The sequence below is a fragment of the Pinus tabuliformis genome, chromosome 2_2 (assembly GCF_031772625.1).
Source record: "Pinus tabuliformis cultivar Carrire ecotype Pingquan chromosome 2_2, CPIR1, whole genome shotgun sequence".
Taxonomy (NCBI): Eukaryota; Viridiplantae; Streptophyta; class Pinopsida; order Pinales; family Pinaceae; genus Pinus; species Pinus tabuliformis.
Window position 1 is genome coordinate 865,470,378 of NC_142300.1, and position 72,089 is coordinate 865,542,466.

The following is a 72,089-nucleotide window of genomic DNA, read 5'->3' on the forward strand; positions in this document are numbered from 1 at the left end:
GCAGAAATTTAAAAACTGAAATAGTTGTCCTATATGGAAGGGATATAACGAAAAAAAAAATTGTACATTAGAATGATACAAATTTCTTATAATGAAATGAATGACTGGCCTCACCTTCTTGAAACGTTGTAAATAACTCCTCCATCGTTCCTATTTTTTCCAAAATCAATCACTCAATTCATTTTTTTTTATATGTTGTGGTTCACAGACACCCTGGTCAACGGGTGGCGATGCGTCCATGGAAAAATCTGGGCTGATCGACCCCAAAAGGAATCTAGCCCTGCAACACAGTAGCAAGGCCTGACCCCAAGGGCTTCAGGGAGATTGGACCCTGTGACCTCCCGATGGCGAGGCACTAATTTTGACCAACTGAGCTAACCCTTGGGGCTCATGTTGGCCTTTCATTTTCACTTCCATTATCTATTTATTACAAACCTTGGTGAATCAATCCTTCACATCTCTCTCTCATCCTGAAGATGAACCATAGTTGTTGGTTCAAAACGTCGATTAAAATTTGTTATAAATGTGATATGGATCCTGAAACTTGTTTACAGCTACAGGAGGGACTCAATTGGAATATCTCATAAGCATGTTTTCCAAATTGATCAATGTAATTGATTTTGAATAGATTTGAATATTAACAATCTTGGATTCAACAACTTTGATGATTTGTAGGTATGAATATTATGTTGAATATGTGTTTTTTCATGATATCCAATGAAATTCAAATCAAAAGGATGTCTTCAAATTTCATTTTTAAATATGTTTGAATGGATTAATACATATAGTTCCATAAATAAAACACCTTATGTTAGTAATAAATATTGCAACCTTGAGGTAATGTATATCTAGGTTTATGTGGGCTTTGTTGCTTGAAATACATTAAAAGGTTTTGAGTGCAAATGAAGGATGAGGTGCTCGTAAATTAAAATAAAGAGAAATGTAAATACAACTTTTTATAATGTCCAAGAAATCATGAAGTGGTATTAGTTGATACACTTGTCCATCAATCGATTTGATAACTATCTATGGAGATGAAAGCTTAGAGAAAGGGAGCCCCTACACATATATAAAATTTGAATCAATAATTATATACATAATTGAGACTAAAATAAAGAGAGCCACTCACGCCATCTTTGAATTCCAATGTGGTATTAGGCAAAGGAGTGAATATTTCTTTCTTGAGGTTGTCAAATCTTATCAAAAGCATGTTTAATTATTTGACTAGAAATCATGATCATATATTTTACAACTATTGAACACAACCTAGAGAAATGCCAAATGTGTTCTACGACCATGAAGCTTATGTCTCTTCTCCTTTTCTCATAGCAAAAATTTTCCATCCCTCATTACCAATACTTATGTCTTTCCTCTAACATCTTCTATTTCTTATAATTAAGAGGATCTTACCCAATTGATTACTCCATCATTGACATCGTAACCATGAATACACACCTTTAAAGAATATTACAAAATCCTCAGGCCTCGTGATTAGTTGACCTACTCAAACAAATGCAAAGGAAAATGATATACAACATTTATGAATCCCACCCATCTCAATTTCAAAGGAAACAATAAAAAAGGAAGATGTAATGATGGAATACGAGTATATGTTGTCGTGATTACAAAATTAATGAAAATTGAATGGTACAAGGATTAATATATTATCACCTTTTTCTCTTTTCATCTGCTTCATTGCCATTGAAACACCAATAAATGATGGAAATTATGCTTCCTCTTCCCTAGTCTCATAGCTTATCTTAAGCTTACAAACCTTGTGCAAGAATCCCAAAATTTTCAAGAATTTGCCACATAATCCCCAAAATATTAATGGCGTTACTAAATCACAACAATAGGAGCTAAGACGATCATTATAATAAAATTGTAATGCCTCTTGCTTAGGAAATTCCATAATTTTTTTAATTAATTTAGACATAATTTTTTTTTCCTTCACCAGAATAAGAATTTATGGAGAATCGGTAACTTTGAAACTTCATTTGTCACTGTTACGCTACATGAAACTATTTCATAAATACAAAAAATGGTTTAGTTACAATGTGCCTTAGGAGACTTGATCCCATGTAGCTAGGGAAACAAATTTTTCACCAAACCACTCAACATTTTAAAGGAGGACATGGGGGTGGGATTTGATCCACTTTTGTATGTATGTGTCACAAAACCATTTAATATGGTCTCTCTAGGAGCAACCATGCATTTGATCACTACCTCAATATGCCCCCATGGCTTTAGGGAAGCCCTCATAAGAATTGAACCTTACACCTTGGTGAAAAAATCCTCACTTTCCACCATTGGATCCAACCCCTTTGGGATCATTTAAAAGGAGGACATGGGGGTCGGGGGTGGGGGGGTGTTGGCTTTGATCCCTTATGTGTGCACAGGTCACGAAACAATTTAATATGGTCTCTCTGGATGAAACCACACATTTGACCACCACTTCAAGGTGCTCCCATGGCTCTAGGAAATCCCTCATGGGAATTGAACCTTACCCAATGGTGAAAAACTCCCTACTTTCCACCGTTGGATCTAACCCATTTGGGCAATTTAGACCTATTTTTTTATAATCATTACTTATTCTAATTTAAAGCGATATTGGATTAATATTTATTTGTTTTTGTCCAATAAATTCCTTTTAGTTGAACTATAGAGTGTATAGTACTTCTCTAAATGTAATTAGATTCAATCATATCTATAAACTATATTTAAAAGATTAAATAATTTTTATGCATGGAAAATAATTATCAATAAAACAAATAAAGTTTTTGATTTTCTAAAATAGTTCATATATGTTAGGTTCTTTGTATTAATTTGTATATATGTTATATCAATTTATATTTCTTCTATTTTAGGAGGGGAAAAATGCATCCTTATTTTTCGAAATAGTTCAAAGTTAGCTTATAAATACCCAATATCTTCAACCCTTTTAGATATTTGATAAAATACAACTTGGAAATGGAAATCAACTTGAATTTGTCCAACATTATTGCTCAATTAGTCCATTCTCACCTAAGTTCTCTCACCAAAACAAAGCTTCTTTGTGTATTTTTAGCTTTGGAAAATAAAATATAAATCTCCACTCTAAAAAGAAAACACTAATTTAATTATTATAACAAAATATTATTAGATGTTAGGCTAGAGTGAACCTAAAACTCTTTTGAAATATACTATATTTTGAGATGCTACAACAATATATATAAGCCATCAATGAATCATGAAAACTCCCTCTCCTATATTTAAGATTGAAAATTTCTTCATCACATAATTTGTGTTGAGAAACACTTTCCAATCCAGTATGATAGAGATGTAACAGAGTGTAATGTAAGCAATTTAACTTGGTCAAAATAAAATAAAAATAAAGATAAACCCTGTATGGCAGAGATGTTGCGTAATGTAATGTAAATTGTAGAAATGGCAATAAATTTGTTGTTGATAATGAATTAAACTTGAAAAAAAGAGAAACAAAATTATTCTACTATACTGCAGAAAGGAAAAACACATGATAGAAACACCTACAATAGCATGCAACCATCAAAACATAAGGAACACAATTATTTTACAGGGGAACCCAACTAGGAAAACCCCTTCCCTGCTTTGCATTAATTCAAATGACATGTGGATCTTGCCCAAATATTCTCAACTCTGGGAATAAGGCTCTACATCGCCTCACCCCACTCCGAGAGGTATAGCTGCATGCACGGCAAAATCTACCTCTAGCTTGTAGATATTTTTAACTCGAACACCAATTTGTTTTACTTTTCCAGTAGCAACATGCTTCATATAAGATTTCCCCTTACTAAACACTGCATCATATCCACAGCCTTCAAGTACAACTATAGAAACTAAATTTTTCTTCAGGCCAGGCATATACATTACATCCTTTAGGTGAGTATGGGAGCTCAAATCCCTCTTACAAGTGATAGTGTCAATCCCTTTGGTACTTTACCTTCCATCATCTCCAAGATTTATGTGTAATTGTAGGTCCTTCTCCTCTAGGCTGCTAAAGAACACCTTATTTCTTGTCATATGATACGAAGCGCCAGAGTCTAGGTACCATTCTCTCCCTCTTACTGTGCTTGTCATGCAAGAAATGAGGGTGAAATCCAACTTGAATTGTGATGCAAGAGCATCTCCTCCTACTCCTACTGCAGGCTCCTTATTGGATTTCTTGTGTGGATACTTGGTTGCATAGTTTCCATACTCATGGCAATGAAAGCATTTAATTTTACTAAGGTATTTCTTCTTTCCATAGTTATGGTTGGATTTTGCCTTGCCTTGGGATTTCTTGCCTTTGGCATTATTTCCTTTTCTGACTAGAGCACAGTCTTCTTCCTCATCAGATTTGGATGTGACACCATCTCTAGTTTTTCTTCTAATATCCTCATGCACCAAATCAGACCAAAGTGTCTCCCAATCTAGTAGCTTGTCTCTTCCATTAACTAAATCTTGACAATTGTGTCAATTTTTCAGAAGGCCAAGGAGTGTTAAGCTCACAAGTTCAGATGATGGCACATTTTCTCCTACTCCTACAAGTTCATCTTGAACCTAAGTGAATCTGGATATGTATTGAGGAATGGTTTCATTTGTCTACATTCGAATGCTCCAAAGTTTATCTCATAATTCCAATTTCCTAGCATCATTGTTGCTATGGAATAGATCTATGAATTTTTTTTGCATTGCAAGAGGAGTCAATGTGCCATGCAAGTTTGAAACTACATGATCTCTGGAACCTTCCAGAATAATCCTCTTGACTTTTTTTGTGTTTTCTTCCACTGAGAAAGTGCTTGTGCATCTGATGTTGTTGTTTTTGGAATATCAGTTTGTGTGTATTCCCATACTCCATTGTCATCTAGGATACCTTCCATATTGTCTTTCCAAGAACAAAAATTCGAAGTTCCCTCTAATGCATACTGAAGCCTCAATACATTGAAAGACATTTTTCCTGCACTAAAGGGATTGTGCACCAAAAACTCTTTGAATCGAAAGTTATATAAGAGAATTTCTAAAGCAAGATTTCTATGTAGTCTTCCATATCTCTGATACCGTGTAGAAATGGAAAGAAATTTGTTATTGCTAATGAATTTGAACTGAAAACAAGAGACACAAATTTCTCCTACTATACTGCGGAAAGGAAAACATGTGATAGAAACACATGCAATAACATGCAACCATCGAAACACAAGGAACACAATGATTTTACAGGGGAAATCAACTGGGAAAAACCCCTCCTCTACTTTGCATTAATTCAAATGAGAATATGGATCAATTGCAATGATTTCTTCACACATGAAGCGCACCCTACAATGCAATTTTGATCTCCTACCCACTGACCTACTTTAACCAACACTTAGCCAAAATATGCCTATGCCTTCCTCCTATTTACTTGTGCAATCCTTTAGGAAATTAGTGCTTAGAAAATAGGATAATTCCCTATTTCCTTGCATAATTGTTAGAGGAATTGACCACCTACTCCAATGCAAAACTTGTACACTCAACTAGTATGCAATAATAAGTACATTGATCCATTTTTCCTCCACTCAACTAGGAAATTCTAATTCCATGCATGAATAGGGCTATTTTTAGTAAATTGACTAGTTAACTCAGAGATCTGTGAGTTAAAAATAGTTACAAATACTCAACTGAACTCCTACTGACTCTATTCGTGACTATAGCTCAGATAACTGAGTTTCACTAACTATAACTCCATTATATTGTTAGACTTAGCAATCAAATCATGCACAACTTTACTTCTAACCTACAAAATAGAATTTACTAGCTTAACCAGAAGACAAAGCTATGTCACTCCAACTAACTGCAATCCAATTCATCTTACTGATGTGGAAATTTGAATTTCTGCATTTGACTAAGGCATAAGCCAAATGAAGCCTTTTCTTACTACAATTTAACGTAAACATTTTAACTCGCCAAAATAAAATGAAAATAAAGATAACAAAATAAAAATAACCCTATGAAAATAAAATAAAAATGACCCATGGTATTGAGAAACCATGATATTGATCCATGGTATTCATGTGGAGTATAGCCTTTTTGACGAGGGGAATTAAACCAAATTATACCATCTTAACTCCTGATCTACCAAGCACTGAAATTTATCAAATATCTTTAGATGCAAACCTATTTTAGAGTGAAAAGAGATTTAATTCCTCTTGACACTTAGTAGATATGGAATTAAGGTGGATCTAGACCAGTTATAAAATAACATCTTCCAAACAATGCTCAATTTATGAACTTAACACTAACTAAATAAACATTAAATACTTGGTAATATAAAAATTTGGATGACTTTAAATTTAATAAATATACAGCGGATGTGAATCAATGTAGTAACTATTCTTCACGTATTTATGTTTGGGAGTTGTGAAGCAACAAGTCCCTACCAATGTCAACTATAGAAAATAAAAACCACTAAGGGAAGCCACTCCTGCAATGGCACCTTGCACTATGATCATAATTAAGGTCCTCGTGCATCAAGGCCAAAGTTTCTCTTGTCAATGCCTCTGCCATGACTGCATTTTTAAACCACGGCCAAATGCTTCTCTATGTGAAGCTAGGATGTTGTGTGCTTAACAATAATTATGTTAGAGAGGATATACATGCAATTAAAGACACATGCTTAAATTTGTGTTGCTACACATTAAGAAAGTATTTGCTACATGTTCTCCTGAATGGGGTGATTTAAACGTAATCAAATGATGAAGCCACCAGCACTAAGCAAGGACATTTGTCACACCATGAATTTTAGTTTTATTAGGCGCAATAGAACCTAGGGGTTGATCTTCAATTGCTGGCATGTTAAAGTAAAAGGAGAGTGTAGCTAGTGAAATAATTAGCCATGCAAGACATTTTCCATGTATACGTTATCAAATTAAACACTTTGCATCAAAGATTTTTGAAGTTGTGTATGATGGTTGTCTTGAACCTTGAAATGTATGCTTTAAATAATCTTCAAGATCTTTTGAAGTCTCAAAAAAATATTCACTTGCCTTGAATGGTTTTTCACCTTATGCTTCCCTCGACTCTTTTTGTTTTACACCGCCATGAGAATTATTCCTTGTTCCACTAGCTTTGTTTGAATTTTTAATAAAAGACCGAACTAGAAATTGACTTGATAAATTTGTCTACAAATGCATCTTCAGTTTCCAATGATTCTAAAATAGACTCAATGGATATATCATGCTCTCTCATAGAAAATTCCACCTACATAACTAAAATAGAAATCAATTCATTATAACTCTACAAATTTTCTAGAAAGGAATTAAGATGATCTAATTTACATGATTCATAATAATATCCTCAATTTGATAATTGACTACAAAGTGTGCTACGTTTTGGGAAACAAAAATATCCTTTGTAACAACTAAAGCCACTTTGTAATTACCTTGCTACATAAAGCCTGAAATTATAATAACTACTCATCGCCGAGCAAAATATTTCTCATATTTTGTTTACCCTGTCAATGACATTGAACCAAGAATGTAAGTCTATAACTTGACATGTTTTCTAGCAGTTCTGTAATCAACCCTACAATTTACTAGAGGGCTTGAATACATGTATATATTAGCATGTGAAAGTACTTTAGGAATAATGTAGATTTGTGATACTGAGATAAAATCATTACAAACAAGAGAAATCCTTACAGTAACTCCCAAGCATTTTAACATTATGCATCCATGATCCAACTACTTGCTAGCCATTAGAAAGTAGTTATTAAACAGACCAACTAATCACCTATGAATCTAGAGAATTTTTTACAAAATTTGTATAATTCATGACCTAATAGTCATTTTTCTAGTAAAGCTATTTTTGTTACAAATAACAACATTGTTTTTATGCGGGGCAGATTGTTGTAATAATGACCCATGTTCATTCCTTGCTAAACATGCTTCCCTATGTTTATATAGGCCAGTGGTCTATCTATAGAAAGCATCTTTTCTATGCATTTGGTTGTCTTTGTCAATTTCACATCTAAAGGAAGTTACATTGTATTTGGTTACATTAATAAATATCCTAATGGTAGGTTTTCATGGAAAAGTTATTACTATTATACCTAATCACATGTTTTTAGGAAGGATAGGTTATTGTAAGGATGGTCCAAGTTCATGCCTCATTTAGCATGCTCCTGTGTGTTTACGCAAGACCCAATTAATACAATTGGCCAAGAAGATAAGAAACATGCGTTTTATTAACTCCATAAGTGGTCAGATTGCATTCTTTATTTCAATCCAGTGAGGTTAAGAAAACTTAAGACTGCACAAATTATGTACACTTGTCCTCTCTAGGGTTTGGGAACTCTAAACAAGCCATTTATTTTAGCAAAGAACATTACCCTTGACCCATGGCATGCTCCACAACATCTGATCTTATGAAACATTAAAACCCATTATTTTGATCGTACAAGCATTAATAAGACAACATCCCCATACTAGCATTGAATCAATAGAACTGAAAGATACATAATCTACCACACCAGCTTTAAAGGCTTTATAAAAAGTGTATGTCTATATATATATGACAATCCATGTTGTGTGTGGAGCATGATTGTTTAGAGGCCTTTGTTTCAGCCGGATGTATACCCCAGGAAGTTTGTACACCCCTCCACGCGGGGGAGGGCGTGCGGGGGGGTTGATCCCCCCCGGCTGGGGGGGTCTGTGGGCCAGCGGTCGCCTGGTGGGGGTTCGAGGGCAACACCCCCGAAGCCAAAAATAGATGTAAAATTGCCTTGTAAAAGTATAGTAATTTCTAGTCAATCTGGGTCATTCATTAGGCGGATGATCTGACAGTAGAACTTGTGTTTAGTTTAGGGTTTTTTGCCCAAGAAGGCAATCCCTCTCTTTGTATGAGGGAATTGTATTTGAGGCTGTGTAATAGATGTGTATTCTCCGAGCGAGAAGCAGAGAGGTGAGACTGTGAGAGAAAACAGAGGATATTACAGCGGATCTGATGTAGGTTGTGTCTCTTCATTTTGCTGGATAATACAAAGGAAGAACTGACTGTTCAGGGTGGACGTAGCCCAAACTGGGTGAACCACGTATATCTGTGTCTCTCTTGTTTTATGCATTTTCTGTGTTTATATTTCTGCAATATTATATGTGTTCCATTGCTCCGTAAGATATAATTTTCTAACAATCCATTGGATAAAAATATATCAAGGTAGAGACAATCATGTGTAAAATTCGGGACCATATACTCAAAATCCCACAAAAAAAATAGGGCTTCAAAAGGTACCCTTTAAAAAATAAAATACATGTGTCATTTGGGAACTCACACTCACCCCTTGCCACAAATTAGCAAAGGATTATTAAAGAAAGATGTGGTTGGAAATAAAGCAAGAGATAATGCAATGTCTATGCTACTAACGATAATCTTGGTTTTAGTTAGGGGATCTCTAAGGCTTTACATGCAACACATACTAAAATGGGTACAAGAAAAAGGTTGTAATAACTAATTTTAAAGCCTATTGAGAACTTGTTTTGGAGATAATATATAATATATATCTATAAGGAATTCCTCAAAAAAATGCAAATATGGCAATCTGATTATTTACCTCCCAAGGCAAAGGAAGCAATTGGGTGCATTTACATATCATAATCACCGCCATTGATAGTTCAATAATATTAGTGTGTGAGAGATATCTGGTTCTTTTTCAAGCATAAGCAATTCTTGTGATCAATAATTGGATCAAAATAGGATTGCAAAGCAATGGATAAAATGATCAATAAACAGTGAAGCTTTTTTTTATTCGTCTTGTGATAAATGGCCTAGTTTCCACAAAGAATAAACTCAACTATCAATCGAACATTGACCCACTGTCAAGGTTGCTATCCACTAGGGTTTCACTTTTTTTATGGTTTATACTAACTGTACCACATGAATTTTCAATTTCAAAGGGACGAGCGTGGGTAGAGTCTTTAGCAAGTTTGGTGGAATAGCTAAACTTGAGCTAAAGGAAGTTCACTCTATATGGTGCAATCTTGAACCACTTTCACAAGATAAAAGACAAATCAAGCTATATCACATTGGTACATGCAAAGGTATCTATGAGAACAAGATCAACAACCCTTCTTAGGTAATCTAGATATTGGCATCATTCTTGTTCTTATTAAGAAATCCAAGACATACAATAACAAATTAATACTAGTCACTATCCTTTATCATAAACCATGATAAGGAAATCAAGAGCCAATCCTTGACAATTCCTGCAATGTTCATTGTAAGGGTTGGTGTATTACCAACCTAAAAAAAAATTCCAAGTTTAGCAGAAATGCACATGCACAGTTGGCACTGGAAAGCCTCATATCCATATAAAATGAAGAAGAGGTTGCTAGAATCAAAAAATCAATTATTTCCCAAGGGATTGACAATAATACAAAATGGCGAGGAGAAACATAGTACAATGATGTTATTGGATTAATATTAAACCCTGTAGTGGTCAAAAGTATTTGACCAAAGACTATTTTTGTTGCCTCAAAAGCCACAACGCTCAATTGTGACATGACACCCATAGAACTCCAATGGGCTTCCCCACATTCAGCAATGGAAACACTTAAAGAGATGCTACCAACGACATGAACAGCAAGAACTTGGAGCGAAATGCTATGCAAGAGGAACACCCTTGTTCAATTCTTAAAATTACATAATAAATAAAATTAAATATGAAAAAAATAATTAAAAACAAAAAAATAAATATTAATAAAGAATAATGAAAAATAATATGAAAAACATATGAGATAGGCATGTGGGCTTTCATGCCACCTACATGCACCCTTTGGAAATCACACACTAAATCATTAGCACAAATTTTGACTTCCAAAGTTGTCTCTTGTTAGCTCCCTGGTTGTTAGTCTACCTGTCGAGGCAAGGGTTATAAAGTCCGCTTGTTAGCTTCTTGGTTGATTGTCTACCTGTGGAGGCCAACGTTAAGAAGTCCTTTATCTCTACCAAGCACTCGGAAGGAAAAGGTTTTGTTTGAGTAAAGACCCCCCTACTTAGGTTCTATAGTAGATTTTAAGGGTTTGTATTCAGAGATCGAAAGGTTTAGTTCAAAGAAGCTCAACCCGTTTGACTAGCCTTTCTAGCCCCAATAAAGATGAATATATATAGAACTTAGGTTCTATAGGGGCTTTCTATAACACTCGAGTTTTGTAGCGTCCTTAGGGGAGAGGTTTAGAATGAGCCAGGTAGGTCTGAAAGTAGTGGTTTAGAATACTTGTAATCTCTATAGAAAGTGGGCTTTGATGCTTGAAATTTCTCGTACCTTCTCTTTTGTTGTGGTTGCTAATATCTTGTCAGTTGGGTAAGTTATACTAGTATGGTCTACTTCCCGATAAGTAATACAATTTTATTCTTGAGTCTACTTCCTAATAAGGTAAGGTGTGGTGCCTTCCTTAATAATAAGCCTAATTCATGGGCACTAAAGCGGTAGGGAAGCAGGCACTAAGTAAGTAGAGGAACAGAGAGAGAGAGAAGGGTTAGTTTAAGTGCATAAGTAGTTGCTTCAATAGTATGGATTTTCGTTGTGAAATAATGGGTAGAGGTAGGTGTTGTGCTAATCAACAACCCCCCATTTCTTAAAAAATCTTTACATAAAATTTAAATAAGAAATGGGTCCCTTAATAAGATTTGTGTGTTCATAAATAAAATTGGTATTAACCCATCATAAGAAAAACCCTTATCAAAAGGCTTAAGGTAAATGAATCATTTTAAAATCTTTTTGAATATAAATAAAAGTGTTCCTTTAAAATATTATAAAATTCTTCGTTATTGCAATAAAGCGATCGGAAGATCGCATATCGCAATAACAAAGGAAACATACACAAAGACACATCCATTCTCTCTGATCCGAAAAGGTAATCGCAATCGGAGATCCGAGAAGCCAAATGCCAAGCACAATATAAAGGAGCCCCTTAATTTCTCCGATGCGATAAAGCGTATCACAATCGGAAAATCGGTGATGATAATAACAACAAACCAACACATAAGTGAAGGCATGCTCAAATCCTCTGATGTGATAAAGCATATCGCAATCGGCAATCGGTGAAATCACATTAACAAAACAATAAAGCCCGAGTTCATTCCCGATTGCGATATATTTATTAGGCGTGCATTTCGAAGATATATTTAAATTGGTTTGCATGGATTCAATCACCTTTCAGAGATCAAAAATGTTTAAAGTGAGTGTTAAAGCCTTTCCCTTGATATTCCCGATCGCCGATTTGCTATTTATCAATGATCATCCATCAAACAAATCTAAGGCAAGCTTCAATTAATCATTCAGCATATAAGTGATGTGATGGGCATTTAAAACCTTCTTTACCATGATTGACAGGTTAAATGGCTATTCATTGAAGCAGTTAAGGGTAGATCTTTTCTTTAGATATTATCTGCAACAATCTTTAACTGTATTCCATTATCACCTGCTGATCGACGTAACTATTTTCATTATCATATTGGTCTGTAGAAGCATTTCTCTGTATCATGGTTTTTCAATTGCTTGTGCAGAATTCTGCTCAAACCAGAAGTCTGAAGAAAAATGGGGAGGAAATCAAAGAATCCGTAGCAACAACTCCTGTAGCAGCAGCTCAGCCGGCCAAAGATCCCGAACCGAGTAAAAAGGGATTAATATCAGACACGACATGTCTCGGACTAGGAAACACTAGCTGGGAAGGTATCTATAATCTAATTGAAATTGAAGAGCCCAAAGAACTATCAGAAGACGCCACTGTTGATTCAATTGATAAGTTTGAAGGAACTCTTAAAGAGTTGGCATGATCCTTTCTTCACATAATAGTTGCCCAAGCTAAAGTCCTCCCATATACTAATGTCGTAAGATGGGTAATGGAAAAAATTCCAGTTACAAACAAAACCTTTTGCACAGCTGACGAGAGGATATTCGGCTCATTTCAGCCAGATGATCTAAGGAAAATGTATCACTTACCTGAGCCTGAAATGTGGTACAACAAAGCCTTTCTTGAAGCATTTGCAAAAGAAAATGAGTCAGAATCAGCCCTGATTAAGCAGTGGAGACATTTTCCCGAGAAGCACAAGCACGAATCATCAGGTAAGTACTCCGTGGACTCATTGGCTTCTCCTTACTGTTATGCCGGAGCTATGATGTGTAGAATGTGGGGAATACATGACTCTGCTAAGTTCACTATAGAAATGGTCCCTCTAATGGAGGCGGCAATCAATGGCTATGTAATGGATTGGGCCAATATTTTATCTAACAAATTAGCCACAGCCATCCTAGAGTATAGAGCAAATGCATATCAAACTACTAGGACCATTCCCCCATTCTATTACAGTGCATACATTATGGACATTGTTTGTTTCAACTATGAATTTCCATTGCTCAGGTGGAGATGGACCCCCGCAGACCCTAAACCAATCCATATATATCATGATCAGTTATGGAAGGCTAATTACAAAAACCATCTGTACAAAATCTGCAACGATTTTATTGTGCCTATTTATTACTCTATTTTTGACAAGCCTGCTCCAAAGATATCCCTGAAAGCAGAAATAGATTTGACAGCAGTAAGCAATTGGTTTGGGGGAGAAAAATTCGCTTATATAAGGCTTTTTGGTAGCCTTACAAAACCTCATGTCCTTCCATTGTATGTGCCCGATAAACTGTTAGCTCAAGAATTGGCCTATCAAATAACAACATAAGGGACATCCAAAACCCTTAGAAATTCCAAGAAATGGGTATGGCCTACATTCCTTTAAGATGCGGTGTTTTCACTCTTCATGATTAATAACATGCAAAAAAGGAGTCAGAAAAAATACAAATGTTGAATCTTGCAACAATCCCCAACAGGCAATATGATCCAAGAAAAGTTGCCTATAATGTTCTTGAACAAGCCAAACTTGCAAAGTTTGATCATGAAAAGGATGACGTCAATGATCTATTTTCCTCAGCCCAATCTTTATTTCAAGTTAAATAATTGGCTAGAATCTAATATCAAGATGAAGGATTAGAAGTGTTTAAGAAGCTTAAAGAGTAGAGGTTGCAAACTCTGCCTTTAGACCTCTTAGTCACAACTCCTAAATCCCAGTCATCCAGTCAGGTTGAACAAATAGTTATTGGAAAGATTTCCGATGTGGAAAAAACTTCTGAACAGGAACAGGAACAGAGAAAAGAATAGGGAAAAGATAGCCAACTCATGAATATAGATACTCAGATTGATCCCAAGCTTCTTCAAGAATGGAAACAGTTTGATTCCATTATAAGCAATACTGAGACCTTACAGGGATTCAACACGCCTGAAGTGACAACTGGTGACAAAACATCAACTAGTATGTTTCAAACTGAAGGAACCAGCGGCCCACCTATCACTTAGAAAGATATGGAGATAATCCCAGAAAATCCATCAGATGAAATCATCCTACATGTAGAAGAAATACCACCTTTAGATGTCTTTTACAGCCCCAAGCATAAGGTTGTAGTAAAAAGACAAAGGAAAAAGAGAAAGTTTGATCAATCTTCTCTTTTACCTGCAAAAAAAATATGGCTAATGTGGTATGGAGAGAAGAAATTAATCCTTCTGAAGACCTTACAAAACTCTCTCAATATGTCGAGGCATACTCGGTAGCTACTATGGATAAAGTATCAGAGGTTAGCAATTTACTCAAAGAAAAAGATCAGACAATTGTCTCACTGGAAGCACAGAAAAGCAACAGACAATAGAGAAGTTGGAACAACAGTTAGCAGCGCAATATCAATCAAATAACCAGCTAAATGAGCAATTTCTCAAGGAGAAGCAGAGGATAGACGAAAGTGCAGTACAGAAACAAAAAGAATTGTCCTTAGCATTGGCCAAGCTAAAGACAACGAATGAGCAATTGAGAAAAACAAAAGATGAGAAAATCACTCAACTGACTCAACAAATAGAAAAGTTCAAAATTCTTCCTCAACCAGCAGAGTTCAAATCCGAAGCTCTCCAGATCAATAGGGCATTGGTTAAACAGTTAAATTTACTATGTCATAATATTTCTCTTGTTGAACCCCTCTGTGAGATTTCTTCATCAATGATTGACAAATCAGTTGACGCAAGGCAGAATTTGGAACAGGCCGATGATACATTAACAAACTTTCTTGCTTGGCAAGAAACCAATGAAGGGAAAGCTGCAAATCTGCCTGGAATTCTAGAATCACACAAGGAAATTCTTTTCCTAGAATGGCAGACACACTTGACGAAAGAAAAAAGGGCAACTTCAAGATGTAGATTAGCAACTGGTAATTTGATTGAATTAATTAATGATACTCTTCATCTGTCTAATTTTATTTCAGAGTGTACTCCAGGTAAATTTCCATCAGCTAAAGCATTGGAGCAATCATGCAAACAGGATTTAGAAAAGAAGGAGAGATTAATCGTAGGCATCCAAAGTTTAACTTGGGACACCTTTTGGTTCTTCCTAGTTAAACCATACAGTCAAAGGGCAGCACTGAAATGTTTAACTGATGCAATCGGTTACATGATTCCCGAAATTCATGATGCTACGTATTCAGCCCAACTGCATTCACGTCTGAGTCACCCTCTAGAATTGCAACCAATGCTTGCTATATGCCAGCTCAAGCCAAAGGATGATCGGCTGAAATAGTGAATCATTCTACCGACTACAAGCATGCCTATTTCAAGGAGATTTTCATGATTTGGTTATACCACATCATAGCATTTTTATTTCATAATCAATTAGCTTAGATAGTATTTATAGACCCTTTCATGTCTTTAGAAAGGGTCCTCAATTTTTGTATAAAACTTGGATCGGGAGTCACACTATTGTGCTTCCGATATATATTTTTTTATGAAGACTGGGCCTATATTCTGAATTTTAATGAAGAATACTTTGATGAGATATGCACTATTGCTTTTTGTGAGAGTATTTCTAAGTTGGAAGATGGGATCTGAATGCGATTGATATTGGAAGGGATTCGAATTACATATGGTACTATTATCTATGTCTTTTTTCCATTCTTTTATATGAATCAGCATTTATTCAATCTTGCTATAATTTGATATATGTATGTGTTTTAACAGCAGTCCTTATGCTTTTCACTATTGAATGTTTAAGGAATGTTATTATTTCAATCATATTTATGTCAATGATATATGAAGAATAGTGTAATAATATTTTAATTATTACTTTGTTCAACTACTTGAACAAAGTAAGTAATTATCATATGAATGAATGTCTTTATTTACCAATGGAGTCATCTATATCCCTGTTTGTAGATAAAGATCATCAAAAGTTGCACTAAAGTGGAAATTTCCCGGGATAGATTAATTGTTTATAATTTTGCATTTTAGAATAAATCATCCATCATCATCATTAGATAATATAAAATCAACCACTTATCCATCCTATTTACAAATCATTGGGAAACTGGTCCCATTATATCCAGTCGAAGCCGCCACACCAAACAGAAAAGGCGTTGCCTTTAAGGTCCGGACTGGGTAGTTTTCCCCGATGTTGATGCAGCGATTTTTGAGGCATCAAGAGTAGGGTGGTAGGTTCAATGTCTTTCTTCGAGCACATCCCACATGGCATAGTCATTCCTCACTGTCTCTCGAGTTTCAAAATCAATCGCTCAATCCATGGATGACTCAATTGTATTCTCTCTTAATCAAGAAAGAAATTGCATTCATCTGGCTAACTGAACCAATTTCTTGATGGCTCAATCAATGCTAAGTGAGGGCATGTAAGGTACATCCTTCATTCATGGAGGGCATTGTATTCATTCATGGAGGGAACTGTATTCATTCATGGAGGGCATTGTCTTTCTTTGGTGACCTTTCTGCCAACAACAATTAGGATTTTCAATCTGTCCATTCTTTTCACACACACAATCTCTTCTATTCGTTCATTGTTTCATGTGTTCTCTTGGTGGGGCATTCAGTAACCCTTCCACCACCAATGAGTGGGCAGGTAAGGTGAATCAATTTGTGTAATGTTAGATTCATTCTTCTATTAGGGGATTTATGTAACCCTTACAAAGGGCAGGTGAGGCAAATAAGTAGCAAGAATGAAAAACACCTTAGCTTTAGCCATTAATTCCTACTATGATACAATCCTATCCTTCCATGTTCATGTTACTGTAGGCAAACCCCCTTGACGTTGTAAGCGCTCCCAAAGCTAATGAAACAAAATGATAAGTTATTTTCTTTTAAACTCAAAGCTAGCTCAAAGGAAGGGTTTAGTTCAAAAAAAACATGACTTGTTCAACAATTGGAGCAAAATAGGATTACAAAACAATGGAAAAAATGATTAATAAGCAATGAAGCTTTTTTTTATTCGTCCTGTGATAAATGGCCTAGTTTCCACAAAGAATAAACTCAACTGTCAATCGAACATTGACCCACTGTCAAGGTTGCTATCCACTAGGGTTTCACTTTTTTTATGGTTTATACTAACTGTACCACATGAATTTTCAATTTCAAAGGGACGAGAGTGGGTAGATTATTTAGCAAGTTTGGTGGAATAGATACACTTGAGCTAAAGGAAGTTCACTCTATATGGTGCAACCTTGAACCACTTTCACAAGATAAAAGACAAATCAAACTATATCACATTGGTACATGCAAAGGTATCTATGAGAACAAGATCAACAACCCTTCTTAGGTAATCTAGATATTGGCATCATTCTTGTTCTTGTTAAGAAATCCAAGCCATACCATAACGAATTAATACTAGTCACTATCCTTTATAATAAACCATGATAAGGAAATCAAGAGCCAATCCTTGACAATACCTGCAATGTTCATTGTAAGGGTTGGTGTCTTACTAACCCAAAAAACATTTCCAAGTTTAGCAGAAATGCACATGCACAGTTGGCACTAGAAAGCCTCATATCCATATAAAATGAAGAAGAGGTTGCTAGAATCAAAAAATCAATTATTTCCCAAGGGATTTACAAGAATACAAAATGGTGAGGAGAAACATAGTACAATGATGTTATTGGATTAATAATAAACCCTGTAATGGTCAAAAGTATTTGAACAAAGACTATTTTTGTTGCCTCAAAAGCCACAACACTCAATTGTGTGTTATGAAACCAGCTCACAAAAGGATAGAAAAGAGAGATCAACGCCTTAGAATTTAGCCTCTTCAAGGGGGCAACCTCCTTTACATTACACAAATGAGCAATTCTTCGATCAGACAAATGAAAAGACCTCCTTTCTATATATAGGAGTCTAAGGGTTCATAACATAATCAGAGCCGACATAACAATAATAATGTAAGGGCACAATAATAACAATAGTGGGCTTCTATGGGGCACAATAGTAACAATATGGGCACTACATGGGTACATCAAAATAATAAGTGGGTTGTACTAATAACAATAAGGGGTTACACTAGTAGTATAGGGGCCTAACATGCCCCGCTCCTTCACAAAGTGTTGTCCTCAACGCTTGAGTAGTTCTTGATGCTTCTGTATAAAAATTGTGTCCTCCCATGTGGAATCTTCACCGGGTAAGTTCTTCCACTTGATGACATACTCTAAAATTGATCGATTTCATAGCTATCGGGTTCTTGTTTCTGTGACTACTCCAGGTTCCAATATGATTTTTCCTTCCTCTTCAATTTCTGGCAGTATTGTTTGAATTGGAATCTTTTGCAACTTTTGAATAAGTGGACATACTTCTTCGTCCTTCTTCCATTCATCCCTTGCTTCGTTTATCCAATCTGGTTGGATAATAGAAATAGCACAAAACAATGCTTCCACATCCTCATCCTTTCTTAAGAGTGCATCTACAACAAAATTTTGCTTCCATTTTCTATAGATGATGTCAAAGTCATAACCCAACATATTTGTGACACATTTTTTCTGTTCTTCTAAAGATGATAGTTGTTCTAAAAAGTATTTAAGACTATCATCATCCATTTTTACCTTGAAGACTCTTCTCATTCGGTAAGGTCGCCATTTTTTAAGTGCATGTAGTATTGCCAACATTTCCTTCTCATAAATAGCTTGCTTGAGATGTAGCAGTAAAAATACCTAATCACCTACATCAAAACATTTTTCACTACGATGTTGATCTACCTGTTGTTTCATTTGATTTTGCACTGAAGTGGCATTATCCTTTAAAAGTTGGAGAACTTGTTGTTGATGCTCGATGTGATCTTTCACTGCTTGAACCTTTTTCTTCTTGATATGTCCTTCTATCTCTAGAGCTTGAGGAGTGGTAATTTCTTCCAATCCTTTACAAGATATGGTCGGATTCATTTCTTGATGCTCTATGTGATCTTTCACCTCTTGAACATTTTTCTTCTTGATATGTCCTTCTATCTTGATAGTTTGAGGAGTGGTAATTTCGACCAATGAATTACAAGATATGGTTGGATTCATTTCTTCTTTTTCAATGTGATCTTTCACTTCTTGCACCTTTTTCTTCTTTATATGTCCTACTATCTTGAGAGTTTGAGGAGTGGTAATTCTTTCCAATGCTTTACAAGATATGGTCTGATTCATTTCTTCTTTTTCTGGGGTGGGGTCCTAGCGTATATCCTCTTCTTTTGATGTTTCTTGATCATTTTCTTCCTCCTCTTCATATTCTATGTAAAATAATTTCTTCTCAGCACACTTATGACCTTTAGTGCATTTTCTATCACAATTGTAACAAATCCCTTTTTCTCTTTTTTCTTCCAATTGTTGTGGTGTAACCCTTGTAGGTTGTGGAAGGCTAGGAGAAACAACACTTCCATCTTTATAGTTGCGAGGGGTATGCTTCCTGGTTTCCATAATTTTTCTTTCCACTATGTCACAAAGCCCTTTTACTCTTTCCAATTGTTGTGGTGTTGCTCTAAAGAAGGTGTTTTTCTTTGTATCCTCATAATGTGCTATCATTTCCTCCATGAAAATTGACCATGTAACAAGTTGTTTATGACAACAAAGCCCCTCATACAATAAAAATTGATCCGATTCTAAATATGAAGATGTAATACATACCTTTTGTAACAACGGTACACCATGTAGATCAAAATATTGCTCCATCTGAAGTATCCAATTTACTGGATCCTTGCCATCAAACTTCCTCATCTTTCTTTTTCTTGATTTTAGGAGCTCGATCTTGAAACGATTGTAACTCTGTACTTTCGAAACTTTAAGTTCTGAAATTGTGATCTGTAGTATCCCTCTGCATCCTCTTTCCAGTGCCACCAATCTAATCCAAATTGGATTCTCCAAGAAATAGTTATGCACAATCTACCAATATGACCTGATTATAGACCTTTCCAAAAGAGCGAACTTGTATGAAGTTCCACGTGTCACTGTTTCAACCTTTGGCACTGAAAATATATACAAGAAACTACAGTCCGTCATCTTTCTGTACCTTCTTACAAAATTTCAATCCGATGCTTAGAGAGAAAGTTATGATGATTTTCCCCAGGTCACCTGGTTGGAATGTAATTCAAGAGTCTACAAAAAGACCACCTTCCTCAGATCATATCTCAGCAAATATAGCGCGAAAAGATCTAAAATTTGGACCCGAGGTTCAGCGTGATTTCTTCTCAAATGGGTTTCTTTTTCACTTCTGAAACGTCGCAAAAAAAAGTTATATCGAAAATGCCACGATGACCTATTTGGAGCAGCGAAACCCTAGAATCCAAAGCTCTGATACCAAATGTTATGAAACTAGCTCACAAAAAGATAGAAAAGAGAGATCAACGCCTTAGAATTCAGCCTATTCGAGGAGGAAACCTCCTTTACATTACACAAATGAGCGATTCTCCGATCTGTTGAAGCACCGAAAATCGGGTCGACAATAAGGGGGATACCCACCTGGTCCGGACCTTGGTTGGCAGCTCCTTATCCGTTTGGTATAGCGGGTCCGACTGGGGATAATGGGACCAATTTCCCAATCTAAGTGTGTGTGTGTGTGCAGAGTTGGATGATGTTGATCTAAGGGTTCTAATCTAAGCTACTTTAATCTAAATCTATGCTATTGTAATCTAATGAAAACAACACATCTAATCTATGCTAACCCGGGATGTATTTCTTTTATTATGCGATTTAAAGAGATTTCAAATAATAACTGGTAATAAAGATCATTCAACTATCATAAGAATGGAAATCAATTAAGATGAACCACTTTGCATAAAAAGTTAGGCAAAAGAGTTGTGAACAGCATATCGCATAATAAGTTTTCATATATCAAACATAAATAAATGACTCCACCGTACAAAAGTGCCAAATGGTAACTCACGCATTCATGCAATAACATATAAACAACTAAAAACTGTATATCACTTTGAAGAATATAAGCAGAAATGGCCAAGAGATAAAAGTACCATTTATGACTGGTCCTACTCATAAGCTTCAAGCAACAATGATTTATCTCTACTTGTTCTAATATCTACCAAGAGTACAGAAGTGCAACATCAGTAGCAGATATCAAAGGCAAACATTAATAAACCTTGATCCATTCATTCATCAAAACCTCCTCTAAGGGTGCAGAAGTGCATGTTCTGAGGACAAGTTTTTGACAAATTTCTGGACCCTTCTCTAAATGCATGAGAAGGGTTTAAATACTACTTCCTAATTCTAATAATAGTTTATTTACAAAATTTAGGATGCGGTTTTAAAATGACTGTCCTTTTTCCAATCTAATTCTTAAGAAAAAACAACATTCTAAATTAAGCTACTTCTGAATTTGATCTTTAAAGCTGCATGCATTCATCATTGGTTTAAGGAGAGTCGGCTGGCTGACTTCCGCTTTGAGCTGGGCTGAGAAAACGGAATCTATGAGAGATGGCACCACTTTTTCGGCCGCATTTATGATACATTTCACAGTCATCCACTGACTATGCAGCTTCACCAAGTATGCCCAGTAACACTCCCAATTTAACCTATTTAGTGCTTGGACCGCTTTTTCCTTTTCTTGCGCCTTCTGCTTCCATTCTGCTTGTTTTGCCTCCCTGATTTGATCGTCCCACTCGTTGAAGAGCAACGCTGAGCCCACTTCTTGTGCTACGTGTGTATTGCTCACAGGTGTTTTTGGGGCTTGTCCTTCAAGATTGATCAATTCGTTGAAGGTTTCCCATTCCTTATCTAATTCTGTTGTGATGGGTGGTGCTTCAATGACGAGAGGGGGGACATCTCTTGGCGGGGAGGCGATAACCTGCTGTCGTGGAAATTCCATTGACTGAGCGGTGTCTTTAGCTGACTCTTCGCTTCTATCTTGGTTGTTTTCGGATCTTTTAGAATGCTCAGGCATCTCTTGTCTAGTCTTAGATTTAGATCCGGAAGCGCTTGAATTCCCACTAAGGCTAATGCTTGGAGTAGGTTCTCTGGCAGGTAGTTGCAGCTTTTCTAGAGGAACACTGGCTAGTCTTCTTTCCCTGTATACCATGAATCATTGGAGGTCATCTGGAGACTTTTGCGATTGAGCTTCCCGCAAAATTTCCTGGAGTGAGCTTTTACTCTGAAATAAATCATCAAATAGATCCTTTTTTCCAACGAACACTTTTATCTTGTTAAGGAATTTAGACTTCTGTGATCCATAACATTGTTTAGAAAATCTTCGGTAAAATCACATAACCAATCTTTTCTCGACGCGTTTCGAACCAACCAGTGTGGTTCATCGTCAGGACAAGTTGAAGAACCAATCCGGCTTAGCTTGATTAAATAGAGTGTGCAGAGACTCCAACGGCTATAATGCCAACGGCTAATTTTGACCTAAAGATCCTGGTCAAACATTCTTAGAAATAGCTAAAACAGGTAAATATCAATTGTTAATTTAAAAACAAATAGATATAATATTATTATTAGCTCAAATATTAAGAGAATTCATAATATAATATCCATATCTAATATTTTAATTATAATGGTCATTAATAAATTATATCTCATATTTACTAAATAATCTATATGTATTATTATCCCAATATTATTTAAATACAAGTAAAAGGTAATAAATCACTATTATTCTCAGAATATAGTTACATTAGGTAATTGCGTAATAATTATTTGATGGTCCATTGGTAAGTTAGATCTTCTCTATTTTGTTCTTAAAATATATCATTTTTATTTATTATTTAAATATAATGGTCCATTCGAAATTAAAATAATACGTTATATACAATAATATATGTTTATTAAATAATCTATATTTACTTACTAATTTATAATTCCAAACGAATAGTATTCTTGTTAAATCATTATTATTCCTAGAATTTAGTTCCATTAGGTAAATACCATAATTTAGGGTTGTTAAGGTCCATGTTTATTAATAATAGTATAACTAATATCATAATTTACCCTTTAAACCTAATGGTCAAATAATTTATATTCATTAATAAACAATATTTATTCAATATTTATTTATTCCAATAAAATATTAAAGTTAACTTTGTCATTAGGTAAATATATTATTACTTATAATGTAAATACCATAATTTAGGGTTGTTAAAGTCCATGTTTATTAATAATAGTATAACTAATATTATTGGTATATCATAATTTATCCTTTAAACCTAATGGTCAAATAATTTATATTCATTAATAATCAATATTTATTCAATATTTATTTATTCCAATAAAATATTAAAGTTAACTATGTCATTAGGTAAATATATCATTACTTATAAGGATTAAAAAGGGGTTTTTGTAGAATTAAATATAAATGCATAAATAATGAAATTATGGAAACAAAAAATCTAATCTAATTATAATATACCCAATAGTATCATAAACGGGATAAGGTTAATACAATAATTAGCCCGAAACTAATTAATAACTTATTAATAACTCACACACTCCATAATAATAGGACTAATCTGCCAAAAGTAAAACTAAAGGAGGGGGAAAACAGAAACCCTAAGACCTAACAAAAGGGGAATGAGGAGGCTAGGAAGACAAGGCTGGGACCCAGCAACTGCTAATCTTCCAGCCATCATCCCTATTAAGATTGTTCGGCCTTTTCTCAATCTCCAGGGCCTCTCTACATTTGCGATGGTGAAACTGCGCAATTTTGGCAATGACTCGAGCCTCCTCTATACATACATGATGCATAGTCTTCCCCGCATGCTCAGCCAGGGCCGAGGACTTGGTCCTGCCATGTCTTAAGTCAGCCGAATGCTCGCTAATCCATTGATTGATAGAGCAACCAGTCTCACCAATATAAGGGGTCCCACAGGAACAGGGAATGACATATACGCCCTTCATGTCCTTAGGGTCAACCGGGTCTTGCACAGACCTGAGGGAGCCACGGATAGTGTTGAGAGGTCTAAAAGTTGCGGGCACATCATACTTCCTCAGAATCCTCGCAATCATGTCCGTGGTCCCTTGGATGTAAGGAAGGTTCACACCCATGATATGATCTTTAGGAACCCTTTGGATTGAAGCCTCCTTCTTGGCCCTGAGGAAGGCTTTTTGACCGAGGTGCCTATTGTAACCATTCTTCTCAAATACTTCTAGGAGAGGAGCCTTCTCCGCTTCCAGGCTTTCCTCATCCGAAATTCTAACAGCACGGGTGGCAAGCGTGCTAAGAACCCCTAACTTCTGAGCGGGGAAATGATGCGAAGAAGCATGCAAGTATTGCTCAGTATGCGTCTTCTTTCTAAACACCTGATGAGAAAAGGAACCATCCACCTTCTTAGAGATGAGAACATCCAAGAACGGAAGACGACCATTATCTTCTTTTTCCATCGTGAATTTAATGGCGGCGGATTGGTTATTGAGGTGACTGAAGAAACGATCCAGCTCGTCAGGACCATGAGACCAGACAACACCAGTGTCATCAACGAATCTTTTCCAAAGCTTTGGTAAGAGACGGGAGGAGGCCAAAGCCTTAGACTCAAACTCCTCCATGAAGAGATTAGCGACGACAGGGGACAAGGGTCGTTGTGAAATCCTGGGCAACCTCATTTGGGTCAAATGGCCTTGCCGAGAATTTAAATAATTGTAGACACGTCATATTCTCTACTTCGGTGAACGCGTGACCTACATCGAACAATGAAAAGGCCCCACAAGCTACAGGAAACTGAGGCCATATGGCCTTCTTTTTGTCTTTTAGATCTTTAGTTAGGCTACCTTCTGAACAAGTTTGATATGCAATTTCTCGAGCCAGAAGTTTGTCAGGAATATACAAAGGCAGGACATGAGGAGGGACGGTGCTTCCAAATACTCTAATATAGGTGAACCATTCTTCTCCCAACCATCTTGCGATGGGGATGATATCTATCTGTGCCTCAGGTGAGCACCTCGGGGGTTCTTTATCATACATCATTCTATGCATGGGTAAGATAAGCCCGTGACAAATCTGGTAGAAATGTGGAATGAACTGAGAATCCCATAATATCTTATGATAAACATGGATGGGTAATGGGTCCTGAGTTTTCCATTTCCAACCCATAGCGGGAAATTTAGATACATAACAAATAGAATCCATAACATATGCGGATAGGTAAAAAGGAGGATAGATCCTTTGAGACATGGATCTTTTAGACCGGTAATTGATAATAGCCGTGAATAGGTTATCAGAAAAGATCTTGGCCAAATCTATAATAACGGCATTTGTGGCAGCATCGATCAATGGTAACCATTCAGACGAAAACTTATTGATATCTGGCATCCCAAATAATCTACAAATCATGGCCGCAGCAAAACAATACAGAGAGGTGAGGGAACCAGTGCTGTACATACCGTTTTTATCTTTCTTGAGTGGTTCATCTTTTCTGGACCAATCTTTGGTGGTCTCTGATAGGTTTGGGTTCTCTGCCATAAATTTTTTAATGAATTGTGCATTGTAAGTCGCCTGTGGTTCAGGAAGATGATACATGAGCTTTAAGTCATGTGCAGCGAATGACCCGATGAGCCCATGACCTTGAATCTTGAACTGTCTGTCGTTCATTTTTGCATTGTCAAGTATCCACTTGATCATATCCGTATATGGGAGAATTTTAGGCCTTGCTGCTATCCGATGAAGGAATGAGCACGCTAGTTCTTCTAAGGATGCTTCAGAAGAGTCTTGTGAGTCTCCGACAGCGATAACCTTCATTATTCTGGGGTTTTCTTCTTCAAGCAGTCTGTACATGCTTTCCCACGTCGATATCCCTGCGTCTCTGCTACATGCTATGTCTATATATAAAGGTTCCATTTCCTTCACCTCAGAGCCCTGAGCCTTATTTTTCTTTCCCATTTCTTCCTGCGTATGGCTTGGTATCGTCTTTCGTTCTTTGTTCCTGCAGCTCACAAGCGAAATGGAAATGACTGATCAAGAAAGGTGATGGGAGAGTCTTAAATGCAGCGGATATATCAAATATGCTACCTTACGTGAAGTAATTCTTTGCAAAAGCACGCGTCTACATTTAATAGATGACAACTAATTCCTTTATTATCATTAAAAGCGCATGATCTTGAGTCAGATTATGGTAACTGGCTTTTCTTGAATAGCGTGCCCGAAAGATTCGTGATGGAGTGATTTTGCGACTTGGTTCGCAATCGTCGCAGATCGCGACATCGCACTATCGCGCTCTCGTACCGACTCACAAATATAACATCGCAGAGTTGATTTGGCTTAACATCGCAACCATCGCTTTATCGTGATATCGCAGATCGCAGAAGTTTTATGCTTGCCATATTTTATAAGCCCATTCCCTGCGATATGTGATCTTGCGAATGGGGTTATCGCAAATCGGAAAATCTTGGAGTCTTTCTCATTGGAATTACCTTATTGCGATGCGATATATTGCTTAGTACGAGAATCTTGCATATACCAGGATTATACCAAAATGGAGGTGCTTATCTATTATTTTATGATGCGACTTTTTTAAATATTTTTCTTATCATAAACTTAGGTCTTAAAGTATTCAAAAGATCTTCCTAAGCTTACGATGGTAACCTTACTTTGAAGAAAGGAAACTCTTGCTTTTCCTAAATTTTAACTAAGGGTCCCCATTCATTTAGTATTTTGGACAACACTTAAATGAAAAAAGGGGGGGGGGGGGGGGGGGGGTTGTTGCTGGCCACAACAATTGGCGATTCACTTGGGAGAACCAGTTATCTCTGATTTTCTATTGAACTTTTCAAATTTCCAAAACAAAATTTTTAGAAAATTAAACTTTATTATAAAAAGATAAAGCGCATTATACCCCAAACTGTCAATGACATTTTGTTCCAACCTCTTTCTATTTTAATTATTTGCTTCCTCAGCGTGTCCTTGCATTTACATCAGCCATTACTTGGTCTTGTAAAGATAAAATAAGGTCTTCCCTGTGTACCAATTTTTTAAATATGCTCATTTGTCGTAGGTAGAGCCTCTGCTGCCAACAGGCGTTCATAGCCTCGACAGGGTTACCTATTACCCAGTAATGATCCTTTATCCTGCTTAAGGTGATCTACAACTTTCAAAGAAAAACCCATATTGACACTTTTTCCTTTTTTATTCTTAAAGAACAATGTCTTGGTTTGGTAGCCAAATTATGACACAGTCATTCACTCGATTTACACTTTCGCTGAACAAGCTGGCTCGTGATGAGACCCCTTGTCTTTTGATTTCAACAATCTTGAGTCATTGCCCTGTTTTGATGGACAGTGTTTGGCAAAGTCAGCAAAGTTATAATATCTGTGATCATGATAAGCCGGCTCATGATGAGACCTCTTATTATTCAAGATATAGTGTATCCTTGGGTCGTTTCTCTAAATGTTGCGATTTTCTTTAGCAGGAAGGAAGTCATTTTTTTTCCTTAAGAAAGCCCTGGACGACAATAATAGAGTTTTTTGGAAATGGCTGTTCTACAGGGAATCCTCATTTTGTTATTAATACCTTTCATTGTACTGATATAAAACAATTTCTTCACTAAGATTGCTTTCGTCAAATTTTTTGAAGTTGAAACTAGTATCATATCTGGTTTAAAGTTTTTAACTGTATCTATTAACAATAAATATCAAGTTTCCAAAAGATTTGCTATTTATACAAGCAGAAGTTCAAAATCTGATAGAGAAATGGTGTCTTTAGTAAATGTCAAACGCTGTTAACCACAGGCAAATTTTATTAGGGAGGAAAATATTTAAAGAAATGAGAGGTAACTATTCCCTTGGATTATGTACATGATAGAGATAATTTCTTCTCTTATTTTGCCTACCAATATTTAAAAACTAAATTATCCACCTAATAACCTAGCTAAACTACCCCTACTCCTATTCTAACTATACACAGAAAAATTAACTAGGTAAAGTGATATTTCTAGTGGAACCATCTTTTCATTTTTGTTCCTACACGTATGTACCTTTTAAACATCAGTGTTAAGAATAAAACTTTTCTTGTACTGTGAATATTGAATGTAGGATTAGAAAGTGTAACTTCAGTCGGAATTTCGCCTGAAATTTCTTTCTTATGAAATCTTCTGTCCAATTGGATACCTATTGGATCATAAAAATCAGGATGAATTTATGTTATGGATTGGTGATCATGTAATAGGAAAGATGACAAGCCAGATTGCGAATATGATTTTTTAGTTTTAATGGCCTGTAATCTACTATGCGTTAAAGTCAAGCTTTTAGAAATTTCTCGTAAAAGGAAATTTTCCACATATAAATCACTAAATAAATCAATGAAGAATAGATGGAAATTTTTGGAAAGAGATTTATCAATTAACGTGAATTGCTGGCAAGTTTCCAAAAATACTTTCTTTCGTTGATGACGATTTGGATGACATAGAAGTTTCTTCTGAAAGACTAATATTGATTGATCGTGGAATTGAAAAATTTTTGTATTTCCTTGACAAAAATTAGTTTTCCAAAATGGTAATACATCTTTCGAATGTTCTTTGATAAGGTGCTCAATATACCATAGTAATCTATCAAAAGTCTGAAAATTTAAAATACAATCCGATTTTATACAAAATGAGTGCAAGCGAAAAAGAATGCAATGATTATCTGTACAACTAATGTTACAGCACAACTGGGATTGACTTGAAATATCTTCTTTTTCACAAGAACTGGCCAGACTTATGGGATCCGAGTAATTTCAAATTACGTCTTGTGAATCAGAAAACAAGTTATGATTGGGAACAGGCATGGGGGTTTTCTCATGATACGAATCATAGATCGGGATATTGTTTTGGATAGTAAAATCATGCAAATGATCTGTCACTCTGGAATGAGGATCGACTGATATGATTCTTGAATTAGAATATCTCTCATTATCTGAGCTCTGTTGCGTTACTTGAGATAAATCAACATCATCATCATCAAAGTAGCTATCATAAATGATTTTACAGGTTTCTCTAGATTTTTCTTTTTTATCCAATATTTTCAGAAAAGGAAGGTCAAGTCGTTCTTGTTTGTAAATGACCAAAGGATGTTCTATAGTTGCCTCTTTATCTTGAAAACCTAATGGTGATTCATTTGAATAATCCTCTGTACTTTTTGAGATATCATTAATACTGAGGGGGAAAAATTATCATCACTAAATACATCAGGATAAAGAGAAAAATGTGATTCTGAAACAATGCATTTGAAAATATCATCGTGAAAAAATTCTTGTTCATCACATTCATTGTAGACATCGGGCTTTAGATCATACCTTTGTGTGTTTGTATTTTCCGAAAGAGAATTAATTTGCTGTTCTAACCTTGGCGTCTGCATTTGTTGACTTGCGATGATATTATCTAACCTTGTCTCCAAGTTGCTTTCTGGTTCCAAGGCAGGCTTTCTTGCAACGTTCTTGCTTTTGTCTTCTTGCATTAGAGCAGGCATGTTTCCTAAGCTTTGGGAAGTTTCTTCATCATGAGTGATTCGCACATTCAAACTGGAATTTTCATTCCTATTAGAAGAAAATAAAACAAGACTTGGACAAATTTCTAATGGATCGGACATAGGAGGTAGGGAATGCTCAGCATAATCTGAAGATTCTTCATTCATGAGTTCATTTTCAAGATCATATTTTAGACAATCGAAATGAAATCGCATATTAAAATCCCTAACAGATTCATCTTCTTTTCGTAGATACTCAATTTCATCATATACCTGATCATAATCATAGCAATCAAATTTACAAATGAAAGCCTTGACAAATTGGTCCCAGCTGTGAATTGAGGCAACTGGGAGGGTTCTACACCATTTTCTAGCTTCCGCCATGAATGTGAGAGTAAAAATTCTGCATAAAATGCCTTCATCAATTCTTTGAACGTTCGAACTTGAAACACTTTGAATAAATTGAAGGGCATGATTAAAAGCAGAAGAATTATTCTTACCATTGAATTTTACCTGAGACAAGAGTCTTACCACTTCAGGTGGAGTGTTGGAAGAGGCACGAACATGGATGCAACTCCAAATGGGAAGTTTGTGAGCATCCATCCTAATTCAAATGATTACGATTTCAAACCATTCCAATCAGACACTATGCTTCAGGCCCTCCTTCTAGCGCCAAATATGTTGAAGCCCCGAAAATCGGGTCGACAACAAGGGGGATACCCACCCGGTCCGGACCTTGGTTGGCAACTCCTTATCCGTTTGGTATAGTGGGTCCGACTGGGGATAATGGGACCAGTTTCCCAATCTAAGGGTGTGTGTGTGTGTGTGCAGAGTTGGATGATGCTGATCTAAGGGTTCTAATCTAAGCTACTTTAATCTAAATCTATGCTATTGTAATCTAATGAAAACAGCACATCTAATCTATGCGAACCCGGGATGTATTTCTTCTATTATGCGATCTAAAGAGATTTCAAATAATAAGTGGTAATAAAGATCATTCAGCTATCATAAGAATGGAAATCAATTAAGATGAACCACTTTGCATAAAAAGTTAGGCAAAACAGTTTTGAACAGCATATCGCATAAAAAGTTATTCATATATCAAACATAAATAAATGACTCCACCGTACAAAAGTGTCAAATGGTAACTCACACATTCATGCAATAACATATAAACAACTAAAAATTGTATATCACTTTGAAGAATATAAGCAGAAATGGCCAAGAGATAAAAGTACCATTTATGACTGGTCCTACTCATAAGCTTCAAGCAACAATGATTTATCTCTACTTGTTCTAATATCTACCAAGAGTACAGAAGTGCAACATCAGTAGCAGATATCAAATGCAAACATTAATAAACCTTGATCCATTCATTCATCAAAACCTCCTCTAAGGGTGCAGAAGTGCATGTTCTGAGGACAAGTTTTTGACAAATTTCTGGACCCTTCTCTAAATGCATGAGAAGGGTTTAAATACTACTTCCTAATTCTAACAATAGTTTATTTACAAAATTTAGGATGCGGTTTTCAAATGATCGTCCTTTTTCCAATCTAATTCTTAAGAAAAAACAACATTCTAAATTAAGTTACTTCTGAATCTGATCTTTAAAGCTACATGCATTAATCATTGTTTAAGGAGAGTCGGTTGGCTGACTTCCGCTTTGAGCTGCGCTGAGAAAACGGAATCTATGAGAGTTGGCACCACTTTTTCGGCCACATTTATGATACATTTCACAGTCATCCACTGACTATGCGGCTTCACCAAGTATGCCCAGTAACACTCCCAATTTAAGCTGTTTAGTGCTTGGACCGCTTTTTCCTTTTCTTGCGCCTTCTGCTTCCATTCTGCTTGTTTCGCCTCCCTGATTTGATCTTCCCACTCGTTGAAGAGCAACGTTGAGCCCACTTCTTGTGCTACCTGTGTATTGCTCACAGGTGTTTTTGGGGCTTGTCCTTCAAGATTGATCAGTTCGTTGAAGGTTTCCCATTCCTTATCTAATTCTGTTGTGATGGGTGGTGCTTCAATGACGAGAGGGGGGACATCTCTTGGCGGGGAGGTGATAACCTGCTGTCATGGAAATTCCATTGACTGAGCGGTGTCTTTAGCTGACTCTTCGCTTCTATCTTGGTTGTTTTCGGATCTTTTAGAATGCTCAGGCATCTCTTGTCCAGTCTTAGATTTAGATCCGGAAGCGCTTGAATTCCCACTAAGGCTAATGCTTGGAGTAGGTTCTCTGGCAGGTAGTTGCAGCTTTTCTAGAGGAACAATGGCTAGTCTTCTTTCCCTGTATACCATGAATCTTTGGAGGTCATCTGGAGACTTTTGTGATTGAGCTTCCCTCAAAATATCCTAGAGTGAGCTTTTACTATGAAATAAATCATCAAATAGATCCTTTTTTCCAACGAACACTTTTATATTGACTGTCGTTGTGAAATCCTCGGCAACCTCATTTGGGTCAAATGGCCTTGCCAGGAATTTAACTAATTGTAGACACATCATATTCTCTACTTCGGTGAACGCGTGACCTACATCGAACAATGAAAAGGCCCCACAAGCTACAGGAAACTGAGGCCATATGGCCTTCTTTTTGTCTTTTAGATCTTTAGTTAGGCCGCCTTATAAACAGTTTTGATATGCAATTTCTCGAGCCATAAGTTTGTCAGGAATATACAAAGGCAGGACATGAGGAGGGACGGTGCTTCCAAATACTCTAATATAGGTGAACCATTCTTCTCTGAACCATCTTGCGATGGGGATGATATCTATCTGTGCCTCAGGTGAGCACCTCGGGGGTTCTTTATCATACATCATTCTATGCATGGGTAAGATAAGCCCGTGACAAATCTGGTAGAAATGTGGAATGAACTGAGAATCCCATAATATCTTATGATAAACATGGATGGGTAATGGGTCCTGAGTTGTCCATTTCCAACCCATAGCGGGAAATTTAGACACATAACAAATAGAATCCATAACATATGCGGATAGGTAAAAAGGAGGATAGATCCTTTGAGACATGGATCTTTTAGACCGGTAATTGATAATAGCCGTGAATAGGTTATCAGAAAAGATCTTGGCCCAATCTATAATAATGGCATTTGTGGCAGCATCGATCAATGGTAACCATTCAGACGAAAACTTATTGATATCTAGCATCCCAAATAATCTACAAAGCATGGCTGCAGCAAAACAATACGGAGAGGTGAGGGAACCAGTGCTGTACATACCGTTTTTTATCTTTCTTGAGTGGTTCATCTTTTCTGGACCAATCTTTGGTGGTCTCTGATAGGTTTGGGTTCTCTGCCACAAATTTTTTAATGAATTGTGCATTGTAAGTCGCCTGTGGTTCAGGAAGATGATACATGAGCTTTAAGTCTTGTGCAGCGAATGACCCGATGAGCCCATGTCCTTGAATCTTGAACTGTCTGTTGTTCATTTTTGCATTGTCAAGTATCCACTTGATCATATCCGTATATGGGAGAATTTTAGGCCTTGCTGCTATCCGATGAAGGAATGAGCACGCTAGTTCTTCTAAGGATGCTTCGGAAGAGCCCTGTGAGTCTGCGACAGCGGTAACCTTCATTATTCTGGGGTTTTCTTCTTCAAGGAGTCTGTACATGCTTTCCCACGTCGATATCCCTGCGTCTCTGCTACATGCTGTGTCTGTATATAAAGGTGCCATTTCCTTCACCTCAGAACCCTGAGCCTTATTTTTCTTTCCCATTTCTTCATGCGTATGGCTTGGTATCGTCTTTCATTCTTTGTTCCTGCAGCTCACAAGCGAAATGGAAATGACTGATCAAGAAAGGTGATGGGAGAGTCTTAAATGCAGCAGATATATCAAATATGCCACCTTACGTGAAGTAATTTTTGCAAAATCACGCATCTACATTTAATAGATGACAACTAATTCCTTTATTATCATTAAAAGCGCATGATCTTGAGTCAGATTATGGTAAGTGGCTTTTCTTGAATAGCGTGCCCGAAAGATTTGTGATGGAGTGTTTTGCGACTTGGTTCGCAATCGTCGCAGATCGCGGCATCGCATTATCGCACTATCGCGCTCTCGCACTTACTCACAAATATAACATCGCAGAGTTGATTTGGCTTAACATCGCAACCATCTCTTTATCGTGATATCGCAACATCGTAGATCGCAGAAGTTTTATGCTTTCCATATTTTGTAAGCCCATTCCCTGCGATATGCGATCTTGCGATTGGGGTTATCACAAATCGGAAAATCTTGGAGTCTTTCTCATTTGCATTACCTTATTGCGATGCGATATATTGCTTAGTACGAGAATCTTGCACATACCAGGATTATACCAAAATGGAGGTGCTTATCTATTATTTTATGATGCGACTTTTTTAAATATTTTTCTTATCATAAACTTAGGTCTTAAAATATTCAAAAGATCTTCCTAAGCTTACGATGGTAACCTTACTTTGAAGAAAGGAAACTCTTGCTTTTCCTAAATTTTAACTAAGGGTCCCCATTCATTTAGTATTTTGGACAACACTTAAATGAAAAAAGGGGGGGGTTGTTGATGGCCACAACACGATCATACAAATGAAAAGACCTCCTTTCTATATATAGGAGTCTAAGGGGTCATAACATAATCAAAGCCAACATAACAATAATAATGTAAGGGCACAGTAATAACATTAGTGGGCTTCTATGGGGCACAATAGTAACAATATGGGCACTACATGGGTACATCAATATAATAAGTGGGTTGTACTAATAACAATAAGGGGTTACACTAGTAGTATAGGGGCCTAACATTGTGACATGACACCCCTAGAATTCCAATGGGCTTCCCTACATTTAGTAATGGAAACACTTAAAGAGATGCTCCCAATGACATGAACAACAAGAACTTGGAGCCAGATGCTATGCAAGAGGAACACCCTTGTTCAATTCTTAAAATTACATAATAAATAAAATTAAATATGAAAAAAAATTAAAAACAAAAAAAAATATTAATAAAGAATAATGAAAAATAATATGAAAAAACATATGAGATAGGCAGGTGGGCTTGCATGCCACCTACATGCACCCTCTGGAAATCACACACTAAATCATTAGCGCAAATTTCGACTTCCAAAGTTGTCTCTTGTTAGCTCCCTCGTTGTTAGTCTGCCTATGGAGGCGAGGGTTACAAATTCCACTTGTTAGCTTCTTGGTTGGTTGTCTACCTGTGGAGGCCAACGTTACGAAGTCCTTTATCTCTAACGAGCACTCGTAAGGAAAAGGTTTTTGTTTGAGTAAAGACCCCCCTACTTAGGTTCTATAGTAGATTTTAAGGGTCTGTATTCAGAGATCAAAAGGTTCAGTTCAAAGAAGCTCGACCCATTTGACTAGCCTTTCTAGCCCCAATAAAGATGAATATATATAGAACTTAGGTTCTATAGGGGCTTTCTATAACACTCGAGTTTTGTAGCGTCCTTAGGGGAGAGGTTTAGAATGAGCCAAGTAGGTCTGAAAGTAGTGGTTTAGAATACTTGTAATCTCTATAGAAAGTGGGCTTTGATGCTTGAAATTTCTCGTACCCTCTCTTTTGTTGTGGTTGCTAATATCTTGTCAGTTGGGTAAGTTCTACTAGTATGGTCTATGTTACAGGGAAAAGTGTCTATATAGAACTGCTCTATCCCACTAAGGTGTGACAGCTGCCTTAGAAACAAACAGAGTAAAGCTACTTTCGTTTTTCCTTCATGAATTATAGATAGAGAGGAACAGAAAGACCAACCTTTGTCTTGTGCTAATCTCCTGGTTTGATTCCTCTCTTCCTTGATAGTCTTTCGCTACTTGTTCCCTTGCACGCCCAACTTCACAAAGTACCTGTAAGATCACAGTAGCATAGCACTATACAAAGACATGGATCTATAATCATAAACAATCTAGGATCAGATGTAAATTGACCATACAAATGTAGCAAATATCAATGACACAAGAGCATGGAGGAAAACTTGAATAGCTTTTATTGATAAACAAGAAAGAGCCAAGAGGAGTTACAACCAGTTGTTCTGACCCAGCATCAACCTCTCAGCAAGGAAGCCCCTCTTCACCTCATACAAAGCTTAGATCACCCAACAATCTGATGTTTGTCTCAAGAAACCAACAACAATTCCTTACAATATGCAAAATTCCAGCCTCTGGATCTCTGGGATGAGGGATCCATATATAGATATCTGTAATGGAGATGAGTTAGCTTATGATTTGATTAGTGTCTCCCCTCTGATAGTTCTTGCTTCCACTTGGAGATTGATGATCTCTTACTCATCCTTGGTCGAATTCAGAGAGGCAAGTGTCACAGGAGAAGTTTCTAGAAGCTTCCATTGCCTCTCCACCTCGCGGAATGACACTGCTATTTGTCATTTCTCGCCCATCCCACCCCATAGAAGGGCTTTTTGAAATGCAACTCACCCACACAGTGTATTTAGGTGACATGCAACGAACTTGGCCAGTGGAGCAGCTGAAATGATCCTGTTTTGACCAATTCTGAGCAGTTTTTCATGGAGAACTTCTGGGAGAAGCTGTAATCTGTTGACCTTGTTCCTTTAGGGGTTAGAACAACACTTTTAGGGACTTAGGAGTCCTTGGTTTATGGACATTTCATGCTTGGGGTTGTAGTGCCCAAAAGTGTCTATAACAGTTGCCCCCTAAAGCATGAGGTCGTTAATCTTTTGATGTTGGGTGAAATGCTTTATTATGAGGATTTGAAGTTCTTTCAAGCTGGGAGGAGACCTGTAATAAGATACAATACAATAAATTATCTTCATAACATTTTCATGATCTAGCTGAGGCGGGCATTCCCATGCTCAGTTTTATAAATTCATTTTCATGTACATAGGACAGACAATCATCTGAGTGTAGATTGATGATTCTGGTAGAGCCATCATCCCTTTGATTGGATGATTATCTGTGCAGCAATGATGTACATTTGATGTCTTTATTTCCCTGAATATATATCGCAGCCCGGATGGATGAAACTAGATCTGGGTTCTTCAATCTCGTTCGATCTTCATTCGAAGTACAAGTCGATCCATGTGAAAGATGTTCTGAAGTTGAACATGGAAAGACATCGCCTGATTACCAGCCAATGATGTAAGCTGTTAACAGGCACAAGAGGAATCACCGATAATGATAATGACCCTCAAGGTACTGCAGTACAATTCACGTGGTGTGAATAAAGGACTTGGCGTCGAACACCACGCAAAATCTTTCGGTCGAAGGCCATTGATGTAAACCTGTCGCCGGAAGTGAGAAACTTGCCATTGAGGCATGCAAGCTTCAAAGTACTGAATGGGGTGTTCCTAGATCGACTTCTTGGATAATGAGCTGATGTCGACAAGAAGTGATCCGTCACAGGAGGGCTTTAATGAATCCCACATCAATGACACGGAACGAAGCAAATGATTTTAATGGAGGTGAAAACGATCTGGTGATATAAGGTTCAGGGTGGCGGTCATGAAAGAATGGAGTATAAATGTATGGTAGTGGATGAGACACAGGTGAATTCTCTGAATGAATTCTCTTGAACATATCGGTGACATTGACGTGATGGATTGGTAGCATTAACCCCAAATGTGGATGGTATGATGGGACCATGGTGATGTGACCGGTGAATGAAACAACCCAACCCGACTTGGATGCGGAGTGAAAGTGTCATGTTCAAGAGCGACTTGCTACCAACAAAGTTTCTTCAAGTTTTCTTCCTAATTTTCCCCAGTCATTTCTGACCAGTACCTCTTTATTTTTATCAAGCTTGAGGAGGATAACATATGCTTGTTCTATAATTTTCCCTTCGGGCAAACCCATCGCTATGTTTTAACGAGCCTAGCGACAGTGAAACTCGTTCTCGTCTATAGACAAGTTTGTCGCTATTAAAATTTTAACGAGTTTAACGACAAAGATAACTCGGTCCTTTTCAATTTTAGAGAGTCTGAAAAGGAACGTAAAGGTAACTCCAAAATTGCTTTTTCGTCATCTAATCCCTTAAGTCCGAAAAAGTATAAAATAATACAAAAGGGATGAATTTTCGATACTTTTAACGAGCCAAACAAAACAAGCGCTCGATCTTTTTGTGTAATAATCTCTCAGGTCCAAAAAGATTAAAATTTAGAGGAGAGATAGCACTTCCGGTCCCTTTAACGAGCTGGAGAGGCCAATGGCTCGGCAATCTTTTCATATTTTACGAGTCAGTTGAAAAGAGATTAAAGGAGACTCGTCTTTTGAGGAACGAGTGATAAAATGGGTAGCAACTAATTCCAGGTAAGGTTTGGAATTTTCCAATCACGGCAGTGTTACAAGGATGGCTAGTGAGATCACTCTTCGCAGTTGTTCCTCAAAATGGGTAAACAATCAAATGGAGGTGAATGATCGGCCAATGCAAAAGTGGAGGTGATGGTGCAAACATGACCAAGGCTTTAATGGCTGAAGTACTGCATTCACCATGGTTATTTAACGGGGAATAGTTCATTTTTTAATGAGCTTAAACGCGGGGGGGAAACATTTGCTCATGGCTTATGTTTATTTTTTAACGAGCTTAAACTATGTGCTAAAACTGCTCGATTAATCCAGTCGTGTGATAAGAATGTCTCATATATAAAACGGAAACTTTTAGAGTTTTGCCCCACATCCTTTCTTTATGCAAGTTAGGAAACGATCAATCCAAAAAACAGATAAATGATCGCTCTTTGCTTGCATGCCAAAAGGTTTGCATGCCCCCAGGTATAAAACAGAGTTTCAAGGTTACCCCTTCTTCTTTCCATTAAAACATTTGTTTTACCGGGAGAGGCCTACCTCTTACAGGTCACCCAAAGATTGTTCTATTCACAGCACAAACAAAACACTTCTTCAGCGATGTCTACTGAAATAGACAAAGGTGAGTGAAGGAGGCTACTCCACTCACGTGACTTTGACAAGAGAATCTTGTTCTAGAATAACCCCCTCTTCCAATCACGGACGGGAGTACAGACTAGTCATATTTTCTCGCGGAAACCTACCCTATACTCGAAGTTTTCCTGCCAAAGAAGACCAGGGTGCATGCCCCTTGGGTTTCAGTCATGTCCCCCGAATCACTCGCGTTCATCAGGCGGGCGGACTGGAGATTGAGACATTTCTTGCGTGAAAAGACCATTCAAGGATGGTATATGACTATTTGCTATGCATGATCCAGGGAATGAAAGCTGGTCCACGAGCTTGACCACTCTTCCTTCGTGCGGAAAACACATTACTCTAAAGAGTGAGGAGATAATGGCTCCCATGCAATAAATATAGTCTCGTCCAAGGAGTATATTATAATCCAGGGGTCCTTGAACTACCATTACGTTCATTTGAACAGTTTTCCCCCTCAATGTTATGGGCACATTGGGAAGGATCCCTAACGGTCGACTGGTTCCTTTATCGAAGCTTGTTAGATTTCTCATCTCAGGCAAAAGCGATGGCAAACCAAGCGCTTTCCAAGCAGTTGAGGAAAGGATACTCACAGAAGCTCCTTCATCTATGATGGTACCGGCCATAACCATTCTATATATTTGAACAATGATTCGGAATGGTATACTAGCTGGTAAACGGGGTCTGCCTAGCTGATTCCAATCGAAGGAGACAACTAGGTTGCTTGGAGGTGGGACCGAATAGACGGCCGGGTATGACTCTGACGAACTTCCTTCCTGCGGTAAAGGAATGGGTAAATTGCCCCCATGTTCATTGGAGTCTGTGCTTACGAAAAGAATTTGGACAGTGTCATCCTTGTTCTCTTCGGTGACTGTATCATCTGAAGGTGGAACCTCTGAAGGCAAGACCGGGTCAACTGCCGCCTTGACCTTTTGACTTTCGTCTGGTATGGGTTCAAATGGTTTATCTTCAATGATAGGTGCTTCAGCCGACCACCTGAGCGGGCCAGCCAGATTTTCAACTAGTGACGGACTCGGCAAGAGTTTTTTATATCCAGGAGGAAGTCGTAACGGTGAAACCGGACGATCGTCCAAAACTCTTTTAGCCTCGTCTAAGAAGGGACAACGGTGGACGGCATGATCGCCTTCGCACATTTTACAAGGAAATCTATAGTTTCCTTTTTGTCCTGGGGCTTCACTTTCACTAGTCGACGGTGTGTTTTCAACATGATCACCAGAGGTTGACGACACCGGGTTGTGTAAACGAGGAGACCAGTCCCTTAAGATCCGAGGGATGCAAGGACAATCTCTGTGATAGTGGTCTCCTTTGCAAATGACACATGGCGATTTAGGCCTGGTCGGTGCAGTGTGTGGATTTTCGCTAGACGACACTCGTTTGCCCCCATTCGCTTTTGGCTCCTTCTTCTTCTTCTCTTTCTTCTTCTTTTCCTTCTTCTTCTCAGGTACTTGACTTTTGGCTTTACCAGCCCCATCAAGCGAAGAGGAAGGAGGAGAGGAAGAATTAGAGGAAGTAGAAGGTTGGTGGGTAACTCTGGACTCGTCTAGTTGCTGATTCGATTGTTCAGGAATTGCGGTGCTCTAAACGACAGAGGTTGAGAAGAGCCATACAGGCAAGCCGATTGTCAGTCCTGGAAGCGACAATGTGGCCATATGGGGTGCACCAACATCTCCCCAAGAGGAGAAGGGACTAGGATTTCCTCCATGTTGTGGGGAAAAATGCCTATGCAGGACGATCCTATCCACCTAAGGTGTGACAGCACCTTAGCAACAAACGAATACAGCTATCATGATTTCTTCCTTTATGAAATGTGAAAGAGGGGAGATCGGCAGACTTACCGTTGTCTTCCGGTTGTCCCTCGAACTAGATCCTCTTCTCTTTGTGTGTCCACAACTACTTGCCTCCTCGCTTGATCAAGAGAACAGCTACTTGAATCCCACGAGATCACAAGAGAACAACTACCTGTGACAAGAGAACAACTACTTGCGACAAGAGAAGAACACAATACAAAGGCAAATATACATATTCATAAATGATTCAGGATTAGAAGCAAATCAAATACACTAATGCAATCATACAAAATACACCAGCATATAGGAAAGAATCAAGATAACTTTATTAATAAGTAACAGGGTTCAGGAAGAGATACAACCCATAGGGCTCCAATCCAGCATCTCCTTCCCAGCAGAATGGAATTCCTCCTTTAGCTCCCTTCAAAGCATTAAGCACCCAAAGTTTCCAGTCACAAACCAACAGCAATTATTTGCATTCACCAAATTCCAGCCTTCAGATCCCATGGAGGAGAGATCCATATATAGATGTTTGGAGAAAGGATGAGTCAGCTTGAGATCTGACTAGTGTCCTCTCCCTCTCTCAGTTCTTGAGTCCACTTGGAGGTTCTTGCTTCCACTTGGAGATTTGGAACCTCTTACTCATCACCAGTCGAATTCCTTGATGCAAGCGTCATTTTGGAAGCTTCCTGGGCATTGACACCTTGAGGAATGACTCTGCCATATGTCCAAACTCGCTCAGCGCAGGTAGCTAGTGTTGGAGTTGACATTCAACGCAGGTAGCCAGTGTAGCAGTTGACATTCAGCGCAGATGCTCAGTGGAGCAGTTGACATGATCCAGAATTGGCTTGTTTTTTAGTGTTTTCAGGTGGAGAACTTCTGTGAATTGTTGTGGTTAGTTTTCCTTGTTCCTCTAGGGGTAGGAACAACATGTTTAGGGACTTTGGATCCCTTAGTTTATGGACATTTCATGCTCAATGCTGTAAGGCACAAAAATGTCTATAACACTCCAAGGGGAATTCCTTGGTTGGTGGATTCCATTTTCTCAACCCAAGATCAACGTAGGAAAGGGTAATGAATATTTCATTTAAAATAAATTTTAGACGCTTTGACACAACTTGTTTTTTCAATTTTTAAGAGTCGAGAAAAAACAAAAGATGACTCTAGTCTCCTTCGATTTTTAATGAGCCTGAAGTGACAAGTGCTCAGATGGACCTTTTCTGTTAAGGAGTCTGAAAAGGAACGAAAGGGACTGCTCTGGAAATCTAGGTAGAGGGCTTACCAAACCAATCGCAAAACTGCAGAATACTTTTTACGGTACGACAGTCAATCTTCCCGAATGTTGTGTTCAGTGCATTGCGATCGATAGGGCGGCAGACACGGCTTCCTATGGATAAAGGATTAAGCCTATCGAGGTCTCCCAAAATATACTCGACGGTACGTGGGAGCACAAGTCCGTACTGGCACTTATCGTCTCAAAGTGGAGGAATCACCCAACCATCAGTGAGAACAACATTTACCAGGCTTTACAACGCCGGAATACGTCTCTAGCCTAGACTTCTAAATGTTGTGTGTTAAGTTCCAAAGCGTTGTTAGATTCATTGAATTTATTTTATAGTTGATCTTGTTTATGAAGTTTGCCTTTCAGGTTCACCGCGAGATATAGATTTAATTCCTAAAATGCAATCTAAGATGATAAACAAACTTTTTGTCTTCTTTGTGCAATGAAAACCCTAGCTACTAAGGAAAGAAAGACAGAATCTTTTCACAAAGAGCAAAGAGCACACTCTAAATGCACTTTCCTAAATCAAACCAATCAGACTGTCTATATGCAAATGCACATGCATGTATTTGTTTTCGACTTTCTTAGTATATGAATACTAAAAAGAAAGTTGATGCACAAATCTGAATTTCTTTTCAAGCGACAAATATCAACAAGTTTCTTTTCGAAATCAAAAATGGAGACGATCACAACACCTTACGATTTTGAGATGAATACTTGTTCTTGACACTAGAAAATTACAAATTCAGACCAAAAACAATAGTAACAGGATAATCGACCATCAACAACAATCAAACTCTTTCCTACGATTGAAATCGACACTTGCGACAGTTTCAAATCAAAGGACGACAGTACGATTACGCTACTTTTGCAAAGGAGAACTGAAAATGACTCAACAAACACACAAAAACATTTACAGTTCTTTTGTACAAAGGAGGTGGAATAACAGCAAGGAAAAGGGGTTTCAAACAGACATATACTGATCACAGGCAGCAAAATTCAGGAATAGAACTGGAAAGAATGAATCACAGAAACCAAAACTGCACAAAGCCTAGTCTGATCAGTGCACCTGTAACACAGAGAATTTGAAATGCAGCGCACCTTCTCCACTCGGGAAGTGCGCTGAAGTTCAGATTCTCTGAACAGTACCTGCGCTGGGCCAGAAACGAGACTCTGTTTGGGTTCCGGGTCACAGTTTGCAGTTCAGTTCATGGGTTTTGGCCGAGAAAAAGGCAATCAGTAATGCAACAATCAGGGGTAGATCTAAGGAGGATCTAAGAGCTATCACAAGGGCAATCAGAGAGTTTGTGAATCATTTGTTTAAATCATAAACAGGTCCCGTAGATGGACTGAAGTAGCATTTATCTACTTTGCATTTGCTATGGCAAATGCAGTTCGAATGCTACCTATAAGTTTATGAAATAGACAACAAGGAATGATAAACAAACAAACTAACACTTCCCCAGTGGAGTCGCCATTTTGTTACAGGGAAAAGTGTCTATATAGAACTGCTCTATCCCACTAAGGTGACAACTGCCTTAGAAACAAATAGAGTAAAGCTACTTTCGTTTTTCCTTCATGAATTATAGATAGAGAGGAACAGAAAGACCAACCTCTGTCTTGCGCTAATCTCCTGGTTTGATTCCTCTCTTCCTTGATAGTCTTTCGCTACTTGTTCCCTTGCACGCCCAGCTTCACAAAGTACCTGTAAGATCACAGTAGCATAGCACTATACAAAGACATGGATCTATAATCATAAACAATCTAGGATCAGATGTAAATTGACCATACAAATGCAGCAAATATCAATGACACAAGAGCATGGAGGAAAACTTGAATAGCTTTTATTGATAAACAAGAAAGAGCCAAGAGGAGATACAACTAGTTGTTCTAACCCAGCATCAACCTCTCAGCAAGGAAGCCCCTCTTCACCTCATACAAAGCTTAGATCACCCAACAATCTGATGTTTGTCTCAAGAAACCAACAGCAATTCCTTACAATATGCAAAATTCCAGCCTCTGGATCTCTGGGATGAGGGATCCATATATAGATATTTGTAATGGAGATGAGTCAGCTTATGATTTGATTAGTGTCTCCCCTCTGATAGTTCTTGCTTCCACTTGGAGATTGATGATCTCTTACTCATCCTTGGTCGAATTCAGAGAGGCAAGTGTCACAGGAGAAGTTTCTAGAAGCTTCCATTGCCTCTCCACCTCGCGGAATGACACTGCCATTTGTCATTTCTCGCCCATCGCACCCCATAGAAGGGCTTTTTGAAATGCAATGTACCCACACAATGCATTTAGGTGAGATGCAACGCACTTGGCCAGTGGAGCAGCTGAAACGATCTTGTTTTGACCAATTCTGAGCAGTTTTTCATGGAGAACTTCTGGGAGAAGCTGTAATCTGTTGACCTTGTTCCTTTAGGGGTTAGAACAACACTTTTAGGGACTTAGGAGTCCCTGGTTTATGGAAATTTCATGCTTGGGGTTGTAGTGCCCAAAAATGTCTATAACAGTCTACTTCCCGATAAGTAATACAATTTTATTCTTGAGTCTACTTCCTAATAAGGTAAGGTGTGGTGCCTTCCTTAATAATAAGCCTAATTCATGGGCACTAAAGCAGTAGGGAAGTAGGCACTAAGTAAGTAGAGGAACAGAGAGAGAGAGAAAGAAGGGTTAGTTGAAGTGCATAAGTAGTTGCTTCAATAGTATGGCTTTTCGTTGTGAAATAATGGGTAGAGGTAGGGTGGTAGGTTCAATGTCTTTCTTCGAGCACATCCCACATGGCATAGTCATTCTTAACTATCTCTCAAGTTTCAAAATCGATCGCTCAATCCATGAATGACTCAATTGTATTCTCTCTTAATCAAGAAAGAAATTACATTCATTTGGCTAACTGAACCAATTTCTTGATGGCTCAATCAATGCTAAGTGAGGGAATGTAAGGCACATCCTTCATTCATGGAGAGAATTGTATTCATTCATGGAGGGAACTGTATTCATTCATGGAGGGCATTGTCTTTCTTTGGTGACCCTTCTGCCAACAACAAGTAGGATTTTCAATCTGTCCATTCTTTTCACACACACAATCTCTTCTATTCGTTCATTGTTTCATGTGTTCTCTTGGTGGGGCATTCAGTAACCCTTCCACCACCAATGAGTGGGAAGGTAAGGTTAATCAATTTGTGTAATTTTAGATTCGTTCTTCTATTAGGGGATTTATGTAACCCTTACAAAGGGCGGGTGAGGCAAATAAGTAGCGAGAATGAAAAACACCTTAGCTTGAGCCATTAATTCCTACTGCGATACAACCCTATCCTTCCATGTTCATGTTACTGTAGGCAAACCCCCTTGACGTTGTAAGCACTCCCAAAGGCAAGGAAACAAAATGATAAATTATTTTCTTTTAAACTCAAAGCTAGCTCAATGGAAGGGTTTAGTTCCAAAAAACACAACTTGTTCGACCAACCTTTCTAGCCCCAATAAATACTAATATCTATAGTACTCAGGTTTTGTAGCAATAGCATCGGCCTTATGTGCGTTAGATGTGATAAAGATGGGTCCTTCTCTGACTTGCTTCCTTCAGTACCCTAGGTCGTCTTAACTTCAGTACCATAGGTCATCTTAAAACTACAGATACAACATCTCAAATAGTCTCCTTATACAGAGAACCTAGAGATTAAGTGAGATGTCCCTGCCTATGATTATATTACACTACAGAAGCGACAAACAAATCTGCAAGCACCAACAGACATCCTACTATTCTATGTTTTAAGTGATGGCATCTGAACAAAGCTACAATTCTCGACAAAGAAGTTAGGTTTTTCTTTCCTGTTCAATTAAATAAAGCGGTATTTAAAGCTTAAATTAAACATGCTTCTTTTAGAAGAAAACCTATTTTCAGTTCTTTTAGAAAAACTCAAGCAAGCTCTTTCAATGCTTTTTTCTTGATTTTCAAATGAAGAATTGCATGTGTACGGAAATGACCCAGCAACTTATATATGGAATAGAAAATACAAATAATAGTCAAAACAAATAGAAATTCATTAAAAGTACCTAATTCCCCACTTATATTATGCAGGATTATGCTAAGGTATTATGGTAGCACTTGTGAGAGACATAAGTGAAGATGGAAGGAAAAGAAGCAGTTGATGCAGTCTCATGAGTAGTCGGTGAAGTAATTCCATACCCATGAGCTGGAGAAGAGACGAGCATTGGTTACCCTATTACAAGGAAAAGTGTCTACTCAGAACTGCTTATCCCACTAAGGTGTGATAGCTGCCTTAGAAACAAACAAAGTAAAGCTACTTTCGTTTTTCCTTTATGAAGTATAGATAGAGAAGAACAAAGAAGACCAACCTCTGTCTTGCGCTAATCTCCTGGTTCGATTCCTCTCTTTCTTGATAGTCCTTCCCTACTTGTTCCCTTGCACGCCCAGCTTCACAAAGTACCTGTAAGATCACAGTAGCATAGCACTATACAAGAACATGGATCTATAATCATAAACAATCTAGGATCAGATGTAAATTGACCATACAAATGTAGCAAACATAAATTACACAAGAGTACGGAGGAAAACTTGAATAGCTTTTATTGATAAACAAGAAAGAGCCAAGGGGAGTTACAACCAGTTGTTCTGACCCAGCATCATCCTCTCAGCAAGGAAGCCCCTCTTCACCTCATACAAAGCTTAGATCACCCAACAATCTAATGTTCTGTCTCAAGAAACCAATAGCAATTCCTTACAATATGCAAAATTCCAGCCTCTAGATCTCTGGGATGAGGGATCCATATATAGATATCTGTAAGGGAGATGAGTCAGCTTGTGATTTGATTAGTGTCTTCCCTCTGATAGTTCTTGCTTCCACTTGGAGATTGATGATCTCTTACTCATCCTTGGTCGAATTCAGAGAGGCAAGTGTCACAGGAGAAGTTTCTGGAAGCTTCCATTGCCTCTCCACCTCGCGGAATGACACTGCCATTTGTCATTTCTCGCCCATCACACCCCATAGAAGGGCTTTTTGAAATGAAACGCACCCACACAGTGTATTTAGGTGAGATGCAACGCACTTTGCCTATGGAGCAGCTGAAATGATCCTGTTTTGACCAATTCTGAGCAGTTTTTCATGGAGAACTTCTGGGAGAAGCTGTAATCAGCTGACCTTGTTCCTTTAGGGGTTAGAACAACACTTTTAGGGACTTAGGAGCCCTTGGTTTATGGACATTTCATGCTTGGGGTTGTAGTGCCCAAAAATGTCTATAACATACCCTATCCCAAATATTGGAGAATCACAAAGAAAGGTACAACTCTCTAGGGGTATTGCAAGTCAAGCGCTTTGAATCTTGTAGGCACAGCTCTAGAGCTATTACAAGTGTAGAGGAACGAGTAAAATCATGATAGTACTATGAAGAACAAGGTAGATATTGCTCAAGCAAGAGAAAATAACCCTGACCTTCTTGAGGTACTCACAGGTATGGTAATAGGCAATCGAGTGTAATCATGCACATTCTGGAGCCACCTGCACATTCAAACAATAACCATTTAAAGCTTATAACATATAAATAAAAAATTAAATGCTAGCAAAGTAATGTTAGAGAATTACTTAACTGTTATATCCTAAGATACTAACGCTAAGGTACTAAAGCCTATATCTTAAAATACTAAAGTTATCTTAAAGCATCTTACTTCAGGAAGAGGCAAAATAAGATGGTGATCTTATACTTTGCATAAAAATGATATACCAATTTAAAAAATAAAAAAAAAAAAAAGTTGGTTAAAAAAAAAAAAAAAATCCGTTATTCTTTGTGCCAAAATAATAGGAACTTAAAAAAATATTGCAATAGTCCCTCTATCCCCGGAGGGGTGCGAACTAAAAATTTGAAAGACTAATTTTCTAAGTGTAAGGATATAACGTGAATTTATATGTACAAAGTTCAATATCATTTTAAAATTGTTTTATATTATGTGTAAGAATATAACATTAATTTATATTACAAATTTCTATATCATTTTAAAATTTTCCCAAATTAGATTTAGTGTTTCGCATAACTTTTTTTTATTGCTATGTGTTACACTTCAAAAATGATTGATATGTGAAATTTTACACCTCAAAAACCAACCAATAATAGTAAATTGATTTGAAATTTGTGATTGAACTTAATATCATGTGGTAATTTTTTATATTTTAAAATTTGTGATGCAATTTAACATTATAAATTTGTGTTCAAATTTTTGAAACATTTAATATTTTCAGTGAATTTTTTATTTATTATGAAAGATAAAAAAAAAGGTTGTAATGAATGAGTAGAGGTAATCATTATGATAAATAAGGAAAGTTGTAATGAATAAGTGGACCCTTTATTTATTCATTAGTATTTTTTTTCCTCATGATGGGTGGAGGGTCATTCGAAAAGTTAGACCCTTCACTTATTCATTAGAAAAAAAAAATATATTTCATGATGGGTGGAGGGTCTACTTGAAACATTGAATGTTTTAAAACTTCGAATATATTTCATTAAGACTTTATTTGTCCCTCATGAAGTGAAGGGTCCACTCAAAATAGAGGTTTCAAAATTTTGAACACAATTTATTCCAAAAAGGTGTTGTTTAATTATTCTACATTTTGGCCCTTTTAGCCAACATTCAATGATTCAATCCTTTGTGAGATTGTAATTTTTCATTAGTTAAATTGTATTTTTGAATGTGTTAATAGGTTCAACATCCTTAAAAACCTTAAAACGTTGGAATTGTGAAAACATGCAAATTTCATAAATCCTTACCAAATTTTAGATAAAATTGGTTAGAAAAAAATACAAAAAATATAATAATAACAAAAACAACAAAAATGCAAAAAAGTTAAACTACAAATTCCAGAATACTCTAACAACTATAACTACCCTGAAAAATCTACATTTTAATGGTAATAAACTTGGTCCATCTCTAATTAGTATGTATTACAATTAAGAAGTAGAGTGGAAAGAAGTAATTCCCAATCTAATTTAAAACCGTTTAAATTAAACATAATCACTTAAAAATTCTAGAAAATGACATTAACGTATAAAAGATTGAATGGTTGATATTTTAATTATTTAATATTTTTAGATTTTTTATTAATAAGGTTTTTTTTATGTTTTGTTTTGTGTATTTAATTTATAAAATAAAATAAAAAGTATTTATTATAATAAATATTTTAATTATATAATTTTATGGAGAGTAGATTGGTAAAGAATATTATATAACTATTATAAGGTTATTGGTTCAAAATTTGACTTGTGTCCAAGTTAGGGGTGGGCATAGTGCACCTAGTGGTTAGATATGTATTTTTTATTGTTTTCATGTAATGTGGTGTGATGTGATGTGATGTTACATAACATTATATAGGTCTTTTGTGCCATAAGATATTAGTTTTATAAAAGCTATATAATTATAGAAATATTATTTTGGAGAGGAGCGATGGAGTCTAAGGTTTGTGCCTTTTGGTTCTTCCCTTCACGCGATGACTGTGAACCAAAACCACACTGCCCTCTCAATGGATGTGCTATGGGATGGTGTAAAGCCTCTTGGTTTCCCTCGCTACGAGAACTGCCTTATTTTATGGCTCTCACCTTCCATGAATCGAGCTTCAATTAGCGGCATTGGCTTTTTGTGCTCCAGAGAATCAAGAAAACAACGGCCAAGTGTGGAGTGAATGGCCTTCCTGAACCATTTGTTGTCCCCAATCTATTCTATGACATGAAATCGAATCTTGATTTTGTTAGTTGTGCGAACTGGATGTGAAAGGAGCATTGGTGGTGCATAAATGGTGAATTTTTTTTTGTCTATTGTCCCTTTTTATGGGTATTTAAATATTCGCTCAAATTTATGGAGGGTTGAGATGGGTGAAAACATGTCTACTATCTCCACACTAATGCAATCATCATATAGATCTCACCCTCTCCCCTATTATGGGCATATTTCTCCTTAAACAAAGAGGATCCAAATCTATTTATTCCATATTTTGTTTGCATTAGATTTTAAATACTATGGATCTAACCTGCAATACTGATAAAATATCAAAATTTATATCTAGATCTACACCTTTATGGGTCTCCTATGTGTCTTCTAGATCCAGATCTGAATAAAAGCCAGAAAGAAAGAGACAAATACCAAATCTTTGTCAAGAATTTAAATGGGAATACCATAATCAGATGGATCGAGGCCACAGATCTAGTGAAACAACTGAACCAAAGAACCCAAAATGACATGGGAATACTAGAAACACATCAAGTTTTGTTATACGAATGAAAAGTTCTCTAAGACTCTGTCTACCTAAAATATTTTGGTGTAGCAAAGGATTCTATCATAATATTAAATCTAAGGATGCGGGGGGGTTCTACAACCTCCATAAACCCTAATACAAATCCTAGAAAATTTAACGGATATATATCTTTCAAGGATGCACTGAAAGGGAAGACAGTTACTCCAGCTGATCAAATCTAAAATCAGTCAGGACCTTACATTGTTGAGAAAATGGACAAGGTACCAGTTATTGAGGTAAAAACCCCAGAGGTAGAATAATACTTTGTTTATCTACAAGCTAAGGCATTAATATGACAGTGTAATGGTTTATGACTAAGACCTAAAGACTTATATTAGTGGGTGTTCTCTTCCTGGACAACAAACTATGATTTCTACTTATTCTCTAAAGGTTTCTTCAGTACAATTTGATATACAACAAGATGTGGAAAAAGTTCTAAACAAAGGGCCATGGTTTTGGGGTAGAATCAGGAATTTTTTAACCCATGGTTCCCATAGCTTGATGCTACAAACATGGTGGTAACAACGATGTTATTTTGGGTGAGATTTCCAAATCATCCTCTTCCTTTTTGGCACCATCAAGTCTTGGGTGATATCAGAAAAAACTTTGGGAAATTTCAAAAAAATGGACCTGGACTAAACAATGAAAGGTATCTTTACATTTTCTAGGATATGTGTTGAGATCAACCTTAGCAAAGGTATTCCTAATTGTCTTCTTATAAAACATGAAAATTTTCAGTGGACACGGGTGTTAAATTATGATAATATGTCATTAAGATGTTGAACTTGTTTTCAAACAGGTCACTTACGAAATCCCTGCCCCACAAGCAAAAAAGGCCCCAAAAAAGAAAAAGAGGTAGGCCCCTAAGCCAACGAGATGACAATTTCCTGACACTTCAAATGACAAAAAAGAAGAGCTTGAGGAAAATACTCCAAATACAAAAGCACGGACATAACTAGGAAGTCAATCAAATGACAAAGTGAGGGATCATTTAGGAACAGGGGCTTATAGCCATAAGGGTACTGAATCAACAGAGATCAAAGTATCAGAGCAGTAGAAAGTGAAAACACCCAATGAAAAGGAATCCGGGGGCACAAAGAGATCCCATGTATTTGAGAGCTTGGACTTAGCCAAAGAAGTCCCCCTGAAGGAAGATGGCAATCAACTAGAAATAGTAACAGCCACTCCAAATCAAGGAGTTTAGCAAAAGGTGGAGACAAAAAAAAGGCAAAAAGGGGAAGCTAAGTGATTTTTATCACACTTAGTTTTGGCCAATTATGTAATTTTTTTACATTTTTCTTTCTTCTTATTGTGCATTAGCCAACAAGCTAACATGATCGAATGCTTTCAAGCATCTGCAGAACATAATTTTGTTCCTTGTTTTCAAGTTAAATAAAATTATGATTTTTTCCAAAGAAGGAAAAAAAAAACACATCATATATATATAAGACACAGATATAATAAAGTAAGCAAAAGTGATTATAAGGAAAATTTTAATTATATTAATAAATATAGTAATTAATAATATGTACATGTTAGTTTTGTGGGGGGAGGAACATGCCTCCATGACTGCTAAAGTTTATGGAGTTGTATATATTCTACCCCACTCTCATAAATATAATCTTAAATATATTACATAATGTCTACTCAAGTGTAATAACCCTGTATTGATCCCTGTGATTACAATAATTAATTGATTATTTATTGCTTTCATGAGAATGTAAATGTTGTTGTTTAATGAATCAAACTAGATAAATTTGAAACAAAATTTATGTAATTAATTTCTTGTTAATTAAAAATGTTGAGCAATAAACTTGGAATGTGAGCATTGATACGAACTATGATACCATTGGTGGTACTAGTGAGGGGGTTGCACAAATTAGTTGTGCCGACAATTTCCAGAAAAACCCCACCCAAAGCCTTGTGCCCAAATTCGAAATATTTTTCTCTTACCTTTCGCAATATCCCACAACTCATCAAATGAAGAGATCAATAGTTTAAGTAACTACTTGCCACCATTATGGGGGTTGGGTGGTGGTTGAGAAGCTCCCTTTTACTTCAATAGGAAGTATGAGAAGTACCCATCTCAAATTTTGTGAGTTGACCAATCAGTGGTGTGGGGGAATGGGAAAAATCATGTGGATTAGTAATCCATGATTCATTCAGTCATACATAGAGAACAAAGAGATGCACAAGTGCCTGAAGAAGGGATCTATGAGTAGATTATTGCTAAACCTAAATTGAATTATTGTTGGACCATTCTAGGTGAATGAATCCTTATTTGAGTTCCCAAATACAACCAAAAAGGTGTCCATTGTGAATTGGATCAGTGTTGGTGTGTGATTATAGAGAAACAAAGGGATTTCTGCATTTTCTTTACTAACCAATAGCGAGCTAACTAGAGATCATGGAGGCCCTAAGATCAGTAAGGGGGAGGAGTTCTATAACTATCTCATGATTATGAAGGGGATTTTCCTTCACCCATCCAGTTTCCTAAATGTTAACAATTCCCTTTGTGGTATCATGGTCTCATTAGGGGTTGGCTAGTTGTAGAGATTCTTATGTGTAGTTGAGCCTATGGTTGGGTGGTAAAGACTCACTCTTATTTTAGTTGGCAGCTCTAGTTTTGTCTCATCTTAGATGAAGCACATACTAAAGTTTACTTGATGATTATTTGTATGGGAAATTGCATATGTCTATTATTATAAACTAATATTCGTGTACGCAAGAAGAATTGTTGTGATGAGATTGATGTATTCCTACTGAAAAGAATCATACACATATGCCTACTAAAGTGTTTGGATGGTAGGCATGAGGATAGGTATATGATATAATAACAAGGAGTTTTGTAACTTTAATAATATAGTATTGTGACACCCTTTAGTATATAACTCTTATGAGGGGAGCTCAATTGAATGCTCCCATATTAATTAACGAGTGTGGGGATTCTTAGTTAAGGGATATCAACCTCATATCTCTAAAATTTACCTCGAAATTGTTGGCCATGTGATACTCTGACCATCTATATTGTTCATGTATTTAGGGAACCAAATTCCTTGTTGTTGGAATTTTTCAAATGTACAATGAAGATTCAATGAATGTTTTCTTCACCAAACATTTGAACCAAATATGTAAGTATTTAAATATTTTCATTTATAAGCTAATTGTTGTCTCTGGGTATCTAGGCTTGAATGGTAGCCATGGACTATCATTCGCTTGCTAGAATCCTCAAGCTTCATATGGACTGAGGACATTGTGAATAGTTCTGTCCATTTGAGGAGGTATGCTAAATCTAATGGGTGTGGATTACTCTTTCTTAGCTTGTTTTCTTGTTTGATCTAGACAATGTTTGGAAATTAGTATGATTTTGGAATCCTTCCTCACTTCCATAGAGAGGAGGTCAACCTATACAAATGTGTGGATGGGGGCGAGTGGGGGGGGGGGTGTTGGGGGCGGGAGGGGGCGCGGGGTGGGTGGTTGATGGGCGTGTTTATATATTCAATGATTCCATAATTGTATATCATTTTTTTAATTCAACCATTATGTGGCTTAAGGGACCTCATTGAGATATGGTTACCTATAATATCCTTGCATGACATCTCCTTACTAATGCTTATTTCCCTTATCAGGAACTTGCTTTGCAATGTTGTGGGCAATAGATTGGCATTATACTTAACTAGCACCATCAAAGTGAGAACATATACTTCGTGTGCTTATCATCTTCAGTTGATCCATGTGAATTAATTAATCAATTTCCTACCAAAATGGGTTTCTTCAAAATGGATACTAATTTTACCTCATAATTCTAGGACTAAAATTCCCCATGGAAACTGCAAGCAATAGAGCTTCCCCCTTGACAACTTCCCAAAAATTCTTTAATGGAGAACTAACACGCAATATAAAATAGTTGGTGTGCAATACAGAATATTTGGCATGCAATACAAAACACTACTTATGTGGCATGACTTAATTGTGTGCAAGGGATATCTATATTAAAAAACACACTCAATGATGCCATTATAATTCATGGTGCAATACAAAATAGTTCATGCACGGTGTAAAATAGTAAACTTGTCATGTGACATAATTATGTGCAAGGAAAATGTACAGTGCATGACATATTCTATATGGTTTACTGATCAAAACTACCAACTATGGCACCAACACTTCATGACAGAATTGGTCAAGGTACTCCATGTGTCATAGTTTATGATCAATCCCTCTATTTTTTGTTTTCCCTAACTCTCTATCATCTTTAGCACATACCATATTGCTTATGAATAACATGTGTGTAACAATAATATGCATACATATACATACACATGTGCACATAGATAGATAGATAGATGGGTGTGTGTGTGTGTGAGAGAGAGAGAGAGAGATGGTGTGGGTTGAGGGAAATATTGGATAAAACATATTGTATATTTATGTACCTTAGTCAACCAATATAGACTCAAACTATTTAGAGCTTATAATGACCCGATCATACCAACAAGTGTTGATAGAAAGGGATTATAGTTTATTATCTCCAACTATCACTCATGGGTAATAGGGGCTAAGCTTTATTATTATTATAGACACTTTTAAAAACCAAATGTTTCTCATTGACACATAAAAGCCAAAAGCATACTTTTCTTTTACATATTCTTAAGATAAATTAGTGTTTCTCTTTTTTATTATACATAGTCACTATACGTTACAAGGAAAAGAGAATACTTAATCAAAATTATACAAGATAAGACTCTTGAATTTTTCCCTTCTCAAATACCTCAAATGAGATAATTGGCTTTAAGGGTATCACTAGATTGGTTCTCTTCTCTCTCTTTCTGCATTTGTCACTTCAGTGTTATTGTTCTCCTCTTTTTTCAATTCTTGCTTTTAACCATCAATATTGAGCTCCTCTTCTGAAAACGAAAGAAGATACAATGCAGAGTATAAGACATAAAATACGATAAAAACTAAAATATAAACTAAAGTAGACTATAAAGGATGTATATGTCATATACCTCAACATCAGCAATGTCAATGCCATATTTCCCTAGAAAAGCAAGAAACTGGAACAAGTTTTCTTCATTTGAGTGATAATGGCCACTATTTTGCCAAATCACTTGTATAAACAACGCAAATAAAAAGTCACCATAGAAAAAACACCTTAGTAACTTAGTATTCAACCTTCAGGAAAATTTTAGGCACAATCATGCTAACTAAGTTACATGCTAAAAAGCTTAGGTTGTAGATAACTCGTGAAAACAAATAATATGAGGTGTGATTCCTAATCCTTTTCATTTTATTCTCAATAGCATTTCATTCTCTAATGCATCTTATGCCCAAATAACACCATGAAAGTAAATGATTCTAATAGTCATGAAAATATTTTAACACAAAACAACTAAAAGGATTTCAATCATTGTCATGTAATACTAATTTCATCTTCAAGCATTGGATGTTGTTTAAATGGACATGATACCAAATATTTTCAATTTCATAAGTAAAAGACAAAACAAAATCAAAGGAAATGTTTTAAATACAATCAACAATAAAGAGAGGATATCATGCAATGGGCATTGCAATTATAAAAAATATATTTACCTTTCCACTAATATATGGAATTCCTATAACATTTGCTTTCCCAAAATAACCATGAGGTGAAAGAATCACAACATTAAAAACCATATGAATCCCTACTAGAAAAATTTCCAAAGTCAATGGATTATGTGCCTAAAGGATCTCCAACAACAAATGAATCATATCTAGGACATGTTATGCATTGTCTCCCCATCCTTTTTACAATCCCATTACCTGTAACCTACCCACACCAGAGTAAAGTAACAATCAAACATAGGCATTCACATTTGTTTTTATCTTTTATATCTATAAAATTTGAATATGATTTGTTTCAAGAACATATTAATTCATATTTAAAGTCGTCTTGTCATGAGAAGGTATCAATCAAGCAGGACATCAGAAACATCAACCTCAATGATGTCTTGAAACAATTCCTACAATATCAATATTTTTCTTACTATGATATCTTGGGTAGAAAAAAAACATATATGCAAAAGAAAAAACCATATATTACTTGTGGTCAAACTCATATATGGCATACTCTTAGACAAATTTTTAAGATGTTCCTCTTCCTTTACCAAAGAAGTTTATAGCTTAGTTAAACTCTATATACTTTCATTCAGCATCAATTCCTACAAGATAAATTTCACACATTATTCTTTCTCATTTCTCAACATGCTATAAATGATAAATTTAAAGTCACATAAAGCCAAACACATACCCTTTTCTAACCAAAACAAACAAATGAACAATGTCTCTAATAAAACTTCACACCTCAGAAATTACTCTGCCACATGCTTAGGCTAAAGGTGAGATTATTTGAATCGTCTTTAGCTCATACTTAACGAGATATTTGTATATTTACCATGATGTCAATTTGGTGCTGAAAGAAATATATAAATCCAGGTCATTATCAGTGAAATTCATGTATAATTCAAAAAAATAGCATTACAAGGTATTGGTAAATCTAGAGACACAAGCATCTATTCATAGTGGTAAATGAGGGTGGACCCTCTCAAACTTATGTGATTGGGTGGCACTATCCATAAATAAATTATTGGTTGTATTAAACATTTTCATTTAACCCATTTATTCTAAAGATTCAATCAGAGAACACACAGGCAGGGTCCTAGGATGTCCCTGGGCTTGACAAGAAAGAAAGAGACATTCACTCTATGATGATTTCATTATAGAGACAAAAAATATCCTAGGGCTAACCCAACAACAAGACAACATAAAACAAATATGGAAAAATACTCATACAAGTTGTGTTCCAAGTATAAGATAAGATAATTTTATTTGTGTCCACCAAATGACCACAAAAGTCTGTCAAAGGAACAAAGATAGTACATCTAGTGTTAGTACAAAGTGTGAGTGCCAAGGCATTTATAGACTGGATGTTAACTATCTAAAAAAGAGAGTATAAGCTAAGCTATCATTACAAATATAGATGTTATAAACTGAAAAGCTCTAAAAATATCAGTACTGAGCAAGAGAAGAAAGGACAACAAGCCCTGTTAGAGCTTACAACTGAGGATGAGTGAGGGGACCAAGAGGCAGACAAAACAAGATATATTAAGAAATGAATATTAGAGCTAATATGAATTCTATATTTTGAGAAACTTCTACACACATTATATTAAATAATAAATCATTGTAGTTAGCATTTTTCCAAACAAAAAGCCAGGAAATCAATCTGTAATAGAAATTAGACTTGCAGGAGTATGCCCTAGACAATTTCTTTTTAATTGAGTTAAAATTTAAATTTGTAACATAGGAAGGAGCATTTAAATGGAGCAAACATGGAAAATGACATACTGAAACTACATTTAATACCAAAATTTCATAATTACTGGCATACACTAAGTTGACTTACCTCACATTGATGAGCTACTACTAAATGCAGTGGTTTATTAGTTTCAGATGTACAAAAGTCCCATATCAACAAATGGTGGTCATCTCCAACATACCAAAAGGGTACGCATGCCTTAAATTCCATGCAACATCTTCCACGACACCCTCATGGACCTACATTGACATGAGGTCATCAAACACTTTCAAAATACACATAAGCAGAAACTCACCAACAAATCCCATTAAGTTTCTAAAAAAAAATGATAGTAAACATTAAGAATAATCCTGACATCTTTTAATGGTCACATTTGTGGGGTTGTGAGCTCAGTTCTAACAATGTATTTACCCTTCTTTTTCTTCCATGCTACCATCATGTAAAACCAATTAACTTTAGGATGAAAATGGCTTTTGACGCAACCTGTATAGCATGAAACATTAACAAACCTAAAGAAAATAACTTTCGAAGCCTAAAAACTTGTGTGTGTTCAATTTCATATAGAATCATCTGCTAAGATGCAACTGATAGACAACAAAATATGAACCAATCATATGATATGGGAAAATCATCCAACTCGTGAACTGTATTCAAATTCCAACCTAATGATAATAAAAATTCATTATGATGGGTGGATTTATTTGCAGTTGGACACAAAGTTACTTTGAATAACATCTGTTAAAATAACTCTCCTTCTATATGTGTTGGGCCTCAAGCACTGTGTTTTTGGTAGGTGCATTAATGTCCCACAAACAGATTTGTGTGTCATATGAACCACTTAGAAGATGGCCATGCTTAAAAGGTATCCATGATAAACCATAACCTTATGTATTATGACCCCTCAATCTGAGATCAGGATTACAACCACCATCTTGAGGGGGATTTCATGGATGCTTGTTGTAGTCAAACACATAAACTTCTACACTAACTGTTTTTGTGGAAATAATGAAAGGATTATGTGGCATGTATCAAGCTCTATTGACCTCCCCATCATGATTGATTTTTTGTATTACTTGTACCTACAACAAAGAGCATCCACTGAGTAACTTGGCCTAAATGAAAAAATGGCATATTTACAGCAATTTAATTATAAAGTTTCAATAACATTGAACTGAACAAAATAGTTTCAACATAGACTATGAAAAATGTTCGTCCCAAACATATAACAAATCCCAAATGTGTGGACAACATTAAAGAATGTGATAAAATAACAACTTTGAAAACCAAAAATTACATTCAATCTTTTCCTTTCCAATAAACGCAAAGAAAAGTAATCACATTGTACAACAACGAACATTGTTCATCATAAGTGTGGTGAATTCTTACAATCATAAGAAAATGTTCAAAAAAAACCATATATTTTTTTTAAATATATACTGAACTAGTAATCAGCCCACATATTCATAGATGAAACATAAAGTGGGTTATAAATTTTTTTATTCACATACTCAATACCATGGACATCACAACATTTACAAATGAATGTGTTGGTGGATTGCATATACATGGCCGTGTTACTAAAACAAGTGGTTACTCAAAAATCATTAGACAAAAGGTTCCACTCTCCATAAAGATGATAAGGTCCTTCATGAGTGAGAGAAAAAGACAATTCCTCACATGTTCTTGAAAGCATTCCCAACTTGGTTACAACTGCAAGATGCCTAACTTCTCAAGCATGGAGAAGTTGTGTTCAGAGGTCTCCCAATGCAAAGAGACAAAACCCCAAGACATGAAAAATTCCAATCAAATTCTTTCAAGAAACTATAGAAATTTTTAGCCAGTCTGTTCAATACAATTTAAGAAACAAAAAAGGAATGTAAGGTGATTGGTGTGTGTTAGTGTTGCCATTTATGTCTAAGGTGTTGATCATGTGGAACCTCAGAACATTTTACAGGCGACAGAGGTACATGGGACAAAAATTAAATTTGTTCTTACTACCCATCATCACTTAATCATGCAGGGGGAAATGAAGAACTTAAGAAACTAGTCCCAGGTATTGAAGTTTATGGTGGAGCAAAAAATCATGTCAAAGGTTGTATTGTTGCATTAGAGCACAGTGATGAATTATCTTTGGGTAGGACAGTGACTATCAAGGCCTTGCACACACCATGTTCATTGTTGGTTGTGGAAAAAAAAATTAAGGCTCAGTAGAGGAAAAATATTGGCCTCCTTGCCCAAGTCAACTCGGGTTTTCTGTGGACATGAGTATATAGTGAAGAATGTTCAGTGTGCAATGACTGTTGAACCAAAAAAATGAAAGGATCAAGCAAAAACTTAATTTTGTTGAGTGACAGTGGAAAGAGAACAAGCCCACTGTGCCATTGACCATTCAAAAGCAGAGATTTCTTCCTCTACTTATCCATAGCCAAGCCTCGAAAATATTTCCTAGTTTAGCATTAATACGTTGTGGGGCCTAACATGTAACAATGTTCTGAGTACATATGAAAATTTTTGAAGTCACCATAGAGTTCTGGGTACATAGAAATGATGAGCTTGATTAGGTTTGGGCTCAATATGAGTTTTTGTCATCGAGAATCAATATGACTGCCTTAACATCCAAAGGAATTATGACGAAAAGTAAGCCAAGACTAGGCTAAAGTGACTAGTGAGATTTTAACAACAGGTATATAGGTTTTGAAATTTCAATTTGAAATGAATAGAAAAAAAATTAGTGTTATAGACATTTTTGTGCCTTACAGCTATAAGCATGAAATGTCCATAATTCAAGGGATCCAAAGTCCCTAAAGATGTTGTTACAGCTCCTAAAGGAACAAGGTCAACCAATGACAGCTTCTCCCAGAATTTCTCCACCAAAAACCACTCAGAAACAGTCAATTCAGGATCAATTCAGAGGCTCCACTAGCTGCCTGCGTTGAAATGCAGAAGTTACACTGGCTAGGTGCACTGCAACGCAGGTGGAAGCACTACCAGGGTGCGCTGAGCGGTAAATGACAAATGGCAAGCTCATTCAACGAGGTGGAAAGACCCTGGAAGCTTTCAGAATCTTCTCCAATGACACTTGCCTCAATGAATTCGACTAGTGATGAGTAAGAGGCTCTCAACCTCCAAGTGGAAGCGAGAACTGAAAGAGAGAAGCCACAAGTCAAAACATAAGCTGACTCATCCTCTCTGCTTACATCTATATATGGATCTCTCACCCAGAGGTTCAGGAGGCTGGAATTTTGTACTTTGCAGAGAATTGCTGTTGGTTTGAGATTGAGATTAGTACATTGGGTGATTTATGCTTTGTTGGAGGAGAGGAAGGGATTCCTTTGCTGGGAGGTAGATGCTGGATCGGAACTCACTTGGTTGTATCTCCTCTTGGACTTTCTTATTCTATCAATAAACTATTTGAGTTTCTCCTACATGATGTGTACCAATGATGTTTTGTTATGCTTACATGTTTAGCTTAATCTGATCTTGAGCTTTTTATGAATGTATATCTGTATCCTTGTGTAGTTTCTCTCTCTTGTGATCTTGCAGGAATTCGGTGAAGCTGGGTCGGTGAGGGACCAAGGAGCTGAGAGCCACTGAAGGGAGGAGTGATTGGATTGACAAACTAGCGGAAGACACAGGTTAGTTACATCCTTCTTCCTCATTTACATTCCATAAAGGAGAATACTCAATTAGTTTACCTTGTTTGTTGCTAAGGCACTATCACACCTTAGAGTGGGATAGGGGCATTCCGAATTGGATACTTTTCCCAACAACAAATTGGCGACTCCGCTGGGGAGAGTATCTTGTTAGTTTATTTGTGTTTCTATTGTTGTTCTTCTCATAAACTCAGGAGTGCCGAATCGAAATGCATTTGCCATTTTCAAATGCAAAGTAGAGATCTGCCACTCTAGTCCACTCATGGGTCTGTTTTTATGATCTGAACAGCTAATCCACAAGTGCTCTAATAGCCCTTTGTGATATATCTTAGTCCTCCTTTAAATCATCCTCCTAATTGTACCTAATTGATAGCTTTTATCCGGCCAAAAACTGTAGATTAAACTGCAAACCGTGACCCGGAACCCAGAAACAATTCTCGTTTCTGCTTCAGCGCAGACTTTGTGAAGAGTTTCTGCATTTCAACGCAGGTCCCATGAAGGATACCTGCGCTGAAGTTTAGTTTCTCTATGCTGAGGGTGCGCTGATCAGCCCTTGCCCTGTGCAGCTGTGGTTCCCTGCTTCCTTTTGCTCAGTTTTATCTCTGTTTTTTGCAGCCTGTTATCAGTCAGTGTACCTATCTGAAACCCCTTTTCTTTGCCTCAATTCCGCCTCAGTTGTATAAAGAAACTGTATTTGTTCTTTGTGTATTTGTTACATCATTTGCAGTTTCCCATTACAAAAGTAAACTAGTCATACTGTCGCCCTTAGATCTAGACCTGTTGTAAGTGTCGTTTTGATCTTAGGAGTGAGTTTGTTTGCTGTTCACAGTTGATTACACTTTTACTTTTGTCTTTTGGTTTGAATTTATGCATTTCTAGTGTCGAAACAAGTGTTTACTTCAAAATCATAAAGTGTCGTAATCGTCTTTTTGTTTTCAAAAAGAAACTTGTTTATGTTTTCACTTGAAATCGAATTCAAATTTGTACAACCGCTTTCTTTTGAGGCATCAATATTAAGAAAGCGAAAACAAATACATGCATATGTGCATTTGCATTTTGATAGTTTGCATGCTTTGATTTAGGAAAAGTGCATTACAGTGTGCTCTATGCTCTTTGAGAAAAGTTTGTGTCTCCCTTTTCCCCTTGTAGCTAGGATTTTCATTGTTGAAAAGATATAAAAGCTTGCTTATCATCTTTAGACTGCATTTAGGAATTGTATCATACATCTCGTGGTGATCCAAAAAGGCAAAATTCTAAGAAAGATCAACCTAAAATAAATTGAATGAACTTAACAACGCTTTGTAACTTAACGCACAACATAGAGGTCTAGGCTAGCTGAGACGTGTTCCGGCGTCGTAAAACCTGGTGACTGTCGATCTCGCTGATGGTTGGGTGATTCCTCCTGAGAGACGATAGCGCCAGTACGGATTGTGCTCCCACGTACCGTCGAGTATATATTGGGAGACCCCTATAGGCATAAAACCTTTATCCTTAGGAAGCCGTGTCGGCCGCCCTACTGATCACAATGCACTGAACACATCATTCGGGAAGATTGACCGCCCATACCTTAAAAAGTATTCTGCGTTTTTGCGAAAAGTTTGGCACACCCTCTACCTAGAAATCCAGAGCAGTTCCTTTTGGCCTTTTTCAGACTCTATAACGGAAAAAGTCCATCCGAGCATTTGTCACTTCGGGCTCGTTAAAACATCGAAGGAGACTAGAGTCATCTTTTGCTTTTTCTCGACTCTTTAAAATTGAAAAAGCAAGTTGTGTCTAAAGCGTCTAAAAATTCATTTAATTCGGAAACACACTTTCCCCTTTTTGTATTTTGGTTGATCGAGTAATCCGCAATCGTGGAAGAAAGTCAATTGAAACCCCGTCGTTCGCGGAGGCTTACGAGTCAACCGTATTTGTCTCCGGAATCGAAAACAGTACGGACAAAGCGAACTTGTTTAACCGGTTTGAAATCTCCTATCAAAGTTAGAACAAGTGTTCCAACAACATCTGAGATTCTGGTTACTCCAAACATTTCTGGAAACCCTGCCTCTACAGAAGAAGTTCAGCAGCCACAGAGGGACAGTGATACTGATCCTAGTCTGAGAGCAAACACTTGTGTTACTGAACCAGTTCCATTTGTAACCGGTTCAGAGAGTCTTGTTCCTCAAACATCTGTCGCTGTTGATTCAACCCCTTCTTCGGCACCAGAAATATTTTACGGACCTGACGGTCTTCCCCTTCCACCTGGTTTGGTTGCGATAGAGGAAATTGTAGAAGATCCGCAAGCAAGTACTCCAACACATTTTGGAGTCGGGGTCACTCTATTTCCTTCGACATCAGAAGTTAGTCTACCACTAGTGGAAGTTCCTGTAGAATCGCTAGGTAATCTTTTGGATAGACTCAAAATGTCTGAACAACCGTCAACATCTAGGACTGTGTCGACTGACACAAGGATAGCAGAACTCTCTGCCGTCACTCCGACAATGTTTTCCGGCATACCATCTGTCCCGACTAGCTCACAACCACTAGAAGGAGTCCATCCAGGGACTATTTCGACAGTATGGTCTGTTCCTGTTTGTTCCTCCGGAATAATATCCGGCAACTCTTATGTTGAGACTCGACAGATTGATCCATTTGGAGGACAATTTGGGCAATCCAGTCCCCAAGGGCAAACAATCCCCTTGAGTTCCGGATTACCACCGTATGGGGGGCAGTATGCCCTTTCATTACCCCATCCAGGAGGATATCCATACGGGAGTTCTCAACAGTATTCAGGTTATACTGGAGTTACGTCAAGTGGTTGGGTACCTATACTACCCCAACAACCAAGGGTTGTGTATTCTATGCAACAATGTGTACCTATGTCGAACATCCCGACAACACCAGCTATTGTAACAGTGTCACAAGTTCAAACGCTGCCTGTTGTATGTCAACCTCAGATTTCTCAGGTTGTAGTGCAACAGCCCATTGACCCTGTGACTCAACCATAATCACCTACTGGTGGGGCGACACAGGTCCAAACAGGTACAATTACCCCGCATCTTGGTCCTACGGTTAGTATAGCGCAACAGAGCATGGCTTCACAACTGTGGCTGGTGCAATACCAACAACCACAATTCCAACAAGTGTACCAAGGTTCTGAGCAGCAGATCTTTGCGAACAGTGGACAACCGTACATTCAAAACGGTCAAAATCAACCACTTTACAGTGGTCATGTCCACCAACCGTATTAATCATACCAGCATCAATTACATTATGCTGGTATGCAAAGGCCAACTGCTCAGGCAATTCCATCGTATCCTGGGTATGCTTCACCTAACCTGAATCAAAAGTTACCATTCGTGGCAACTTTAGAGTTACCCGATTTACATCGGTTAACAAACGATCCAATTGCTTACGCCCCTTGGTGGCCAGCGATTCCTCACAAACTTCCTTCAAATATTCCTAAATTTAATGGAAATCCAGGTGAGGACCCATCGAATCACGTGATGACATTTCATCTATGGTGTTCATCAAACACCCTAAATGATGATTCGATAAGGCTTCGCCTTTTTCAGAGGACGTTAACGGGTCCAGCGGCAAAATGGTATATTGAATTGCCTAGAGCTTCGTTAGACAATTTCAGCACCTTAGCCACGACTTTCTTAACCCATTTTCAATTACCGATAAGGTATGAAACGGGAACGGAAATCTTAACCAACTTCAAACAGACAACGGCCACTCACATATCTGATCATATACATGAGTAGCGACGTCGTCGTAGGATGGTAAAAACGTACGTTCCCGATCAGCTATTAGCTGAATGGTTTATCAAGTCGTTACTTCCTGCTATAACGGAAGATGTGGCAAATGGGGGAGTCGTAACGGAAGAGCAAGTTATCGCTCGTGCGCAATATCTAGACTTGGTCTATACTCAGTCTGGCACGCTCTACGACAAAATACCTGACGCCCCTAGACCGGAATTCTCAATTCCTCCTCCTCCTAAATCAAACAATGACTCTCACGCCGGCGATGGCGTGATTGGCACGACAAACGCGAAATCAACAAAGGCTGCGTCCAAGAAAGCCCGTAAGATTTCAGATCAAAATGCAAAAGACGAAATTCTTGCTTCGGAAGTAAATGTCGTATCAGCAGATAAAGGCAAAGAAACCAAACAACCAGGAAGCAAGAAGAAACAAAACAAAGGGAAGAAGAAGAAACAGGGTGAATCATCTCCTGAAAAAAATTCTTCAAACCCTCCTGGAAATAGGAAACCACCCCCCTCAGGGTGTCAGATATGTGATGAGGATCATTGGACCTCACAATGTCCATACAAAGCTGAGCTTAAAAGATTCTTTAAAAGTTCGCAAACCTCAGCTGTGTTAACTAATCTGTTTCCAAATCCAGGAACAAATTTGGTTGATAGTGGAAATGCTTCCCCGTCGCAAGTGCTAATGTTGTCGATTTCGAAGCAACAAAATGATGCTTTGATTTCGACAAGAAACAAAGATTACGGGAATCCGCAGCTGTCGAACGACAAAGGTAAAGATCAACCGAGTAGTTCGACAACAACTTCGACAGAAGTTGTACCACCCATCATTCCTGAATTAACAATAAAACCGCCAAAGGGAGTAGTACACAAGTCGACATTTAATCCTCGCGCCAGAGCAGCGCAGCATTATAACATAGTGGAAGATTTGGCCCAATCGCCATCCGCTATGTTGACTCTTGAAGTACTACAAAATTGCCCATCCCAAAGGCAGGCTTTGTTATCAGCCATTGGTGGGGTTGATCCTAAGGATTCCAATCTTGTATCCTTTGACCACAAAGGATACGATCCTCAGTTACCAGCTCAACTAGCTTTCCTTATCCAAGTGAAAGCCCTCAACAAAACTGTTCATCGAACAATTATTGATGAGGGGGCATCTACATGTATTATGTCGATGAGTTGCTGGAAAACTTTAGGATCTCCAACCTTGTCACGATCCTCGACAACATTAAAAGCATTCGACGAAAGGACATATACCCCATATGGTATCCTAAATAACTTGAAGGTTGAACTAGGGGGAAAAACAGTAGAAATAGATGTTGAAGTCATCGATGGGAATCTTGATTACAACATCCTACTAGGAAGATCGTGGATCTATGCCATGGCAGCTGTTGTGTCGACATATTTTAGAAAGATTGCATTCCCCTTTCAAGGGGGGATTACGATCTTCGACCAACAAAACTTCCTCCCCAGCAATTCACAAGTTACGGGAAGCATTCCAATGATCCATGGAAGTAATCATTCGCTCCAAAATATCGGAGTAGGTCTCCTAAAAGACCCTGCCTTAATGGGTACTTTTGCCCTACCGCCTCCGAGTAATCTGACGGAAGTGGCCACAGTGGAATATGAAACCTTCTATATCTAATGGATTTGGACTCCGAGGACGGTTCTTATCTCGTGTCAACATCGTTAAAAAATGAAACAAGGAGTCATGAGGATAGTTCTTTTACTGTGTCAACCTCATTAAAAAATGAAATAATCCCCTTTCCAAATCTCAAAGGTAAACCTTCATTCCAACCACCAAGTTGAGTGCAATGAAGCTTGGGGGGCATGCACCTCGATTTGCGTTATTATGCTGGGGGCATACAAACTTATCATGAGCAGTTTTAGCGCATAGTTCATGCTCGTTAAAAAATAAACATAAGATCGAGCAGTTTTAGCACATAGTTCATGCTCGTTAAAAAATAAACATAAGACCGAGCAGTGTTTTTCCGCATTTAAGCTCATTAAAAAATGAACTACCCTCTGGTAAATAACCACCGTGAATGTAACATTATCAGCCATTAAAGCCTTGGTCGTGTTTGCACCGTCACCTCCACTTTTCCATTGGCCGATCATTCACCTACATTTGATTGTTTACCCATTTTGAGGAACAGCTGCGAAGAGTGATTTCACTAGCCATCCTTGTGACACTGCCGTGATTGGAAAATTCCAACCCTTACCTGGAATCAACTGCTAACCCGTTTCATCACTAGTTCCTCAAAAGACGAGTCTTTTTTAAGCTCTTTTCATCTGACTCGTAAAATATGAAAAGATTGTCGAGTTTTGGCCTTCCAGCTCGTTAAAGTGACCGGAAGTGCTATCCCTCCTCTAGATTTTAATCTTTTTGGACCTGAGGGATTATTGCACAAAAAGATCGAGCGCTTGTTTTGTTCGGCTCGTTAAAACTATCGAAAATTCATCCCTTCTGTATTGTTTTATACTTTTTCGGACTTAAGGGATTAGATGATGAAAAAGACTTTCGGAGTTGACTTTACGTACCTTTTCAGACTCTCTAAAAATGAAAAGGACCGAGTTATCTTTATCGTTAGACTCGTTAAAAACATTAAATAGCGACAAACTTGTCTTTAGACGAGAACGAGTTTCACTATCGCTAGGCTCGTTAAAACATAGCGATGGGTTTGCCCGAAGGGCAGATTATAGAACAAGCATATGTTATCCTCCTCAAGCTTGACAAAAATAAAGAGGTACTGGTCAGCAATGACTGGGGAAAAATTGGGAAGAAACTCAAAGAACTTTATTGGTAGCAAGTCGCTCTTGAACATGACACTTCCACTCCGTGCCTGAGTCGAGTTGGGTTGTTTCATTCACCGGTCACATCGCCATGGTCTCGCCATACCATCCATCTTTGGGGTAAATGCTACCAATCCATCACATAAGTGTCGCCGATATGTTCAAGAGAAGTCATCCAGAGAAGTCAACCGTGTCCCATCCACTACCATACATTATCCTTCATTCTTTCATGACCGCCACCCTGAACCATTATCATCAGATCGTTTTCACCTCCATCAAAATCATTTGCTCCGTTCTGTGTCACTGATGTGGGATACATCAAGGCCCTCCTTTGACGGATCGCTTCTTGTCGACATCAGCTCATTATCCAAGAAGTTGATCTAGGAACAACCCCTTCAGTACTTTGAAGCTTGCATGCCTCAATGGCAAGTTTCTCACTTCCGGCGACAGGTATACATCAATGACCTTCGACCGAAAGATTTTGGGTGGTGTTCGACGCCAAGTCCTTTATTCACACCACGTGAATTATACTGCAGTACCTTGAGGGTCATTATCATTATCGGTGATTCCTCTCGCGCTTGTTAACGGTTTACATCATTGACTGGTAATCAAGCGATGTCTTTCCATGTTCGACTTCAGAACATTTCTCGCATGGATCGACTTGTACTTAGAGTGAAGATCGAACGAGTTTGAAGACCCCAGATCTAGTTTCATCCATCCGGGCTGCGATATATATTCAGGGAAAATAAAGACATTGACATGTACAGCATTGCAGCACAGACAATCATCCTACCAAAGGATGATGATTTCAGCAGGATCATCAGTCTATCATCAGACAATTGTCTGTCCTATGTACATAAAAATGAATTTATAAAGCTGAGCATGGGAATGTCCGCCTCAGCTAGATCATGAAAACAGTATTAAAAATAATGTATTGTATTGTATCTTATTACAGGTCTCCTCCCAGCATTGAATGAACTTCGGATCCTCCTAATAAAGCATTTCACCCGATAAACAGCCTCATACTTTAGGGGGCAACTGTTATAGACATTTTTGTGCCTTACAGCTATAAGCATGAAATGTCCATAATTCAAGGGATCCAAAGTCCCTAAAGATGTTGTTACAGCTCCTAAAGGAACAAGGTCAACCAATGACAGCTTCTCCCAGAAGTTCTCCACCAAAAACCACTCAGAAACAGTCAATTCAGGATCAATTCAGAGGCTCCACTAGCTGCCTGCGTTGAAATGCAGAAGTTACACTGGCTAGGTGCACTGCAACGCAGGTGGAAGCACTACCAGGGTGCGCTGAGCGGGAAATGACAAATGGCAAGCTCATTCAACGAGGTGGAAAGACCCTGGAAGCTTCTAGAATCTTCTCCAATGACACTTGCCTCAATGAATTCGACTAGTGATGAGTAAGAGGCTCTCAACCTCCAAGTGGAAGCAAGAACTGACAGAGAGAAGCCACAAGTCAAAACATAAGCTGACTCATCCTCTCTGCTTACATCTATATATGGATCTCTCACCCAGAGGTTCAGGAGGCTGGAATTTTGTACTTTGCAGAGAATTGCTGTTGGTTTGAGATTGAGATTAGTACATTGGGTGATTTATGCTTTGTTGGAGGAGAGGAAGGGATTCCTTTGCTGGGAGGTAGATGCTGGATCGGAACTCACTTGGTTGTATCTCCTCTTGGACTTTCTTATTCTATCAATAAACTATTTGAGTTTCTCCTACATGATGTGTACCAATGATGTTTTGTTATGCTTACATGTTTAGCTTAATCTGATCTTGAGCTTTTTATGAATGTATATCTGTATCTTTGTGTAGTTTCTCTCTCTTGTGATCTTGCAGGAATTCGGTGAAGCTGGGCCGGTGAGGGACCAAGGAGCTGAGAGCCACTGAAGAGAGGAGCGATTGGATTGACAAACTAGCGGAAGACGCAAGTTAGTTACATCCTTCTTCCTCATTTACATTCCATTAAGGAGAATACTCAATTAGTTTACCTTGTTTGTTGCTAAGGCACTATCACACCTTAGAGTGGGATAGGGGCATTTTGAATTGGATACTTTTCCCAACAACAATTAGGTTCTATGATATTGGAGTCTGACAAACTTACAGGTTCTGTGAAGAAACAATATATAGGCATGGTCAGTATGTTGGGCTCGGGCCAAATGAAAATGGTGAGTTTATTGCAGTAGACCATGAAAAATCATCCTTGATCCTATGTGGAAAATATTTCTCAAATACTTTTGCCTTGAAGGCAACACTAAAAGTTGTAGTTGCACTATCAATATCTACACATAGTTCCCTTCCCCTACCTGTATTGCTTCTTATACATGGAGAATCCATAGTTTCATTATTTGCATCAGAAAAGGCAGTCTAGAGTTATTCAGCTCTACATAGTCTTGGTTTCAAATGGGGCAGGTGTTGCTTCAGGTCCTGATGGAATAGAAACATTTTTTTAAAAGTGAAGATTCTAAAGCACCAAACCTTTCCAGAATGCCATCTTCTATAATCATGCTTGTTATTGACAACTCAGGCGTTATTCCTTCTATATCTAAACTCACACTTGGTCAAGTTGCCTATCACTTTTTGGTTGGCTACCAAAATGGAAACTTTGTATCTGCATATGAGTCAAGTCCAGTGTCTCTTTATCCTATCATAGTTTCTAAGGAGCTTTCCTCTCAATTAACAAAAAATAATATTTCTTCCTTTCTAGCCAATATCAATGCGAGGGAGAAGTATCTATAATATCAATGCGAGGGAGAAGTATCTATAAGGTGAGGAGATCTTGAAATTGATGGAAGAAACCCTTTCATAGAAGTTTCCATCAAGTAAAAGGAAGAAGCCATCAAAAACAACAATGGATAATTTGAAGGACAAGTATGTCAGGAAGGTTTCCTGATCTTCCAAAGGAAATTTCATTCTAATAATATGTTGGACAATTGCTCTTAAAGGTTATTTTTTGCATTCATCTGTTTTCTCTGATCTATGACCTCTACAACGCTGGCCAAATTCAAGATGCAAACAACCAATTGAAAGAAATGTTGAATAGTTTTTTGCTTCTAAGTTGTACTTCTTATGGTGCATTCACAAGAAAGGGGGAGGAAGGTGAAAGGGTTGCTAAGGGAACGGTAGTTAGCAATTATTGTAAAAAAAAATCAAGTTTCTACAGTATATCATCCACAATCACTACCATGAGTAATACTTACTTGATGCTTGCTTTAGTGCCAACTACAAAATGTTGGAAAATACTTGCCTCTAGACATATCACATTCAGTTTGGTGTTATACAGATGATATAAAAAACGGTTGCAAAGTTTCAAGTTTTTGATAATGTTGCTAAAATATAGGAGATGAAAAATTATCACTAAATATGATTATAAGCTTTTTAGCTATTTATGGTACAGATCGTACCATCTTATGCTCTAATTGTGAACTAAATATTGCCACTGACATTGCATACTACAAGAATTCAATGAAAAATATGTTGCCACTACCATTAAAAAAATTCTTGCTAAGAAAATTTATCTTGGAACCAATCCATTCACTAAGAGACAACAACAGAGTTTGTTGATAAAGTGTTGGGCGCAAATAAATAGAATCACAAGTCCTATTATGGTTATTTCAGCACATTTCTTGCTCAACATCCATAAAACAAGTGGAAATAAAAGTACAGTTGTGCTTAGGATCTCACACACAATCATTATAAAAAAAAATTAGATCTCTAGGTTAAAAAGAAATTTGGAACTTACCATTACAAATGACAACAATAAAAAAAATTTCCACCATTAAAAAATGCTTGCTGAGAAAATTTATCTTGGAATCAATCCATTCACTAAGAGACAACAATATAGATTGTTGATAAAGTGTTGGGCGCAAAGAAATAGAAGCACAAATCCTATTATGATTATTTCAGCACATTGCTTGCTCAACAAAGATAAAATAAGCGGAAATAAAAATATAATTTTGCTTAGGACCTTAGACAAAATCATTTACAAAAATTTTAGATCTCTAGGTTAAAAAGAAATTTGGAACTCACCATTACAAATGAATAAAACAGAGTAGCAATGATAGCATGAAGGTTTTATCTGGATGCATTTCATAGAATATCAAATTCTTGAATATGAAGGGCACTCTCGACTCCTTTATGTTTGTGGAAAAATAGTATTCCAGAAAGTGCAATCAGGCAGTGCCTTGGTCCTATTTTTTTGTATGCTCAACTAGACCAAAGTATAAACAATTTGTTCTTGAAAAGACTCCAACACCTCATAAACTCATGAAACAAACTCAATTGATACAAACAGGGAAATTCCTAGCCAAAATCAATCATGAAATTTTGTTTCACCAAAATCCAACTAGAGTGACAAGAAAAAGTTGATTTTTATAATCTGTGTTTTACTCTAGATCTAGTAACATGTGGATGCAGCCTTCTTTGTCTGAAAGAAAATTCTTGGTAAAACTACTTTCCTAAACATCTACGTTGGTATTGCTACAAAAGTAGTATTGTGGTTCATTGAAAA

The 72,089-nt window shown here is 37.2% G+C and overlaps 1 pseudogene; it reads left to right on the top strand.

Moving 5' to 3' along the window:
* The first annotated feature begins 12,870 nt into the window (after positions 1–12,870).
* On the top strand, positions 12,871–59,854 carry LOC149195741 (hydroxyacylglutathione hydrolase cytoplasmic pseudogene; annotated as a pseudogene).
* Positions 59,855–72,089: the final 12,235 nt, after the last annotated feature.